The 60,948-nt window shown below is 42.0% G+C and overlaps 2 protein-coding genes and 1 pseudogene across 2 annotated transcripts; all 3 read left to right on the top strand.

Annotated features, from left to right (window-relative positions):
* The first annotated feature begins 823 nt into the window (after positions 1 to 823).
* LOC133103916 (transcriptional adapter 2-alpha-like) lies at positions 824 to 2,015 on the top strand (annotated as a pseudogene).
* Positions 2,016 to 5,470: 3,455 nt separating this feature from the next.
* PI3 (peptidase inhibitor 3) lies at positions 5,471 to 6,654 on the top strand. Its single transcript, XM_061209810.1, has 2 exons — positions 5,471 to 5,552; positions 6,398 to 6,654. The coding sequence occupies exons 1-2, from the start codon at positions 5,471 to 5,473 to the stop codon at positions 6,652 to 6,654; spliced, it is 339 nt and encodes a 112-aa protein (XP_061065793.1).
* A 16,944-nt stretch (positions 6,655 to 23,598) lies between these two features.
* Positions 23,599 to 23,975, top strand: LOC133102761 (WAP four-disulfide core domain protein 15A-like). Its single transcript, XM_061207767.1, has 2 exons — positions 23,599 to 23,680; positions 23,818 to 23,975. The coding sequence occupies exons 1-2, from the start codon at positions 23,599 to 23,601 to the stop codon at positions 23,973 to 23,975; spliced, it is 240 nt and encodes a 79-aa protein (XP_061063750.1).
* The last annotated feature ends 36,973 nt before the right edge of the window (positions 23,976 to 60,948 follow it).

Raw genomic sequence — 60,948 nt, 5'->3', positions numbered from 1 at the left:
CACAAAAAATTGTCCTTTTTGCATATTACTGCATTCAGGTGGTAAGTGACTTATTTAGGATTTTTGTGTTCATGAATCTATGTTCTATGACTGAGATTGGCTTAGAATCTTCCTTTTTCATAGTATCTTTGTTGAGAATTTTATTTTTTAACAGCTTTATTGAGATATAATTGACATAAATCCTTATTAAGTTCTGGTATCAAGATTATGTTTACTTCATAAAACGTGCTGGAAATTGTATCTTATTTTCTATTTATGTCATATTAGAATTAGTTGTTCCTTGATTGCCTTATAGAATATGCATATGAAGAAATCTGATCCTAATGCTTTTTTTTGGTCAAATAATTGTTGACTGTTGATTCCATCTCTAGGATGGTTACAATATTATTCAGATTTTCTACTTTTTCTGGTGTCTGTTTCAATTTAGAAAGTTTTTTTTTTTCTATGATCCTTTTTGTATCATTTAGATTTTTTTTTTGGCACATGAATTGAAAGAAAATAATGAACCAATTTCACCAGTTTAAGGATATCATGAAGCAGAAATGCAGAAGTCCAGAGCAGAAATAGCCAAACAACAGGAGGCAATATCTAGATAAAAGGAGGAAAGGGTGCCACCCTGAGCTGTTTTGTGCAGGTCTAAGAATGAGTTAAAATTTTTATTTAGGCGGAGGAGGGGGACGCGGTGAGGGGGGTGGTGGTCAGCTTTGGTGTATGTGTTGACCAGTTCTGAAATCTCCTTGAAGGAGCCTTACATTGAGGAAGATCAAAGCAGCAGTCTTTGCCAACTGGGGAATGGACCGTTTGAGTTCCTTTAGCATGTTTCACTCGAGGATTTGAGTACAAGAAACATCAAAGTGATCATACTTATGAAATAATGACCTCAGATTTTCCTGTTCTTGACCCCAGCTGGACTGCTCAAGAAGAAACGGCACTTTTAGAAGCTGTGATGGACAGTGGCTTTGGAAATTGACAGGATGTAGCCGATCAAATGTGCACCAAGACCAAGGAGGAGTGTGAGAAGCACTACATGAAGCATTTCATCAATAACCATCTGTTCGCATCTACCCTGCTAAACCTGAAGCAAGCAGAGGAGGCAAAAACTGCTGACACAGCCATTCCATTTCACTCTACAGATGCCCCTCCCCGACCTGCCTTTGACTCCTTGCTTTCTTGGGACATGGCAGGATACATGCCAGCTGGAGCAGATTTCAATGAGGAGTTTGACAATTATGCAGAATGGGACTTGAGAGACATTGATTTTGTTGAAGATGACTCAGACATTTTACACACTCTGAAGATGGCTGTTGTAGATATCTATCATTCTAGGTTAAAGGCGAGACAAAGGGGAAAAAAATTATAAGAGACCACGGATTAATCAACCTTAGAAAGTTTCAGTTAATGGAACGGCTGTATCCCAAGGAAGTCCAAGACCTTTATGAAACAATGAGGCGATTTGCAAGGATAGTGGCGCCAGTGGAGCATGACAAGTTCACTGAAAGCCATGCATTGGAATTCGAACTCAGAAGGGAAATCAAGAGGCTCCAGAAATACAGGACAGCAGGCATTACCAATTTTTGTAGTGCCAAACCTAGGATCACCTCAAAAAGACTCCAGAAGAGGAACGCCTCAAACGCACTGTGCTCTCAGAGGTTCTCCAGTACATCCAGGACAGTAGAGCCTGCCAGCAGTGGCTCCGCCGGCAGGCTGACATTGAATCTGGCCTGAGTCCTTCTGTACCAATGGCTTCGAATTCAGGTAGACGAAGTGCACTGCCCTTGAACCTCACTGGCCTCCCTGGCACAGAGAAGTTGAATGAAAAACAAAAGGAGATCTGTCAGATGGTGAGGTTGGTCCCAGGAACCTATTTAGAATACAAATCTGCTCTACTGAACGAATGTAACAAGCAAGGAGGCTTGAGACTGGCACAGGCAAGAACACTCATCAAGATAGACGTGAGCAAAACACAGGAAATCTATGATTTCCGCATCTGAGAAGGATACATCACTAAAGCCTGAGGCTCTCTGGGCCTGGTGGGCCAAAGGACAGTACGGGCATTCTGGAGTTTTGTTTCTGAGCTGAATTCTCCTTGTAAAAAGAGGGGAAGAACAAAGGAAACCTTAAGTTGTATTAATGTCTACTTTCTTCTCCACCCTGCTTTAAAATACTCCTGTTGTTGGTACTGTGCTGCAGAGTTATGTGCTAGATAAGCTATTATTAATTGTGTGTGGGCATTCATTCCTAACACCTCTTGTAACTAAAACAAGAACCATGGTACCTCACATCACAGTGTTGGTAGAAATAGAACTAAACCAGTCTTTAGTCCCAGGAGTCCAGCTCAGATCCTTGTACTTACTTGGGAGGTTGGTTTTCTGATTATCTGTTTTGCCTTCAAACATTACAAACAGATTTAAAATAAAGAGGTTATATAGAGAGAAAGCTTTCTTTTTCTGTCTGAGGATTTTTTTAAGCTGACAACTTACGTTTATGAGCAAAGAGGAGGAAAATCTCCCCATGATGGTCTTGTCCCAAACTGCATCTTCAACTTTAATGTCTGGCTTTGTAATTTGCAGTCTGGCTGTCTAATCTGCAGTAGACTTTTGAGGAGGTGGCACCAGATATAAAATGTCTCTGTTATTTTTAGAATTAATGGATTAAAATGTTTTGCTACTTAATTTGTGGGTGTGTCAAATATTCTGGTAACTAAAGCACACTTAGGGTGTTGGATGCACACGTCATCATGCTGCACTGTCTCTGCTAACATGTGTGTCCTGGGCTCACCCTGTTCTCATCCTTGGCTTCCCTGGGTACCAGACCCCTGTGGATGGAGGTGATGCAATAAACCTCAGTGTTGCTTAGATTAAGACCTAAACCCTAATTTCTCAATGGTGAAAGGCTAGCCTACAATAAGGAGCTACTTGTAAAACAAAAGGAAAGCCTCTTCATATATGGAACTCACTAGATATGAGGGTGAGTGACCCCACCATATCTGAAACTTGGTCCTCAAATCTTTCTGCACAATAAGAAGCCAAACTCAGAGTCAGGGTTTTCCCTTTTCTGTTAGAAGCAAAGTTGTATAGAAATACTTCAGAATCCGCACAAATTACCTCCAGTAGCTGACTGATTCTTTAATTCTTTCAACATTCAAAATATCTAATTCAAATATTATATGCTTTGTTGGAAGTACCTGCTCACACTTCTTGACTGATGTAAATATGCATGCAGTTTGCTAATAGACTTCATCTAGGGGGTAACAAATGAAAAGGAAACTCTTAGGATCTGAGGGAAACAGAATAAAAGACTTCAGTGTTTAAAAATTTTTTTTATTTATAAACCATATCACAGACAAAGGACCTTTCTCTATAATATATAAAGAGTGCCTAGAAATTGAGAAGAAAAAGGTTAATGACTATATAGGAAAATGAGCAAAAGAAATGAAGTTTTCAGGTAAAGAAATATAAGTGGCTTTTAAAATATGAAGAAATGCTTGAAATAATTCATGATAGAGAAATGCTAACTAAAAACTTCAGCAATGTATCACTTCTCACCCATCAGACTGATAAAAATCTAAAAGGTTTTGCTCATGTTCAGTTTTACTAGCTGATCCAAATAGGTTGCATGAATATATACTCTCACTAGTAATGTGTGAGAGTTTCTTTTCTCTACAGATCAACAAGAAAAAGATAGACCACCCAATTAGAAATGAGCAAGATGCTTGAATTAACAGAAAATTAGAAAATCCAGGAAAGTGTTACCTCTGTGGAGGATGGAGAGGGAAGAAATTGGATAGGAGTAAAGGCTAATAGGGTAATAGGCTGTAGAGTAAATAGTCTCCTTTTTCACCTGGCAGGTGAGTACAGGCTTCCATTTTAATGCTTTAATTCTTTAAAGAATATAGGTATGTTCTACACAATTCTTTTGTTTGTATAGCTTACTTTGCAGTGAGCTTTTTGTTTTTTTAAAGTAGCCTGCAGACTCTAATGTTCTGACATTTGTTTATATCTCCTTAATGTTTCAGCATTGGTGGGCATGTGGTCTGAGTCCAAAGAGACAAAGGTGAAGATTTAAACAACTGGCTTACTATAAAATAATTAGTTTGCTTTAATCCCTGTCTCACCCAGAACTCAACTGTCATTTCCACACTTCAGGTTCTGTCCCTGACAACACCCAACTGCTGGGTATTCATTTTTATTACTCTGAACTATGGTAGCAATGACAAAATACCTTCTCAGACTAGCTTAGGCAGAAAGCCAATTTATTGGGTCATAACCAAATTAGGGGAAGGGTGTGGGAAGAGCTGCTCTCAAGATAAAGGGGAATGAAGGGCTGGCTTGTGCCTTCCGAATCCTCTCTCACCATCATTTCTCTGATTTTCTAAGTGAATTAGTTTCCTTTTTCTCACACAGTTAACCTCCTCCCAGACTGGAACCATAGCTTCTGGAGTTCCCAGGCTCATCTCTACCACCTTTACCAAAAGGAGGGACTTCCCCCTTCCCCTTAGTGTCTATTCAAATAAAGGACGTCAGTAGACCTGAGACACACACACACACACACACACACACACACACACACACACACACACCCTCCTGTGACTGGGTGTCAGGCTTTCACAATCAGCAGTCCCCATTAGATTCCTAAGTTGATGGTACAAAGAAACAAGAGTTCTTCAGAAGAAACAGGGTGCTGTTCTAAGAAGGAGGAAGCCATGTTGGATGTATGCACTGTAGATGTCCACCTTATAGATGATTTATATTTTCTTCCTTTTATTTTATGGGTGTTTTCTCTCTTCTGACTGTGATTTCAAGGGCATCATGCCATTCCAGATGTCAAATTCCACCTTCCCTGTTACTTTCTTGGGGCATTTCTGAGACTACCTGTGAAATGGAAAAGTATACTGATTAGTCATTAGACGTCCAAGGCAAACATGCCTTTGAGAGTTTTTCTTGGGGTTAGGGGAGAATGAAAGAAAAGCCCAGCTTGATGCTGGGAGGGGTAAACTGTTAGGGTAGGTCTGAGTGGGTCTTGCAGGAACAGGGAGTAACTGGGGAACACCTTGGCTATGAAAACTGAACACCAGACCTACCACTGACTTGTTAAATGACCATGGGTGATTCCTTTCTCTTCTTTGGGCTCCATATTCTTTCTATTCTAAGTATGAAGAATTTGGCTGTAATGGTGCCCAAGGGCCAGCCAGCCCTGCTTCTTTGTGAGAAAGTGAGGTAACTCTTGGGGCTATCAGAGATGATGCAACAGTAACTGCCATTTCTCCCTGTGGAGAATCCTTGGGGAAAGGCCCAAGGTCCCTCCCAGTGCGGAGGTGAATATTTCCTGGTAGAACTAAGAAAATGTATTCCTTGTCCCTTGTGAAACCAGAGATCCACCCTTGGCGCCAGGCCAAGCTGGAGCTGCATAAAACTAGGTTTGGCCTCAGCTCTTAGCCATTCACCTTCCTGACAACATGAAATCTGACAACATGAAGTCCAGAAACTTCTTGATCCCAGTGATGGTACTTCTTGTCCTTGGGACGCTGGTGGCACAGGCAGCTGTCATAAAAGGTGAATGGGGAAGTGGCCTGGGTGGATCTGGGTTGGGTTGAGGAGAGGATGTTGGGGGCAGCCTGGTACTGACAGGGGGTACTTCCAGAGAAGCAGGCAGGGCTAGAGCCCACTCTTCAGCCTGGACAGTAGGTTTCCAGCATATCCGGAGAAGTAGGAAGTTGCCTACTAGACTCTACATGCTTTCCACCCCAGGACTGAGATATCAGGGCTGTTTGTGGAAGGAGTGTTGTTACATGGCCTTGGCCTCAAGGGTTGATACTTGGACAGAACGTTCAATGAAGTGAGGGGCTCCAGGAATCTGATCCCTTGGTGTGGGGTCTGTCCCCTGCCTGTCTGCCCCATAAAATCACCTGTCATCAGTCCTCTAAGAGAAGGTTAAAAACCAACAGGGCCTCAGAAATCATGTAGTTTGAAGACCCCTATTTTCCAAAGGAGGACATTGAGACCTAGGGAGGGGTGAGGATTTGTCAAAACAATCTCCAGAGCCAGGATGGAGCTCAGGTCTCCTGGTAAGTGTCTCACGGCTCCTTTCCCTTCCATTAAGTTTCCTCAAAGATGCCAAAGTGACCGTACCACCTTTGAAAGACACTTCAGTCTGGCATATCCTCGTGAGGGCCCTAGGACCCAGAATGGAGGATGAGGGGAAGAAATGGACACCCGAGGAGCCCTGGTCCCAGCCTTCCAAGAGCACAGACCCCAGCTAGCCCTGGTGACCCTCCCCTATCTCAAGTCACATTTTGAGGGACACTGCAGTGAACAGTGGCTGGACCTGGAGGAAAGACTAGATGGTTAAAGCAGATACACTGTTCTAAATGTGGGGATATTTCTTTGTTGTTCTAAAGGTCAAGGCGCTGTGAAAGGACAAGATCCAGTCAAAGGACAAGATCCATTCAAAGGACAAGATCAAGTCAAAGGTCAAGATCAAGTCAAAGGACAAGATCAAGTCCAACTCCTCGATAAGCGTGGCTTCTGCCCCAGGATTCAGTCCCAGTGCTACATGTTAAATCCCCCTAACAAATGTCTGAGAGATGCTGATTGCCGGGGGGCCAAGAAGTGCTGTGTGGGCTATTGCGGGAAAGACTGTATGAATCCCTGGTGAGGTGAGAACTGGGGGGAGGAAGAGGTGACCTGTGAAGGCACAGAAAGGCTGAGCGGTGGAGAGTGATCCTACGTTGGTGGGGGAGAGGACATGGGGAGGTGATGGAGAGACTGAGGGGTCTCGTCCTGAGAGGGATGACAAGTGGACTTGGTCCTGCCTCCCACTGCCTCTGAGTCTTTGACCTGCTGAATCGCATCTCTGATTCTCTTTTCTCCTACCAGGCGGAGTCTGTTCTCGCTGCACCTGTGAAGCCCCAGGGATGCAGATCCTGGTGCCTGTAGCACTACCCTCTCCCACACTGCCCATTCTTCCTTTCCTCCAGGGTGCCCAAACCTGGGATGCCTCTCTCATGTACTTTCCAATAAAAGACCACTTTCTACTCCATTTGTTTCTGGCTCCTATGACTTCTGGGCTCCTGGAAGCTCTGGGGAGATGGGTGTGGAGTTGGGACTTCCAGTCCCCAGTGGCGAGTGGAGAGGGACCCACGGCAGATGTTACTGATGTGTGAAGGAGAGCGGGGGCAGGAGAGAAAGGCCCATTCCTAGGGTTCACTGTAGAAATCCAATAATCAACCCAAGAATTGCAGCCTCCATTTCGCCAGGAAATGGAAACCTAGACATTTTGCCTTTGGCCTTGGACGGGGGAAATAAAACCCAAAACCTTCCCAATTGACCCCTACTTCTGACCTGGCTATGATCAGCCCTGTCAGTGTGACTAGCCAACCCTTGTGGCTAAATCTATAGCTCCCTCCTTCTTTTCCTTTCATGTTTCCCAGGGATCTATGTCCTCCCAAGAAGACATAGAAACACATGCTGGGAAATCCCTGCTCATGAAGCATTTCTCCTATTCATGCCTGAGATGCCTCCAATAACACATAATTCCTTTGGGTTGAGCAATATCCTCTCCCAGCTTTCTATTTTAAGATGTGAATGAGGAGGCAAGACACTTTGAGTCCGTGATCCTTTCTTGTGATTACTGAATAATGTTGTCTGGAGACATACAAGTTGGGGTACAGCAGACTCGAGGAGTGAAGACAGCAGAAGGGTGTATGTTGGGCAAACTTTGATGACCTCGTGGTTCTGTTGTTGGCTCACCTGCCCCACTGTCCTTGTGCAATGAAGTTCTCAGGGAAGGTCAAAGCCACAGGGGGAGGAGCATTTGGGGTGAAGTGGGCAGAGCACAGGCTTGGGCATCAGGAGACCTGAGTTCTAGCCCAAGCCTCCTCCCCAATTGTTGGATGACCTCAGACAAATCTCTGATCTTCAGTTGTCTACTTATTCTGAGGAGGGTTGGATGAAATTATTCTGGAAGTATAATAATGAATGTCAGTTCAGCCCTGACATTATGGCCCTGAAACACCTCTTCTTTGTGTGTGTGTGTTGGGCTCCTGCTAGAGGGGAGGTGGGGAACAGAGGCTTTGCTGGGGGTGAGAGAACAGAGAGCCCGCTGCCCCTTGGTCCCTCCCAGGGGCCTACAAGCCAGGGTTTCCCTCTCATTCTCCAGGGGATGGACTGGACTGTGGATCTTGGAGCACAGGTGAGAGCAGTGGCTAAACTTCTGGCCTGAAAAACACATAATACACCATCAGTAGTAAGAACAGTTTCTGTGTTTTAGTGTTTTCTCTGTTCCAGATCCTGTACTAAATATGTTATATGTATTGTCTTATTTATTTTTCATTAGAACTCTCTCAGATGGGTAGTATACACATCTTTAATTTTGTTAAGAGATTGAAACCATGAAAGCTTCACTTAATCACCCAAAGACACACAGTGAATATGTGATGATAAATCCTATTTAAAAATTAAACTAAATCCTATTTTAATTTTTAATTTTTAATTTTTTTGGCTGTGCCACGCGGCTTGTAAGATCTTAGTTCCCCAACCAGGGATTGAACCCGGGCCCACGGCAGTGAAAGCGCTGAGTCCTAACCACTGGACTGCCAGGGAATTCCCATAAATCCTATTTTTATTATAAACTAGCAATAATCAGAAAATGGAATGGAAAAAAATTTCCACTTATAATATCAATACAATTAAACCGCTCAACAAATAAACTTAATGAGAGACAGGCAGAACTTTAAAAAAGAAATGTAAACAAGCGTTCATGTAGCACATAAAAAAGCCTTGAATAAATAATTAACATGCTCCCGAATGTGAAGATTCTGTATGGTGAAGATAGCAGTATTTACCCCTTCGATTTTGTCTCTTTTCCCCCCAGCTTTATTTATTTATTATTATTATTATTATTATTTTAAAATAAATTTATTTATTTATTTATTTGGGGCTGCATTGGGTCTTCCTTGCTGCACGCAGGCTTCCTCTACCTGTGGCGAATGGGGGCTACTCTTCGTTGCGGTGCGTGGGCTTCTCATTGTGGTGGCTTCTCTTGTTGCAGAGCATGGGCTCTAGGCATGTGGGCTTCAGTAGTTGCTGTGCGTGGACTCAGTAGTTGTGGCGTGCGGACTTCAGTAGTTGTGGCGTGCGGACTTCAGTAGTTGTGGCTCGCAGGGTCTAGAGCGCAGGCTCAGTAGTTGTGGCGCACGGGCTTAGTTGCTCCATGGCATGTGGGATCTTCCCAGACCAGGGCTTGAACCCATGTCCCCTGCATTGGCAGCCGGATTCTTAACCACGGCAGCACAAGGGAAGCCCCCCTCCCCCCAGCTTTAGTGAGATAAAAATTGACATATAACATGAATGTTTAAGGTGTACAATGTGGTGATTTGATACATGTATACCCTGCAAAATGTTTACCACAATAAGAATAGTTAACAAATCCTTCACCTCAGGTAATTACCATTTTGTTTTTGCTGTTGTTATGATGAAAACATTAAAGCTCTACTTTCATAGCAACTTTCAAGGATAAAATAGTTTTGCCCCTGCACAGCCTCCCTTGGTGATCTTGGCACCAGATTTACAAAACAATCCAAGCAAGGGGTTAGGGACAAAGAAAAGTCTGTGGGTAGATGTACTTTCCCCCCCTCCTTTTTTTTTAAACATCTTTATTGGAGTATAATTGCTTTACAATGGTGTGTTAGTTTCTGCTTTATAACAAAGTGAATCAGTTATACATATACATGTGTCCCCATATCTCTTCCCTCTTGCAACTCCCTCCCTCCCACCCTCCTTATCCCACCCCTCTAGGTGGTCACAAAGCACCGAGCTGATCTCCCTGTGCTATGCGGCTGCTTCCCACTAGCTATGTATTTTATGTTTGGTAGTGTATATATGTCCATGCCACTCTCTCACTTTGTCCCAGCTTACCCTTCCCCCTCCCCGTATCCTCAAGTCCATTCTCTAGTAGGTCTGCATCTTTATTCCTGTCTTGCCCCTAGGTTCGTCTGACCATTCTTTTTTCTTTTCTTTTTTTTTAGATTCCATATATATGTGTTAGCATACGGTATTTGTTTTTCTCTTTCTGACTTACTTCACTCTGTATGACAGTCTCTAGGTCCATCCACCTCACTACAAATAACTGTTTCATTCCTTTTTATGGCTGAGTAATAGTCCATTGTATATATGTGCCACATCTTCTTTATCTGTTCATCTGTCAATGGACACTTAGGTTGCTTCCATGTCCTGGCTATTGTAAATAGAGCTGCAATGGACATTTTGGTACATGACTCTTTTTGAATTATGGTTTTCTCAGGGTATGCCCAGTAGTGGGATTGCTGGGTCGTATGGTAGTTCTATTTTTAGTTTTTTAAGGAACCTCCATACTGTTCTCCATAGTGCCTGTATCAATGTACATTCCCGCCAACAGTGCAAGAGGGTTCCCTTTTCTCCACGCCCTCTCCAGAATTTATTGTTTGTAGATTTTTTGATGATGGCCATTCTGACTGGTGTGAGATGATATCTCACTGTAGTTTTGATTTGCATTTCTCTAATGATTAATGATGTTGAACATTCTTTCATGTGTTTGTTGGAAATCTGTATATCTTCTTTGGAGAAATGTCTATTTAGGTCTTCTGCCCATTTTTGGATTGGGTTGTTTGTTTTTTTGATATTGAGCTGCATGAGCTGCTTGTATGTTTTGGAGATTAACCCTTTGTCAGTTGCTTCATTTGCAAATATTTTCTCCCATTCTGAGGGTTGTCTTTTCATCTTGTTTATGGTTTCCTTTGCTGTGCAAAAGCTTTTAAGTTTCATTAAGTCCCATTTGTTTATTTTTGTTTTTATTTACATTTCTCTAGGAGGTGGGTCAAAAAGGATCTTGCTGTGATTTATGTCATAGAGTGTTCTGCCTATGTTTTCCTCTAAGAGTTTGATGGTGTCTGGCGTTACATTTAGGTCTTTAATCCATTTTGAGTTTATTTTTGTGTATGGTGTTAGGGAGTATTCTAATTTCATTCTTTTACGTGTAGCTGTCCAGTTTTCCCAGCACCACTTATTGAAGAGACTGTCTTTTCTCCACTGTATATTCTTACCTCCTTTATCAAAGATAAGGTGACCATATGTGCGTGGGTTTATCTCTGGGCTTTCTATCCTGTTCCATTGATCTATATTTCTGTTTTTGTGCCAGTACCATACTGTCTTGATTGCTGTAGCTTTGTAGTATAGTCTGAAGTCAGGGAACCTGATTCCTCCAGCTCCGTTTTTCTTTCTCAAGATTGCTTTGGCTATTCGGGGTCTTTTGTGTTTCCATACAAATTGTGAAATTTTTTGTTCTAGTTCTGTGAAAAATGCCAGTGGTAGTTTGATAGGGATTGCATTGAATCTGTAGATTGCTTTGGGTAGTAGAGTCATTTTCACAATGTTGATTCTTCCAATCCAAGAACATGGTATATCTCTCCGTCTATTTGTATCATCTTTAATTTCTTTTATCAGTGTCTTATAATTTTCTGCATACAGGTCTTTTGTCTCCTTAGGTAGGTTTATTCCTAGATATTTTATTCTTTTTGCTGCAATGGTAAATGGGAGTGTTTTCTTAATTTCACTTTCAGATTTTTCATCATTGTTTTATATCAATTTTATGGGGAGAAATTTAGGAAGAAATGCCTTTCACATTTTCATTCAGCAAATCAGGGCCACCAAGATCTGCTTCCCTGTTTCCTAGACCAGTGTTCATTCTACCTTCCTATGGAACTGGCTATTTTGATCAAATTGTTACAAATGTAAATTTCTCTGATTCCAACTGATGCCTAAACATTTGTCTCCTGGCAGCTGGAGCCCACTAGTATTTTTAATCGTTTATAGTGTCAAGGGGACTTATTAATTCAAAGAAATAAGGGGTTCATGGCATGATAAGGGGCCCATTTTGGGAGACATGACTTTGGACCAGGTATCCATTGGTCCCATGTCCCCATTTGGGCCAGGTTCTGCTCACCTGGGAGCCCGTACCTGGGCAGGGAAGAGAGTCTTTTCATCCCCATTCAGACATCCAACCTCACATTCCGTCCAGGTACCCCCTGTTCTCTGATTTCCTTCCAGATTTCAGAAGCAGGCAATACTGTGTCATCACCCAGACCTCTGTTCTGATCCACTTAGACTCAGAAAAGTTCCACACACTCTCTGAACCTCACTGACACCATCTGTAAAAGAGAAGGCCAGAGCACATGGAGGTTTTCGAGCTCTTTGCACTAAAACTCCACAAACGACCTAGAACCTAATACAGGCATATCTGACCATGTGAGTAACTCTGGGGAGGAAGTCAGGGGGAGGGTAAGAAAGTTGATTTGTTACTTCCAGGCACTATTAAGGTCACACACACAAAAAAAAACCCTTTGAGCTACTCACAGTGGCTTGGTGAGAAGAACAGACATCAAACATTCAGTGCCAGTGGAAGGATTCATATTCCTGCTCCCTACTTCCACCCACTGGATCCAGCATCCACCAAACTCGAGCGTCCCTCTGAGGCTGGGAGCCCTCTGCCCATCTCTGAGGTTTCATGGTCAGTCCCAGGGGCAGAACAACTGAGCAGTCACTTCAAAGTTTACAGAGAACTGTAAGTACTTCTTATTCCTTATCTAGAACAGGAACAAGGACACGACACTCTCTTCCCACTGGGCATATGTATCATCCTTCTCAGGGGTGCCAGTCCTAGGAGGCAAAAACGTGCACCCACTGGTTATCAGCTCTTGGCAATTCCCTGATCACACAGCCTTCCATCTAGTTAGAACAGACAGTACACTCTGAGATTATCATGAACCACTTCTTTACATTAAACATGAAAAACCTGAGGCCCAGAGAGGATGATGAAGGGCTTCCCAAAGTCACAGAGTGCTCCCACGCCATGCCGGGTCCAAAACCAAGATGTAGAGCTAACTTCTTAATAAGGTCACGTTGATGGTTTCACACGATTTGGATCTTGAAGGGTGGTCCCTAAGATGAGATCGATATTCTTGAGTGATGGAACAGTACAAGGAAATGCGTCGATGGAAAAGTACAGTTAATGGGGAAGTTGGTTCATATGGAAGCAATTTGGCCGAGATGATCCTCTACAAATCTGTCAAGTCAGCTCTTCTCAATGTCAAGGCAGTTATTCTCAATGGAGTCTTCACCCACTTATTCTTCCTTTTCAATGGTCTCAACTCCCTGTGTTTTCTACTTTTATCTGACAATATTCAGAAAAATGGCTCTGATAGAATCTTTCAGCCTCTTTCATTGTGGAAGGGACTGATGGAACCCTTGGCAACAATCTCTCCAGCTCCCTCATTTTACAGTTGGTAGAACTGAAGCCCAGAGAAGGGAAAGAATTATCCAAAGTTTTTAGCGAACTAAATATGTTTCAGTAAAATGCAGTGGAAACAAAATGCTTTTTGAACTGGTGTTTTATGATCAATGAGATGGTACATCTTTCATATCGATTCAGGTGTTAACACTTTTTTTCCCCTCTGTGAACTGCCTTTTCATGCACGTGTTGCCTTTTTTATTTAGCTGTTTTGATAAGTTTAATTGCTTTGTCACAGTTCTTCTTTTTAAATTTATTTTATTTATTTAAAAACTTATTGAAGTATAGATGATTTACAACGTTGTGTTAATTTCTGCTATACAGCAAAGTGACAGTTATACTCAGCTATATATATTCTTTTTCATATTCTTTTCCATTATGGTTTATCACAGGATAGTGAATATAGTTCCCTGTGCTATACAATAAGACTTTGTTGTTTATCCATCCTATATATAATAGTTTGCATCTGCTAATCCCAAACTCCCAATCCTTCCCTCCCCCCACCCCCTTGGCAACCACAAGTCTGTTCTCTATGTCTGTGAGTCTGTTTCTCTTTCATAGATATGTCCATTAGTGTCATATTTTAGATTCCACATACAAGTGATATCATACAGTATTTGTCTTTCTCTTTCTGACTTACCTCACTTAGTATGATAATCTCCATCCATGTTGCTGCAAATTTCATTCTTTTTTATGGCTGAGTAATATTCCATTGTACATATATATACCACATCTCCTTTTATCCATTCATCTGTCAGTGGACATTTAGGTTGTTTCTATTTCCTTGGCTATTGTAAATAGTGCTGCTATGAACATAGGGGTTCACGTATCTTTTTGAATTATAGTTTTGTCTGGGTACATGCCAGAAATAGGATTGCTAGATCATATGGCAAGTCCATTTCTGGTTTTTTGAGGAACCTCCATACTGTTTTCCATAGTGGCTGTACCAATTTACATTCCCACCAACAGTGTAAGAGGGTTCCCTTTTCTCCACACCCTCTCCAACATTTATTATTTGTAGAATTTTTAATCATGGCCATTCTGACTGGTGTGAGGTGGTACCTCATTGTAGTTTTGATTAGCAAAATTGAAATATATTTGACATATAACACTGTGTAAATTTAAGGTGTGCCACATGTTAATTTGTTACACATATATTGAAATATGATTGCCATTGGAGTGATAATTAGCACCTCCATCATGTTACATAATTATCTTATTTTTTTAGTGGATGGAATAATTAAGTTCTAGTCTCTTAGCAAGTTTGATGATTATAATACAATATTTTTGTATATATTCACTCTACTGTGCATTAGATGTTTAGGACTTATTTACTACTCTTTACAAGTTTGTACCCTTAAATAACATCTCTCTTATCCCCCCTGTACCTTAGTAACCACCAATTTGCTCTCTGTTTATATGAGTTTGGCTTTTTTAGATTCCATATATAAGTGATATCATACAATACTCATCTTTCTCTGTCTGACTTTTCTCACTTAGCATAATGTGTTCAGGGTCTATCCATGTCGTTGTAAATGGCAGGCTTTCCTTCTTTTTCATGGCTAAATAATATGCCATAGTATACATGTATTTACATATACCACATCTTCTTTATCCATTCATCTGTTATGGGCACTCAGGTTGTTTCCATACCTTGGCTATTGTGACAAATGCTGCTATAAATGTGGGAGTTTATATAGTATTTGTCTTTCTCTGACTTATTTCACCTAGCATAGTGTCCTCAAGATTCATCCATGTTGTCACAAATGGCAAGATTTCATATATATAACATTTATATATATGAATAATAAAAATGAAATTTTGAAAAATCTGGAATTTAATGTAAAGAACTAAAAAAGGACTGAGTAAAACAAAGGACAACTAAAGGAAAATAATGATAAAGATAAAATCATAAAATTTCTAAAGTCAAGAATAGGAAAACAGTAGATCTAATTAATAAATCAAAATCCTATTTTAAAAAATTACAAAATAGTGAAACCACAAGCTACTTAACCTAGATTTAAAAAGGAAGAAAAAATAAAATGGAAGGAAGCAGAAATAAATATAATAAAGTATAATGGTGGAAAGCACCATGGTATGAGAAAAAAAATGATCCTGAGACTACTTTGCAGACTGGCTTCTTTTCTCACCCTTTTGGCTGCTCTCCGGGTCCCATGGTCCTGAGGACGAGGAGTCTGCAAGAGGGATGAGGCGGCTGGGCGACGTCCACGTGGTTGCTCTTTGGGTGAGTTTCTATCTTCCCTGAAATACAATCGAGCTGTTATTTTCAAGGCTCATGGTGAATAATGTTTCAGTTTTACTAATTGGGGCTGCAAACAAAGTTCATGATATTTAGAATACAGAGCCTTTAAGTAGCTGATCTGCCAAACCAATCAGACAGAATTTTTCTCAACTTGAACTGCATCTCAGAGAGGATAGGCCAGGCAGAACTGGAAGAGAGCGGTGAAGATGCACAGAGGAAAAGCACAGTATCTTGGTAGTACCTTCCCTATGTGACCGTGAATGGACAAGTGTCACCACCGTGGCCTGAGAAGGGTGTGGTGATGCTCAGGAATGAGGGTTTGGGTCACACCACCAGGTAAGCCACGGAGAGTCGCGTTGATGGTAGCTGAGGACAAGGAGACTAGAATGGGGTAACGAGAAGGGTGATGATGACGAGCAGTTGTAGCCCTGACACCAATCGCAGGGGCCGGGGCTGTAGTTTGCCCCGCTGACCTTCATCCTCTATGGTTTCCTGCAGGAAGAAAGCCCACCAGAGCTGTTACCAAATGTGTATGGAGATGTGAATCCCCGCAGCAGAAGGAGATGTGCAGCTCAGACCCGCTTCAAGAAGCAACTCGCCACCCAGCTTCTAGGAGTGTGTTAGCTGATCACGGACAGCAAGTGCTTCTCAGCCACAACCTGGTAATTGAGCTGAGGTCACACGATACCCAGGGGACCCCTGGCCAGGGACAGAGTAAGGCTGTGGTTCAAGGGTCCTAAGGGAGGACCTCTCTAATGGAAAATCCTTGCTCCAGAGCTTCCCCAATGGGCTGGCAGGGATGAGGTCAGGTCAGCACAGCGATGCTCCTGGTACCTAGTCCTGCTTCCACTCCTTCCCTTTCACAGGTGTTCCTTTGCCATGAAACTTGCGCTCCTAACTCTGTCTCAGCTCCTGCTCCCCTGAGAATGCAATCTGCAAAACGTGGCGCATGGAATTATCAGGATTCAGGCTCAGGGCATTGTGAGAATGAGTGTCCAGGCAGCGTGATCACAGCCAACAACAGCTCAACGACTGTGTGATGTGGACACCTCTGCTGTGGTCCTGGACACTCACCGCAGCCACCAATGCCCCTGGTTGGGTGCTGCTGTGGATGACAATACTGCATTGCCCTGGGAAAGGCTGCCCCTTGGTCCTTGCTGCTTTGGGTCACTCAGTGGAGATCTAAGTGTCAGGTGGGAGCATCACATTTGCCAAGCATCTTAGCGCAGCCTGAGGTATCAGAGTGAAGGAAAGTGACCCTTTGCAACGGGAAGCCAGAATGTCCATCAAGAGTCAAATATGAACTCCAAACGGAGGTACCAAAATGTAGTGGTCAGTCAACAAACGTCAAATACCCTCCATGAAACTCCAGAGACTTTTCACATTGGCAGTTACAAGGAGAACAGCACAAATGTTGCCACCTCGGAAACAGAAGGCCACACTCCCTAGTCACCATGGAAATGTCCCTGGGAAAGTGCCTTCTCTTATCGGACCAGACAGCAAGACACCTCTTCTATCAGTTTCTCTATGAGCAGTAATTTCTTTCACAAGGTCACTTTTAAAGGACCTGAATCATTTTTTCTGCCCCTATTTTAATCCCAGGTTATCTTCGCAGCTTTTCCACACTAGATGGTACTTGGTCTTCCCTAGTCTGCAGCTGAGTGTTTTTAGATACTAAGGCACTAATTCTTCAATAATACTTGTCCCAGAGTTGTTTCCTCCTGAATCACCCTAGAGCACCCCACCGCTGCCTCCGGTCAGAATGATGTCACATCTTGTCCAGCCAACATTGCCAAAGCCTTGGACATCCGTTCCGCTTCTCTTCCTGGAAGTGAGCTGCTGCAGCCATTGGCTGCCAGGAGAAATCCTCGCTTCTTCCTTTCTCTGTGTCTGCTTCTAACAATCACTAGTCCTCACATCCATGATGGCGTTTGTGCCTGGGTTCTTAAAACAAGCACTCCTGCATATGTGGTGGCTGCAAAGAAGGAAGAGGGAACAGGCATCTGGACTTTCCAGCTTCCATGGGGGATGTGGCCTCAGCCTCCCACTTCCAAGACTGACCTGGTGCGATACTCCCTCATTATAGGAAGGGTGTGTGTATGCTTAGAAGTCAAGACATGAAAGTTGTCTAAAGCATTCTCATTCCCACTGTGAGCAGGGGAGCCGCTGCGCTGCAGCTTCCTCTTCGTTCTGTGTTCTGGTCCCAGCTTCTGGCCTGTAGTTTAACCAGCTGTTAAAAGGAAAGGGGATTGGATGGAGCAGGAGGGCTCCAATATTCTCTACACCTAACTCTGTCTCAGCTCCTGCCTACTGCCTCATCACACTCCGCATGTCATGGTGAAGACAGAACAAGGATCACGGGAAAGGTGAGAACTTCTGGGGCTGCATGATATTAGTGAAATCATCAAGAGATGCTTGCTGAAGTTCCCAGAATGGGCAGTGCAGCCAGAAAACATGTGGTTCATTGGGAACAGCTCAACTGCTACCACGCTCCTGCCAGAGACATAGTGTTCCCCAGCTGAGGAGCTTTTTGCCGAGATGAAGCCCTGATGTCATATCTGTAGGCTTTGTGTGCACCCTGGGGTCACTGATAAGTTTTGGACATTCTTTGGCCACTTCTTAGGCTCTCCTTGTCCAGAGCCTCCGTGCATGAGGAGACTCTGTTCTAGCCAGCCATGCGCGTCTGCCCCAGGGAGTCCGGTGTGACAAGGGTCATGCGCAGACACCTGGTGCTTCTCAGCTCGTCCCAGATGCTCTGAGCCACAACCTTCCATTGAATTTGGAGTTGGAAATCCCCTTGGACATGGTCCAGACAAACACCCTCATCTCGAAGATGAGAAAACTGAAGTCTAGGGGCACCATCGAAGTTCACACGAGGGGTCAAGGACAGAGCTGGGGCCGAGAACTACCTGTCCTGATATAATGGTTTTTTCTCTTTCCGTAAGATATTGAATAAGGTAGGAGGATGAGTAACCTTTCAAAGAAAGACTTTATGATCTTTTCGTCTGACCTGAACCAGACATCATGTTCATGGCAGGAATTCCAGGGGAACAGAATTTCTCAAGCCAAAGTGTAGAATCAAAGATAATGTAGATTTGGGGAGAAGATGAGAAGAAGTCAACTATGAACTGATGCTCCACAATTTGCCAAGTTAGCCATTGTCATGAGTGTCCTGCCTCATTTTGGTGTCCTCTCAATGATCTCTCTGCTCTTCTTGTGCCAATTTACTCCTCACCAGGCAGAAACCTTTGCTTAGAGTCTTGGAGTCTTTCTCAAGCAAGGTGGGTCCTAAGAGCTCAAGCCACCCATTTTACAATAACTGAGACAGAGACCAATGGTGGATGGAACTTGCCCCAAATCAACAGTGGGAAACCAGTCTCTTGGGGAAAAAAATAGGAATTGTGTTTACTTTAGTTTGCATTTCTTTAATTATAGGTGCAGTTTTATATATATATATAGGCCACTTATATATATATGCCACTTGCATTACTTTTTCTGCCATCCATATATTCCTGGTCTGTGTTCATGTTTCTATTAGGTAATCTGTTTTCTTTATTGTATTGTAAATGATCTTTCTATATATTATGGAATATATATTCCTATTGTATGTATTTACTCATATTTTTCCAATTTGTAATTATTTTTCCTACTGTAGGATTGATTTTGTCCTACAAAAGTTTTTCATTTGTATGTGGTTATCTGTATCAATTTGCTTTCAGAAAATCATTCCCAAATCAATAGTGTACAAAACTTCGGTTACATATTCTTTGAGTATTTTTATAGTTCAAGTTTTATGTTTACATCCTGGATCATCTAAAGCCTATTTGAAGATAATGGGTGCGACAGAAATCCAGTATTTCCCCCTGAACTGCTGATAATCTGTCTCGATATCATTTACTGAGTTATCTAACATTTCTCTGGTGACAGGGAATTCTGCCTTTATCATTTGTAAATTCCCATAAGCATTGAGTTTCTCTTTTCTTCCATTATGTTGTGTGTATTCTCTCACCATTACTGTATGTTCTATTTCAGTTGATATATTTTTATGACAATTTTGGTGGTGTTGAAATCAGCCATTGGACTTATTGTTGTGATCATTTCGAAGTGTATACAAATACTGAATCATTATGTTGTACACCTGAAGCTAATATAATGCTATATGTCAATTACACCTCAATTAAAAAATAAATGTATTAATATGATTTCAAACATGTTACTGAGATGTTCAATGGGCTCTGAAAAGTAAGAAAACTAAAACTCAAGTCAAACGTCTGATGAAAAAACTGGACCTTTAAAATAAAGCCAAGAGCTGAAGTTCTCCTGCTGAGAATCTGGAATCTATGCATTAGGACACCTTTAGGTATTGTGAGCTGAAAGAACCAATGTTTCATTAAGGTCGGGACACAGAAGGACAGCTGACCAAAATCTGCTTGATGATGCTGCTCTCAACACTCAATTATGTCTTTTCTTCCTTCAGTTTCCCCAAAGGAATTGTCCTTGATGAACACAAATACTGGCCCAATATATCTGACCCAGGATTTCTTACCTTTGACACTATTACCACTTGTGGGGATCAGGGCTTTCCTGTGGATTGTAGGATGTTTGGCAGCATTCCTGAGCTCTACATACTAGAAAGATCATCCCCCCAAGTTATGGCAAAATATCCCCAGGCACTGCCCAATGTCCTCAGGGGCGCAAAATCATCCTGATTGAGAACCACTGATCTATCCTAATCCCATTACCCCAGAACATTGGATCTCTCAAAGCACTAAACATACTCAAACGCTGGAAAATTTCCAACAAGCTTAAGTCCTTTCCCACGTACCAACCCGTAATTGTTACTTTAGGAAAGTTATCATCAGACAGTCTCCTCAGCCGTCTTTCCTGATCTTCCGGTTAAGCTATGTGACTGTCAGCATCACACTCAGTTTTTAGGCTCCACTAAATTGCAGGCGAATGGCTCTATTTTTTTCCAAAAATTCCCTGTGGCATAAATTGCTACACAGTCTTTTGCAATTCTTTGGGCCCCTTTGCAGAGGTAGGTTTTGAGGTTTGTCTTTGAGGTTTGCTCTGACCACAGGAGGTTCTTTTTTTTTTTAAAGTTATTTTATTGAAGTATAGTTGACTTACAATGTTGTGTTAATTTCTGCTGTAGAGCAAAGTGATTCAGTTTTTTTTATATATATATATATACACACACACATTCTTTTTCATATTCTATTCCATTATGGTTTATCACAAGATATTGAATATAGTTCCCTGTGCTATACAATAGGAACTTGTTTATCCATCCTATATATAATAGTTTGCATCTGCTAATCCCAAACTCCCAATCCATCCCTCCCCCAACCCCCTCCCCCTTGGCAACCACAAGTCTGTGCTCTATATCTGTGAGTCTGGTTCTGTTTTGTAAATAAGTTCATTTGTGCCATATTTTAGATTGCACATATAAGTGATATCATATGGTATCTGTCTTTCTCTCTCTGACTTACTTCACTTAGTATCATAATCTCTAGGTCCATCCATTTTGCTGCACCTAGGAGGTTCTTCTTAGTTTTATTTTTCTGTGAATCTCTCTGGGAGTTACCTTCAAATCTGACTTAAAGGTAAACTAGTTAGCCTGTAGTTGAGTTTTTTGCTCTCACGGAGCGGCAGCTTCCTCCTAGTTGCTTACCACCAAAATCTCCAATGTTTTTTAATTTTTTAAATAAATTTATTTATTTTATTTGTTTATTTTTGGCTGTGTTGGGTCTTCGTTGCTGCATGCGGGCTTTCTCTAGTTACGAGCGGGGGCTACTTTTCGTTGCGGTGTGTCGGTTTCTCATTGCGGTGGCTTCTCTTGTTGCGGAGCACGGGATCTAGGCGCGCGGGCTTCAATAGTTGTGGCGCATGGGCTCAGTACTTGTGGCTTGAGGGCTCTAGAGCACAGGCTCAGTAGTTGTGGCCACTGGCTTAGTTGCTCCACGGCATGTGGATATTCCTGGACCAGGGCTCAAACCCACGTCCCCTGCATTGGCAGGTGGACTCTTAACCACTGCGCCACCAGGGAAGCCCCTCTCCATTGTTTTTTTTTTTTTTTTTTTTTTTTTTATTTTTGGCTGTCCATTGTTTTTAAGAGTGCCTTCCAGCTTGAACTTTCCCACACTCTGTTCCAAAAAAAGTCGGTTCCTTTGCGGAGAGCTTTAGAGCTTTCTGTTGTTAAAGACTGCCTCTTAACCTGGGCAAAATCTCTGAGCTATGTCTATGGAGCTGTGATGGAGATAGTGGTTCACTTCTCTGGAGGTGAACCCCTGTTTTACAGACAGGGTTCTGTGCATGGGCAGAAGCCTCTGGTCTTACAGACATTTATTTCCTGGCATGAAAACTCCACCCTATGAATGAGCCATTCCAAGGGCTGCTGTGGCCTCAGCATTCTTGACCTTCAGTCTGTGGGGTAGAGCCTCAACCCTACAAGTGGGGTTGGGGTGGAAGAATGGAGCTCCCTATCTCTTGGCCACACTCAGCTGGAATTTAGGTCCTGAAACGTAGAGCTGGGGGCCGAGGGAGTTTGAGATATATTGGCAGCTTATACCTCCTGGGGAGATATAATCCTTGATAAGGACGTGGGAGAATGAAATCTTGCATTTGTGACAACATGGATGGACCTAGAGTGTATTACGCTGAGTGAAATAAATCACACAGAGAATGACAAATACCATATGATTTCACTAATATGTGGAATCTAAATAATAAAACAAATGAACAAACAAACAAAACAAGAACAAACGCATAGATGGAGAGAACAGATCAGTGGTTACCAGAGGGGAAGCTGGTTGCGGGGAGGGTGAAGGGGATCAATTGTATAGTGATGAACGGTAACTAGACTTATGCTAGTGATCCCTTTGTAGTATATACAATTACCAAATTATAATTTATATAATGCCAAAAATTTAAAGTTTGCTATATAACAAATTTACCTCAATAAAAAAAGAACTTTCATTTGGAGCTCAACTCTAAATTTTTTAAAAGGGCATGTGCAGTGCTGTGGAAAACCAATTGAATGAGATATGTTGTTCTTTTTGTAAAATGCATAAATTTGCAGCAAATATCTCTAATAAAATCTTCTTTAAAGAAGGAAAGAAAGGGAGAGAGAGAAAGAGAGAGAGAGAGAGAAAGGCAGGTGAGAAGTTGGCGGACAGAGTTGCTATGCTAGGGAGCCATCTTTTTCCTCAGCATCTCTCTGCCTCCCCCCGGGTACCAGCTCCCCTATGTGCATCCATAGATCTGTTTCTCACCACTGCTTAAGATAGATACTCTCTTTGTCACGAAGCAAGTGGGAACAACACACACTTTTACAGGAGTGCAGAAAGAGTTAGAAGGGTTATTTGGCCTGGGGTTCACATTCCGAAATGACCTCAAGTTAGACTTTTGACCTTAGTAACAAACAAAGTTTATACAAAGTAATGGAGACATCAAGGCAGGCATCAAAGTAGAAAACATTCATTAGACCACTTAAACTTACGCAGTGCCCAATGCACGATATTCTCCATATTATTTTGCTAATAGCTTACTATCTTGCCTTGTCTTTGTACCTGGGTGGGTTCCAAAAGTTAATTCGTTCAAAGTAAAGTCTTCAAATGTACCCATTTCTGAAATCTGTTGGGAGGGTTGGGGTTAAATTGTCCTGGATACAAAGTGAGAAGGGGGGAGTTTGTCAGACCTGATAAATGCTCTGGCAAAGACAATTCCCTCCTATTGTTTCCGAAGCCACTGCATAAAGCAAGAATTGTTAAGGGCCAGGCCAGCCCTGCCACTCCCTGAAGAGAGTGAGGACTTGCGGGCTTTCACAAGTTATGCCCCAGAGGTTATTACAGTGCCTTCTTCAGGGGTGAGAGAGCTGATATCTCCCGGTCAAATTCAGGCGCTTTTGACCCTGGGCCCTGGGAACTACAGCTCCCCCTGCTGGCGGTTGCCTGTCAGCGTCGATATCAACCGAGATCTAGCCTCCACGTTCACCCACACGCTTTTCTCGCATCATGAAGCTGAGCAGCCTCCCGGCGCCCACTGTGGTCTTCCTCCTGCTCTTTCTCCACTTGGCACAGCCTGGATTCCGCAAGGGTGCGTGGAGGGCGTGGCGGTTCTAGGTGTGGTTGGGCGGGGGGAGGGGGGACGCTTCCTCCTCCGAGGAATCCATGGGACAAGCTGGCGCTGATGCCCTGGTGTCCGCACCTCACCCTGTGGCGTTTTCCCCCCAGCTATCAGGAAACCCGGCTATTGCCCAGATTTTTTTCTTTCCTGCCCTTTCGTCCTCTTACCTCTGTGCCGGCGCGATAGCGGTTGCAGTGGGTCCAAGAGGTGTTGTGTCTACAACTGCAGACGTCAGTGTACGGAGCCGTGGCCGACTTTGGACTGAGGTGAGAAGCCCCACGTCTACCCCGCTTCACTTTGCCCCTGAAACGTTCCAGAAGAACCAGGTGTCCCAGAGGGAGTGGAGGACTCTCAGTGCCCTTAGAAATCATTGACGAAAGAGCTTTTGAATTGAGATCTGCCCTGAACCTTGCCTCAAGGACAGTAAAGAGAGAGGCCCAGCAGACCTCCTTCCTCAGAAAATACAATTTTTTTCGTGTCATGGGCCTCATTCTTCTGTGAATTGATGAGGAGGTTTGGATAAGATTATCTCTAAGCAACTCAACTGTTAGTGAATTTTTATCATGACTATTTTCCATGGCCATTGTTTTTTCTAACAGCACATAATAAGGAAGCACTTGCCTCTTCACATTTAAACGGTGAGGTAAGGGATTCTGAGATTATAATTCTTTAGCATGGCTCACCTAGAATTCCTGAACCCTGATTCCTCGGAAGCACATCTTAGCACCCTTGGGAGGAGAGTACCTGGCAGGATTCAGACCACAGTGGTCTTGGGACTCAATCTGTGTTCCCCCCACGGTTTGCATCTTCCTGTATCTGTTTCTCTCTTCTCTCCCCAGGTAGAAACCCCTCCTTAACCAGGCTTGAGAAGATGCTGGGGAGCCCAGTCTCAGACTTGGATAACTGAGCTCCAGTTCTTCCCTGCTTATCTCATTCCCGAGACTTCCTTTTATCAAGAGTTAAATGCTTCTTCATATGAAAATGACACAAAGAAATAAAGTGTTATGTATTTAAAACTACATGAAAATCTATGACTCCTGAGTCTCTCTCCTCTCCCCCGCCCCCTTTCTCTGTCTTCAGCCTTTGGTGAGGGACCCTTTAGGGTTTGTAAAAAAGAATGGGGTTACTGTTTCACATTTAGTCTTGACCAGTTCCTGCACTTCTGTTTTTCTGATAGGTTTTTAATATCTCCTGACACTCAGATTCTCTGTTCATTAAATTCCAAGGGCATTTTTGAGTCATGGTTTCTGTGTTTGGATGCTATGAAAGATGTACAGTCTTATCCTGAGGCTGAAGGGCAAGTCTCTTTGCTACATTGTCTCTGGTTCCGCTGCTGTTGGCCTTTCCACTTGTGGGAGTAGTATGGTCTAGGACTAGGTTCGGGACTTTAGGGTTGGAAATGGAGCAGGACATGGCCTTAGTTCTAGGCTACTTTAGGGTCTAAAATTTAGGCCATCATAAATCAGGAAAAGGAAATCCTGTCTGAGGCCCTGCTTAGCAACCTTGAATCTTAGTTTGGGGTTTAAGACCCTTAACTTACCTAATAATGAAGTGTTATCTAGTCATGCATTTCCTCACTTTCTGCTATGTGATTCTGTCTTGATTCGGGATCACACAGGAATTTCAGGTCTTGGAGAGTGGTCTTCAAAAAAATGTATTTTTCTTTGACACATGCACCTTACATTTTTGAAGAACTGCTTATTTCCTAGAATGGTTTTTTTTTTAAAATAAATTTATTTATTTATTTTTGGCTGTGTTGGGTCTTCGTTTCTGTGCGAGGGCTTTCTCCAGTTGCGGCAAGCGGGGGCCACTCTTCATCGTGGTGTGCGGGCCTCTCACTGTCGCAGCCTCTCCCGTTGCGGAGCACAGACGCGCAGGGTCAGTAGTTGTGGCTCACGGGCCTAGCCGCTCCGCGGCATGTGGGATCTTCCCGGACCGGGGCACGAACCCGTGTCCCCTGCATTGGCAGGCGGATTCTTAACCACTGCGCCACCAGGGAAGCCCTAGAATGTTTTAAGTTGACATATTTTTCATCATGCAAGTGATAAACTTTTTGGTGTATAATGAATATTGTCATTTAAATAGAATGGGAAAAATAAATAAATAAATAAAATGGGGACCTCACTCTTTTTAATGGTTTCTAACGGACTCCAATTACCCTCTTCATTTGATAGTAATATCTGTAAAAAAAAACCCAAAATATGTTCTTTCTTTTCCTAATCTTCTTCTGCCTCTCTGCTTCCTTTCCCTTCATTGCCTGAACAATTCAAACCAAAACAAATAGGTGAGTGGGTGAGCTTGGGTCCTCTGGAAGGCAGATGTCAGAATAAGATTAGATCACCAAGAGTGTATCGGGGAAAAGGCCTGTGAGAGGTAAATGGGTGACAAGGAGATGAGGACGGCCATCAGACCAGATGCAGGGCTGACTCCTAGTGACGGAGGAGGGAAGGATGGAGGGTTTAGGAGGAAGAGTCTCAGAATATAGTGCAATATTAAGAAAGTGTCGGCCTGGCTGAAAGAGAGTGCTTGAACTAAAGTCACCTACCAGGAGTCCCATGTCTCTCAGAAAGGGAAGAGAAGGAGGGGCGTCTGGCTAGCTTGGGGGTGAGCTCCTCTTTCTTTCCTCGGGTGGGGCTCAATCCAGTCCTTCCATTGGGCATCCCAGGAAAGAAAACCCTGACAAATAGGGACCAAGTTCTCTGTGAGGACTTCTTCTGGGAGTGTGTCTGGACCACCTGAAATGGCCCTTTGGCTAAACAGCTCTGTCTGCCACATTCTGTCTGTGTGTGTGTCTCTCCACCTCCTTGTCTCTCTCTTATACTCCGTCTCCCTCTCATTCTCCGCATCTCCTTTGTTTTCTTGCTCTTCATCTCATTTACCCTCTGTATCTGTCTGCCTTTCTTTTCATTTCTGGTTCATTACTATCTTGCTGTCTCTCTCTCTTTCTCTGTCTGCCTGTCCTTCTCTCTCTCTCGATTTTTGTCAAATGTTTTCACGTGTATGCTTTATTTTCTCCTCTTTCTGTCATACTTTGTTCCATGTGTCTGTATCTTTCTCTGGGCAGGAACACCTGAATGGGAAAGCTGCACATCCCCTCATGAGCCAGCGATGTCTCATGGCCCCTTGTCAGGCTGTCCTTAGCACCCACCCCTTGCCCAACTCTGGGTCATGACTGCTCCCCTACAGCCTTCCTTTGGTTTCTGCGGACTCCTTTCATCCTCCTGGGAAGATGGTCTCTTGGGCCCTTGTCAAATCCACCTCCTTCCTTGTCTGTGTTGTTTCTCTTGAGGAAGAGAAAGCTGAAACCTGCCCTGCACCCACCATAACCCCCTACTGGGGCCAAAGTCTATCAGCCCCCGCTGTGCCAGGAGGACCAGCAGTGTTCGGAGAAGAAGAAATGCTGCCCTCGCAGGTTGCATGAAGGGCAGGAATCCTACAGATGTTCTAAACCTATGAGAGGGTTGTATCTGCAAGGAAGGCGCAAAGACTGAGACACAGGCCCTCTAGAGGGTCTTGGGATGCTGATGGGGGCTCCCTCTCGATCTGGCTGGGGACAAGGGCTAGCCGGGTCTTTGCCACTGCCAACTTTGTAAATCTTATTGGTCGCTTGATCAGATAGTGGAACCAACCGTCAGCCTGACTGGGGATCAGCCACCAGTCAGTCCAGCAGGGGGCGCATTGGATTAAAGGAATCGGGCCTGCCTTCATGAGATGCTTAGGCCTCAGTTTGGGGACTGGGGGCAGCTGGCTTCCATGGAGAAAGGTAAGGCTGGGCAGGCTCTTGTTCTGGACAGCAGGAGGGACTCAAGCTCTGGACCTGCTCTCTCCAGCTCAGGTGAAGCCTGGGAAGTGTTCAGTGGTGAAAGGCACTTGGAAGATGCCCAACCCTCCAAACTCTTGCAAAAATGATGCTCGGCCTTGCCACAGCCTGCAGTGCTACAAGGGCAAGTATAGGAAGTGGTGTATTGTCCCTAAGGAAGTAAGAAGACGGCCAGGCTCAGATCTCTGACCCACCTGCCATCACTCTCCCTCAATGTGGCCTAAGTCCCCTGGAGCTCTGCCCTCTGTGGCAGGGGGGCTGCCTCAGCAGAACCTCTGCCCTTCAACACCATCTCCCGCTGTCTTCCGGGCACAAAACCTCAGAGGACCACATTGGCAGTGCTTCTATGCCTGACCTCTCACCTAGGCCCCAGGAGGGAGAGGGCCTGGAGAAGCTTGGAGAAGCAGCCCTGGCTCAGGGCTCATGAGACCTAGGTCTGAATGTTAGCTTTGCCTCTGACTGACATATTGCCTCGGGCGGGTGACAGTACCTCTCTGACACAGTTGAATGAAAGCCGAGAAATGGACCCTCACATATATGGTCCATTAATGTTTGACAGGGGAACCAAGAATGCTCAGTGGGGAGAGGATAGTCTTTTCAGTAAATGGCGCTGGGAAAACTGGATATCCACACGCAAAAGAAAGAAATTGAACCGCTATCTACACCACTCACAGAAATTAGTTTGAAATGGAGTTAAGACTTACACATAAGACCTGAAATCATTAAACTACTAGGAAAAAACATAGAGAAAACACTCTTTGACATTAGTCTTGGCAATGATTTTTTGGATACAACACCGAAATCAGAGCAACCAAAGCAAAAATCAATAAGTGGAACTACATCAAACTAAAAAGCTGCACAGCAAAATCAACAATCGACAAAATGAAAAGGTAACTTATGGGATGGAAGAAAATATTTTCACATCGTATATCTGATAAGGGGGCTAATATCCAAAATCTATAAAGAATGCATATAATCAATAGCAAAACTAAAAACAAACCATCCAATTAAAAAATGGACAGAGGACTTGAATAGTCTTTTTTCCAAAGAAGACATACAAATGTCAAGTACATGAAAAGGAACTCAACATCACTAATCATCATGGAAATGCAAATCAAAGCCACAATGAGATATTGCCTCACATCTGTTAGAATGGCCATCATCAAAAAGACAAGAAATAACAAGTGTTGTTGAGTAAGGGAACCCTCATGAACTGTTGGCACCAATGTAAATTGGTGCAGTCACTATGAAAAACAATATGGAGGTCCTTCAAAAAATTAAAAACAGAACTACTATATGATCCAGCAATCTCACTTCTGGGTATATATCCAAAGGAGGTAAAATCACTATCTAGAAAATATATCTGTACTCCCATGTTCATTGCAGCAACATTCACAGTAGCCAAGACACTAAAACAACCTAAATATTCACTGACAGATGAATGGATGAAGAAGTGGTACACATACATGATGGAATATTGTGCAGCCATAAAAAAAGAAAGAAGGAAATTTTGCCATGTGTAACAACATGGATGGACCTAGAGGGCATTATGCTAAGTAAAATAAGTCAGACAAAGAAAGACAAATATCTCACTTAAACATGGGATCTAAAAACATCGAACTCACAGAAACAGAGCTTAGAATGGTGGTTGCCAGAGGCTGAGTGGTAGGGGAAATGGGCGATGGTCAAAGAGTACAAACTTCCCGTCAGAAGATGAATAAGTTACCCCCAAAAGATGAGTAATTTTCAGGGATCGATGTACAGCATGGTGATTACAGTTAACAAAACTCTATTGTACACTTGAAAGTTGCTATGAAAGTAGAGCTTTAAGGTTCTCACTGTAATAAAGTGGTAAAATTACAATAAAATGGTAATTATGTGAGATAAAGAATGTGTTAACTAACCTTATTGTGGTAAGCATTTTACAGTATATAACAGTATCAAATTATCACATTGTACACCTTAAACTTACACAATGTTTTATGTCAATTATACCTCAATAAAGCTGGAGGGAAAATCAAAATTACATAAAAAGATACAGTCATAGAAGTCTTTTCCCATCCCTATCCTTCACTCCACTTCCACCCAACCCTTATAGGTAACAATTTTATTCCTTTCTGGTTTATCTTTCTTATATTTTCATTATATATATATATATATTCTTATTTAGATTTGTTTCTTACATGAAGGATATCTTACTTTATACATCGCTGTCACTAAACAATATAACTGACAATTACTCCATCTCAGCTCTTAGAGAACTTCCTCATTCTATAGTGCCCAAATATTCTATTGTGTGGATATATCACAGTTTATTCATCCCATTTCCTTGTCCTGCACAGATAAGCAATCCTTTGCCATTACGAATGACGTTACAAATTATGTTAGCGTGATTGTTGACATATGTTTTCAGGGTAGATTCCTAGAAGTTAGACTGTTGAAAGGATAAAAACATGTAATTTTGTTAAACATTGCTCAGTTCCCATCCCCAGGAACTGCACTATTTTGGATTCTTACCAGCTATGTCTGAGAAAGACTATTTCTTCATAGCCTTGTTGATGGAGTTTGTTGTCAAGCTTTTGAATTTTTGCCAGTCTGGCAGGCAGGAAACAGTATAGTTTCAACGTGTAGTTTTCTATTCATATACCGATACCACAGTGCTTTAACTATAGGGGCATTATAGTGTCTTCTAACATATGGTAAGGCTAGTCTTTTTGATGGTTTTCTTTTTTAGGGGTTTCCTACTTTTATATGAAGTTTAGAATCAACTCCTCAAAAATTATTGGTACTTTATTGACATTATATTAATGAAGAAATTTGACATTTTTATTATGCTGTAATCACTCCATCCAATGACAAGGGATGTCTTCCCATTTAAGTATACTTTTGAGTCTTTGAGAAATATTTTAAAATTTTGATAATTTCCCATGGCATTTATTTCTAGCGTTTAAGTTTTTTGTTGTATTGTAAATGGGACGTTCTCTTACATTAAATCTTCTAACTTCTTGTTTATGTGTAAGAACATCAATGATTTTTGATGCTAATATAAAATATTATTAAATGATTTTATCATTTATACACATTAGATTTAACATGGAATCTCTTGGCTTTTATAGACACACGATCATGTTATCTACAATGATAATTTTATTTCTAATTTTTAAAATCCTGTGCAATACATTGGCTATTTCTTCCAATACAATATGAAATAGTAGTGAAGTTAGTGGACATCCTCATCTTCTTCTTAATCTTAATGGAAAAGCCTTTGAGATTCTCTATTAAGAAGGTGTTAGTGCATTTTTTAGTTTATCAAATGCTCATATGGTTTGTTTTTTTTTAAATTTTATTTATTTATTTATGGCTGTGTTGGGTCTTCGTTTCTGTGCGAGGGCTTTCTCCAGTTGCGGCAAGCGGGGGCCACTCATCATCGCGGTGTGCGGGCCTCTCACTGTCGCGGCCTCTCCCGTTGCGGAGCACAGGCTCCAGACGCGCAGGCTCAGTAATTGTGGCTCACGGGCCTAGGTGCTCCGCGGCATGTGGGATCTTCCCAGACCAGGGCTCGAACCCGTGTCCCCTGAATTGGCAGGCAGATTCTCAACCACTGCGCCACCAGGGAAGCCCGCGCATATGGTTTTTAAAGATAATAAATGAATGTTTACTTTTCTGCAGTTCTTTTCAACATCTATGAGAATAAATTCTATCATTTTTTTCTCCTTAGATATATTTATATAATAAATTATATTAAAGAATTCCTAATATTTAACCATCTTGTATTTATTTGGTCATGATGAATTATTTTTTAAAATATATTTTGTATTCTGCTTACTAAATTTAATTTTGGATTTTTGAGTTAATATTCATTAGTGAAGTTAATCTATAGTTTTCTTTTTTATGTAATTTTTGCCAAGTTTGGGTGTCAAGTTTATAGCTACTTCATAAAAAGAATTGGAAAATTATTTTTTCTACACTTTGGAATCATTTAAACAATATTGGAATTATGTGTCTTTGAAGGCTTGTAGAGCAGCCTTTGTCGAAACATATGGAATAGTTTTTCAATACTGTCTATTTCTTGTATAGAAATTGGTCTGTTTTCACTTTCTATGTCTATTGGGGTAAAATTTGGTAAATGATACTTTCCTAGGAAATTATTTATTTCATCTAAAACTATATATCTACTTGCATAATTCTGTGCAAATAAATCTCTCATGATTCTAGAAATTTTTTGTTTGATAATTATTTTCCCTTGCCATTTCTTATTTTGTGTATTTGTGTTTTCTTACTTATTGATTAGATTAGCTGGTCATTTATTTATTTTTATGGATTTCTTTTTCTGAAGATAGCATTTTATTTATTAGCTCTACTACACTTTGGGGATTTCTAACATTATTTTCTGCTTTTTCTTTATCAGTGTTTTTAATTTGTTTCACTTTGGTTTACTTTTGTGTTCCTTTTAAGCTTTTGAGCTTGATGTTTAATTCATTTATTTTCACCCTTTCAATTTTTTTGCTATTCATCTTTAAAACTATGAATTTTCCTCTGATTACTGCTTAACTCATCACTTAGATTCTAATACACATGATTTTCACTATCAGTAATTGTTAGAAATTCGTATCTCGTCTTTGACCCAACAGTTGATTTACAGAGAGTTTCTAAATTTCTAGGAAGAAATTTTTTTAAAATTATTATTACTCTCTCATGACATTGCATTGCTACTAGAGAATATTGTTTGTATTGTTTCTACTTTATGAAACTTACAAGAGATTCTTTCTTTTCTTAAAAAATTTATTTATTTTATTTATTTTTGGCTGCGTTGGATCTTCGTTGTTGCGCGCAGGCTTTCTCTAGTTGCGGTGTGTGGGCTTCTCATTGCGGTGGCTTCTCTTGTTGTGGAGCACGGGCTCTAGGCATGCGGGCTTCAGTAGTTGTGGCATGTGGGCTCTAGCGTGCAGGTTCAGTAGTTGTGGCACATGGGCTTAGTTGCTCCGCGGCATGTGGGATCTTCCCGGACCAGGGCTCGAACCTGTGTCCCCTGCAATGGCAGGTGGATTCTTAACCACTGCACCACCAGGGAAGCCTGGGAGATTTCTCTGTGACCTAGTACATAGTAAATATTTATGAATGTTCTGTGTGTTGGAAGCAGTCAGTTATTTTACCAGTAAAATGAATGAATTCAGGAATAGCAGAGAACTGCAATTCAGGACAAGCATGCTATAGCAAAAACCACAGGCAAGTCCAGCAAACAAAGGAGAGGAACATTACTTTATAGAGAAAAAGGAGGAAGTTAGGTATGGGTGCTTTGAAGGAAAGTCCTTTGGAGGAAAGCTAGAGTTCAGGGTGTGATGGCTTCCCATTGGCTGAGTTGTGAGGGTTCCCACTGGCTGGGCTTGTTGGGCAAGGAGAAATCTACTTTCCTCTTGCTGGGGTAATAAAATAGAGACACCTTCTTGCTAGGAATCAACCATCTCTTCCTGTTGAGGTGTATAATTGACCTCTAGTGGGAGTGTGTGAGGGCTTCCCCCTTCTGGCCTCCTGATTCCATTTAAAATGAGGTTTCCTTTATTCGGGTTCACAGGTGCTTGAAAAGCAGGTATAGTTTCTGTTACCAGTGTTCAAAATGCAATGTATATCTATAAGATTACCTAATTAATTATGTTGTTTAGAACTTCTGCATCTTTACTGTCTTGATGTGAGTGTATATTTGAATTCTTATTTTTAGAGTGTTTCTACTTCTTCTTGCACTTGCAATGGTTTCTGTTTTATTAAGGTGCTTGTTTTATTTCTTGCATGGATATTAACAACGGATATACTTCTTTGTTAATTGTGTCTGCTAGCATGTGTCTTCTTTATTTCAAATAATCCTTTTATTCCTGAATTTTACCCTGTCTAATATTAAGATCACAACATCCACCTCCATCTGTTATATCTTTACCTATCCCTTTATTTGTAGACTTTCTAAATCACTTTTTAAAAGATATCTCTTATACAATATGAAGTTAGGTTTTGTTTTGTGAGGCAATCTAAAAATGCTTTTCTAATAGATGAGCTTGATCCATTTACATTTATTTTTATGATAAACATATTTGATCTTGGCTCTGTTATAATATTACATTTACTGTGTGTAGTATATTTCTTGTATCTTTAATCTGTGGTGTATTTTTATATTTGAGCATGCATGGAACCTATGATAGTGGGTCACAAACTAAGGATTATGATTAATTCAGTTCTTGGCACCTGATGTTTAAAAAGCAATGTGGAGAGAAGAATAGGAATTAACTTCACCAATAGGAAGAAGGTCAAACCTTACATTCTATACAGGGAGACAACAATGGGAAGAAAGCTAAGTCTTCCTACAGAATCTGAAAAGACTCAGGAATTAGGGGAACTTAGTTTTAGGCAGGAAGTCAAATTGGATTTTTTTGATTGTCTGTGTATGGGGCAGTTAATCTCCTAGGACATCACTCTCCCTGACCCTTACTATCCTTGCTATACCTCTAACGCCCCTGCAGGAGACAGGAGATTCTAAACTTTAAAAACTGACTTGTGATCCTGTTTTCCTATAGTGAAGCTTACCATCTGATGAACCTCTGCCATGCATACAAAGCTTCCAAACAAAATTTTGGTACAGGCTGTTAAGTAGGGCAGATGCTAAAGTTTACGATGCAATTGACAACACTTCTAACACAAAAGAGATAAAAGCATTGAGTTACAAAGGACCAGAGGAACCAGAGGTTGTGCAGGGAACAGAGGAGAAGAGATACTGCTGCAACATGAATGATAGTTTTTAAAAAGGACAATCAAAGAATAAGAATAATGACAGATGAAGTTAAAAATTCTAAAAAGAGTGGGGGAAAATAAATATGAGGAAACCATTCAGAGACTAGAATTACAAGTTAGCGAGATGGAAATAAGATGGAAAAATAAGAAATTTAGAGAATCAATCATTAAGATCAAATCTGGCTAACGAAATTTTCTGAAAAGGAATCACAAAAATGGTGGCGGTAAAATTATTAAAGAAATTATAAAACATCCCAGAATTGAAATGCTTAGTGAGTCCCAGTTCACAAACATAAAACAAAACAAAACAAAACAAAAACCACCTACATTAAGGCTAATCATTGTGAAACAGAACATCAAGGATAAAGAGAAGATTCTATAAGCTATGAGATGGGCGAGAAAGAGAGAGTCACATCACATTCAAAGGATGGGGAATCAGGATGGCATTTGACTTCTCAGTACGAACACTGGAAATCAGAACAAAAGCAATATTCTCAAAATTTTGAGTGAAATTATTTATAACCTTATTCTAAGCCAAAATATCAACCAAGTGTGAAGGTAAAATACAGATGTTTCCCAAAGTGCAAAGTCTCAAAATATTTTCTTCCTATGTACCATTCCTCAGGAATCGACTGGAGAATGTGCTCCAATAAAATGCAGGATGTAACAACAAAGAGAGAGAGAGAGAGAGAGAGAGAGATGAAATCCAGGAATAATACAGGAAAAGAGCCAAGATAATAATTGCCAGGATCATGACAAAGAAGTCCAAGCTCAGATCAAAGTCCTTCGATCCAGTTGGCCTCAGCATTCCGATACCAAAGACCTATGGGGAGGGGCTGCCTGCCTACTTATTTCTGGCAGAGCCTTTGCAAGGCCTACCTGCAATTAACACCACCCTTGTCCCAGGCAAGGTTTCCCACAGGGTTACCTGGCACGGTGCTTTCTCCCAGACCCCTCCGAAGGCCCTGGAAAGAAGGTCATCTTGGACTGGAAAAGAAGCAGGCAGCTGTGGTCCAGGGCACAGGAACCTTGAATTGGAATAAAAACTGCTTCTTGTTTACAGTATGATTATGGAGGATGACTGGATCTCTTTGAACCTCAGTTTTTCCCTCTGCAAAATGGACATGATCACATGTATGATATCCTACACAGGGCTTTGTCATCCATAAAGCGCTGTGGGCACTGATTTCCTCCTCTGGGTTCTGGGTGATTAAAGCCCAGCAGCACCACCAGAGTTGGGGGCCCCTCAAGACTCCTCCAGCCAGTGTCCTGACTTTCCTGATGAGAATCCTGAGTCAGTGAATAGCTAGGATTGACCCCAAGACCAGGGATCCTTTCATTTTGCCACCTCGTGCCTCTTCTTTCCTGCCCCAAGTGGTCTTGGAACTTGACGGCCAGAGGTCCCCCTTAAGGTGGAGGATCTGGAGGTAAGGTGGCTATCCCACGGTGGAAGCTCTGATCGAATGTTCTTTCTGCAGACGGATTATTGCCCATGTGGTGAAGCTGAGGATTCCTGGTATGAGTGATCCAGGGAGTCCACCCCTACGAAACCTGTAATACCGGTCATTCCAAACTGAAGCCTTGGTTCTACCATGAATACTTCCTTTGTGCCTGGTCTTTTGTGTATCCCTGGCACCCAAAAAAGAGCTGAGCAGAGAAAATGTGTTTTGATCAGAGAATGAATAAAAGCACATGGTTCTCTCTACATACCCAGCATCTGTGATTCATAGAGTCTGCCCTGATAGCTGGGAGTGGGTGTTAACACAGAGCCTCTCTCCTATAGCATGAATCCTAGTACCAGTGGATATATTGTAGGCAAGCAAAATTTGCCACCCCAAATTGTGCCTCTTTGGCATGAGGATTAATTTAGGCTGATTATTTTTAAGGCCCAAAAGACTCAGGAAGAACCTTTGACCTTCCCTCTAATTGCCTAAAAGACATGTAGATATCATTTTTTTTTAGATTCCACATATAAGCAATATCATATGATATTTGTCTTTGTCTGGCTTACTTCACTTAGTATGATAATCTCTAGGTCCATCCATGTTGCTGCAAATGGCATTATTTCATTATTTTTTATAGCTGAGTAGTATTCCATTATATATATATATATATATATATATATATATATATATATATATATATATACCACATCTTTAAAAAAATGATATAAATGAACGTATATACAAAACAGAAATAGATCCACAGACATAGAAAACAAACTTATGGTTACCAAAGGGAAAAGAGGGGGAGGGATAAATTAGGAGTTTGGAATTAACATTTGCACACTACTATATATAAAATAGATAACCAACAAGGACCTACTGTATAGCACAGGGAACTATACTCAATATTTTGTAATAGCCTATAAGGGAAAAGAATCTGAAAAAGAATAGACATAGATACATGCATAACTAAATCATTACTTTGATGCACACTCAAAACTGACACAACATTGTAAATCAACTATACTTCAATTAAATAAGTAAATAAATAAAAATTTAAAAATAAATAAAAGAAATGTAGATAGAGGACCTGTTCCAGGAAGGGAGCTATCACCAGAGAAAACTGTAGTATGACCTAGGTGTGTAGACGGGAAGGAACGTAGCAAAGTCTGTTTTTTAAAATTCCTCTATGTGTCCATTATTTCTGTATGGCCCAGCAAACATTTGTTTACCAAACATTTGCTTTTCCATCTCCATATGAATTGCCTTCCTCCTCTTTGAAATTCCAAACTGCTGTCCCCAACATCCTTCCTCCTTTGTCTTTAGCTGAAGATGGTATTTAAGGTGAGGGCTTCAGTCATTCTGGCGAGTTACACAGTTTTCCTGGGTCTTTCCCATGTATACGTGTTATTAAGCTTTTGTTTGATTTTCACCTGTTAATCTGCCTCATGTCAATTTAATTCATAGACTAGCCGGAAGAACCTAGAAAGGGTAGAGAAAAATTTCTTCCTCCCTGACAATACTTAGAATTCATATTGCTTTTTTAGGTTTTTCCTTTTGGCAAGGCTAGGTTGTTCTTGTAGAAAAAAACAAGCAATTCTGCCAAGTGGATGAACCGATTTTCCCTTCTGCCAGCAATATATGTCTCTGTTTCCCCACAGCTTAATAATATATTGTCAGACTTTAAAACTCTTGTCAATCTGATATCTGAAAATGGATATCTTATTGCAGTTTGCATACATGATTATATGAGACCAAATACATATCCAAGCACACACATAGTCATGTACTTCGTGCGGCATTAACAAACAATTGCGAAGTCTCAATGGCATAACATTGTACAAGTTTATATCCACAGGCTCAACAGAATTGTGGGGATGTTTGAGAGGGCCAACCTTATGTAAATTTCAAAAGATACATCTGGGAAGAGCTGGAGAGGGAAAAACCCCTGCAGGAAGAAATTCACCTGTGAAGCTCATTTCTGATGGGAGGAGATCTGACGGCCACAGTTGTCATCCATTAAATGACGGGTAGAGAGAGGGTGTGGTTGATGTGATCCTCCCTTGTTTTCACCGTGTTTCCCAATCTCTATCTTTTGGCCCAATTTGGCAGGTTTCAGCCCTGCTGCCCACCACCAACTTGTTGGCACGAGACCACTATCTCAAGTAGCCAGCCTCATGGCGAAGTGGTCCTCCATTCCCCTTAGAGATTGTTGGAATATTTCAGAGAACCTTTTCCAAATGTGTGAAAGGAACACTGTAAAAATCTGGACACAGATGACTGTCCCCAAGGACTAGCATGAACTGGGAGGGAGGGATTGGAGCGTGGCTAATAGCGCTTCCTTCATGGGTTCACTCAATGGATCATTTATTGTTTCATTCATTCAACACATGCCATATGTCAGGTTCCCGAACTGTATAGAAATCATCCTCCTTCTGACGACAATTGCAGTCTACACATGCCTGTTACTGAGCTAGATGCTGGGATATATCTTTGGTTGAGTTCTCCTGGAAGCAGACCCTGAGGCAATAATTTGAGGACAAATAATTTACTTGGGAAGTGATCCAAAAGCATTTTTCAGAGAATGGGTTTGTGAGATGGGGAATGGATGGAAGCCAAAAAGTGTGCAGTGTTGAGAAGTTTACTGCTGTGGGCAACTGGGGCTCATCCTGTTGGAAAACTCTGGAAGATTTTATAGAACCTGCCTTAGAATTTCCCACCCTGGGTGAGAAAGAGGAGGTATTTATCCTCCAACTCCAATCTGTCATTTGCTGACAGCTGCTCCCTGAAACCCCTCAGGCAGAGTATCGCAGGATTATAGTAGATGCCACTGGCATGTACTGGAGTGGAGAGTGCCCTGGGACTATGGACAGGGCACAGAAGGGTTAGCTATAAAATCTAATCATCAACAATAGCCAAAATTTTTGGCTGAAATCAAGACCTTAATTAAAGAATACTTTATTGCTAAAAAATGTTAAAAAAAAAAAAAAGAAAGAGATTTACTGTAAAGCTACATGTCTTAATCCACTCAGACTGCTATAAAAAAATAACATAAACTGGTTGGATTAAAGAACAGAAACTTATCTCTCACTGTTCTGGAGCCTGGGAAGCCCAAACTCAAGGCACCAGCAGATTTGGTGTCTGGTGAGATTCCTCTTCCTGGTTTGTAGATGGCCACCTTCTTGCTGTATCCTGCCAGAGGGAGAAGGATCATCTCTCTCATATCTCTTCTTATAAATGCACCATAAGGGCTCTACCCTCATGAACTCATCACCTCCCAAAGGCCCCAACTCCTGATACCACAACATTGGGGGTTAGGGCTTCAACACAGGAATTTTGAGGGAACACAAACATTCAGTCCACAGCACTACAGTAATGAAGACATTGTGGTATTGACGAAAGGATACACACATAGATCAATGGACAGTGCAGAAATAGATTCACACATACGTAGCCAATTGACTGTTGACAAAAGTGCAAAGGGAATTCATTGGAGAAATAATAGTCTTTTTAACAAATGATGCCAGAACAATTGGACTTCCCTATACAAAAATATGAATCTTGATCCATACTTGATTCCACATCATTTGCAAAAACTAACTCAAACTGGATCATAGACATAAATGCAAAAAGTAAAACTATAAAACCTGCAGAAGAAAACATAAGGAGAAAATCTTTGCGACCTTGGGTTATGCAATGATTTCTCAGATACAACACCAAAAGCATGATGAAGAAAATATTGAGTGGGCTGTCATCAAAATTAAAAACTTCTGCTCTTTGAGAAAACACTGTTAAATAAGTGAAAAGACAGGCCACCAAGGGCTCCCAATTCAGAGAGTCTTTCATATAAAAGAATCCTATTGTGAGAAGAATAATGCTTAGTGCTTTACCTGGGTGATTGTACATCTTCATGGGGAGCTATGTGAGTTAACAGGCTCTCTTTTTAAATACTTTTCATTTTTGTCAAAGTTATACATGCAGATAGACTAAAGAGTCACGTAGTTTACAAAGCATGTTGTAAAGCATAGAGGCTGCTTACCACCACCCTCCCCCTAGAGGAGACCGCTTTTAGTTTATCATCTTGACACTTGTCTCCCTGTCTCTAAGTAATATTCCTTGTTGTAATAATAATGTTACATCTCGACTTATCAGTTTTAGATATAATCCATTGACTTCCCATGACTGAAAACGAGATTTTTGTCCACCTCTTAGCTCCCTACACCTCCAGCACTTCCACTCCCCTCCCTCCCATCAATGTTATATGATAATTGTGATTTGATCAGCACTACTGTTTACAGTATTACGACTATGTAAACACTTGTTACAGTTGAACTATGTAGTAAACCAAACTACTTTTCCCTTCTGGCACAGCTTTTTAATTTTCTCTGATGTGAAAAAATTGTCTGGTTTTGCGTTTGCTTGGTTTTCTATGTACGTATTGCCTAGTCAACCACGAATCGCCCACATCGCCCCTCCATGTATTCATATGTGTGTGTATTTATATCATATTCATAGATGTTCTATTAATTTCACCTTCCAGAAGATGAATTTACTGGAGCCCTCTAACCCCCTCCAATCTGGGCTGGTAGCTCTGTATTTTTTTTCTTATTTATTTATTTATTTTTGGCTGCACTGGGTCTTCGTTGGTGTGCGCGGGCCCCCTCCAGTTGCAGCAAGCAGGGACCAACCCTCACCGCAGCACGCGGGCCCCTCCTGCTGCGGAGCATGGGCTCCAGGCTCGCGGGGCCCAGTAGCTGTGGCACGCGGGCTTCAGTAGTTGTGGCGCACGGGCCCAACCACTCCGCGGCATGTGGGATCCTCCCGGACCAGGGCTCGAACCTGTGTCCCCTGCATTGGCAGGCGGACTCTCAACCACTGCGCCACCAGGGAAGTCCCTTTTTTTTCTTTTTTAAATAGCAAATTTGTAATGCTTTTATTTTTTCTCCTTAAATTTCTTAAAAATATTTTTTTGTTGTTGAAGTAGCGTTGATGTACAATATTATGTAATTTACAGGTGTATAATATAGTGATTCACAATTTTTAAGGTTATACTTCATTTATAGTTATTGTAAAATATTGGCTATATTCCCCAGGTTGTACAGTATATCCCTGTAGCTTATTTTATGCACAATAGTTTGTACCTCTTAGTCCCCTACCCTTATATTGCCCCTCCCCCCTCCCTTCTCCCCACTGGTAACCTCTAGTTTGTTCTGTCTGTATTTCTGGCACTCAGCTGTCATGCTGGCATCTTCTGTCACCATCATCATGGGGGATCTCTTCTTTTCCTCCCCTACATTCTATTTTCTGTATTTCATGCATTTTTTCCTTGGTTTCATCTTAATAGGCTTTCTTTTGCTGTTTAGAATTGTCCCATATGAATTTCTCGCCATGTAGCCAATGTCCAATAAATGTCCATTATAATCATGAAAAAGCAGTGGGGGTAATTCTAGGGTGTGGGAGAACTTTTTGAGCATGTTAACTGACACTCCTTTTTTAACTTACTATTCAGCTGACTGCTGAGAAGAGCCCTGTTGGTTTATCTCAGGAAATGTGGCTTAAATGTGATTGGCTTCACATCAATTTCACTTCCAACCACAGTGCTAAGGGGTAGTGTGTTCACCCTTCAATGTCCTTCCACCCTTTTCAACTCAAGTCCCCCTCTGTGATCTAGTCAGTTACTATTATTCCCCCTTCACAGCTGGGAAGGCTGAGGCCCAAAGAGGTTTTGCTTGCTGTCCCCTCTTCACCTGTCATTCAGCAAGGATTCTCTGTGTGACTGGCACTGCAGGTATTACATCGAAACAAGTCAGGAGAAAGCAAGAGAAAGTGTCACCTGCCATTCAGGGAAGAGAGTGACGCTGGGTAATCTGGCAACAAATGTGGCAACGCCCAAGAGTCCCAGAGCGTGGGAAAGTCAGGGCACTTAGAGAGGCCCCAGCTAGCTGATTGCTTCAGGTTTCTAAGAAGCTCCTTTTTTTTTTTTTTTTTTTAATTTATTTATTGTATCTTTGGCTGCGTTGGGTCTTCGTTGCTGCACGGGCTTTCTCTAGTTGTGGCGAGCGGGGGCTACTCTTCATTGCGGTGCTTGGGCTTCTCATTGCGGTGGCTTCTCTTGTTGCAGAGCACGGGCTCTAGGCGCGTGGGCTTCAGTAGCTGTGGCGCACAGGCTTAGTTGCTCCGCAGCATGTGGGATCTTCCCGGACCAGGGCTCGAACCCGTGTCCCCTGCATTGGCAGGCGGATTCTTAACAACTGCGCCATCAGGGAAGACCCTACGAAGCTCCTTTGTAATGCTCTGTTCTGCCCTCTTTGCCCCCTCCCCTACTCCACCCTAAAGGTGGGTGGTTCAGGTCCTCTAGCTTGTTCCTGAATGGCTTCCTGAGCAGCCTGGTGACACCTCCCCCTCCAAGTCCTACATTTCCCTTCCTAGGCCTCACACTCTTGCCTAAGGGCAGAAAAGAGCCAGCAACACTGGGGATGACGTGGTCACTGTCCTCACCTGAATGTCGGGCTTATGAAATAGCAGCTGGGAAGGCTCGGGGCAATTCTGGCGGGACCACACGCATAGGAGCGGGTATAAAGGGTGTAGCCAGCACTGGCCACCACAGCTCCACCTGCCCTCAGGATGAAGACCAGCAGCCTTACTGTCTTCCTGGTGATATTTGCCTTTGGATTCCTGATGCCCTGGGCTGTGGAAGGTGGTTTCAGAGGTGAGTTGGACTCTCTCAGGCCATACCCAGGTGCCTGAGTCAGTGAGAGCTCAGAGTGGGAATAGCCTCTTCCTTTTAGCCTGGGGGCTGACCTTGAAGCCACCGTTCCAATGGTCGGGCCTATGGCCCCTAATTTCAAGCATCTCTCTGAGGACTTCAACTAAGGGAGTTTCTGCACATCCAGAAATTTACCTTCCACCAGATGGACTTGTTTACCCCAGCCCCTGTATTTCTTATTTTTCTTTCTCTATAGTTCCTTCTTTACTGTTTTGTTTGGGTTTTTTTTCTCTCTCTTTTTCTCTGTCACATGATTTTGGTCACTATCTTTTTTAATTTTCCAAATTGGTCTCTTTTTCTCTTAATGTTTCTTATTTTAACAGTCACTCTCTCTTTCTCTATCTTCTTCTCAGTAGATCTGTTCTCTTTTATTTAATCTCTGATGAGTGGCCTCTCCTGTTATCACTGTCCCGTGCTGCCTCCCTCCCAGGCAAACCCGGGCAAGGGATACCTGACCATAAGCTCTAGTCAGCATTTACTGGAGCTGGCCTATACTGACTTGCAATGGCTGATTGTGAAATCTTCAAGACTTTTGCGAGCTAGTTGATGTCACATTGGTAGCTTGAAATTAGCCATGATGGGAATATTTACACCATGGAAACTGGCAAACTCTACAAAGTCTCCCTCTTAAAGCATCTAGTAACACACCACCATCTATACCTTCTTTCTTGTGCCATTGACTCCCTCTTGGCTGAGTGGTTGGCTGAGCTAGGCACTGCCCCACACCTGCCTTGAAACTGGAATCCTAACAGTTCCCTTTATTCCTTTGGGGTCAGCCACCTGGGTTAGGTTTTCTCTCCTCTCCTGGGAAGCTGATTCCTTTTCCAGGATTGTGGTCATGACTCAGCATCAGCTTCTTCTTTCTCCTTTGTTCTTACCTTTCAGACCCATTTAAAACTGGAACCTGCCCCTTCTTCGAACGTCCTGTGAAGTCCCTTAGATGTGCACCCCCTGAATGCCAGAATGACTGGCAGTGTCCGAAAAAGCAAAAATGCTGCTACGACTATTGTGGCCCCAAATGCATGGATCCTGTAGACATGTCAAATCCAGGTGAGGAAGTAGAGTCCTGGAAACGGGGACCAAGGAGATTTGAACTTGAGGATACGCATCCTGAGGAAGTAGAGAGCGCTCCTCTGAACTGGGATGGAGGCTGGGACAGAGCCAGGGATCCTCCACCACCCCCAGCTCTGTATTCTCAGGTAGACAGTGGGTCAGTTCGTGAGCCAGTCAGCCAGCTGGCCAATCAGATAATGAATCAGTCTGTCTGTCAGACACATACAACACTGGTTAGGGTCCCCTTGGTGGGAAGGAGTCTCCTTTAGGATATACACCAGCCTCAGTTTTGGTCCTGAGGTTGGGGAAGAACTGATTTCCACACACAGGGTGGAGATGGGGTTGGGAGTTTGGGTGATGTGCTAAGGGGTGAAGCCTCTGAGTTGTGACTTTGTTTTTACCAGTTAAGTTCACTCCTGGGAAGTGTCCAGTGGTTACTGGCCAGTGTAAGAGACCCAACCCCCATAAACGACTGCCTGAACGACAACCACTGCCCGAAGGGTCTCCAGTGTTGCAGGGGGCTGTGTAGGAATTCATGTGTACAGCCAGTTAAAGATAAGGAGAAGACCTCGCAAGATCCACATCCCCCTGTATCCTAATATGGTCTCAACCTCCTGGTGCCCTTGCATGTGAAGGAGGATGTTTGAGGTCTCCCAATACTGCCCCCTCCCCCAAGCAGATCCTCTGCCCTTCAACACCCTTCACCCCTTAGAGTTCCTTAGACAAGAAGTGGCAGGGGGTGCCTGTGACAGGTAATGCTGGGTCTTGGGAAGGAAGGTTTCTTGGAATAAGCCAGGAGGAAGGAGCATGTTACAAGGGGCAAAGGTTCTATCTTTTAATATCATCTCTGCCTCTGACTGACTGTGTGACTATGAGCAACTGACTGTATCTTTCTTAGCCTCAGTTTCCCCATCTGTAAAATGGACACAATTATATCTACTGAGATACTAAATGTAAAAGTGCTTTTTAAGACTTAAAGTGCTGTGTGCGTTGAGAGAGTGTTGCTATGGTTATGGCTTCGATTGGCTGGGTTATCTGGAACCAAAGGAAAGTCTAGTAAGATGCATAGATGGAGATCTGGCCCAATGCCCTGATTTTACCAGAGGGAAGACTGCAGCAGATAGCCAGTGAAAAGCCTGGATTCTTTTCTTGATTCCTAGATCAAAGACTGGCACTGTTTCGACTATCCCAGCACCATGCTCTCTCTTTACGTATCCCAAAGGACTTAGGGCCTGGTGGCAGAAGGACCCTCTTGGTAGGAAGGATATAAGGGTCACTTAAATTGTTCCTGCGCTGAGGCTCTGCTTTATTTTCTTTCCACAGATTCATCCTGGCCAGTTTGAAAAGATTAGCACTTCCTGGTCTGTGTGGTCTGGGGATTTCCTTTTCCCCCCAAGCCTGGGAAAAAATGAGAGCACCTTGGTGAAGATGTGGTTTTGTGACCAATACATCCTTGGGGGCCAAGATTTGGCCTGTTTTATCTATGTATCCCCAGCATCCAACGTGAAGCTTGGCACACGACAGGAAATGTCTGCTGATTAGTAAATAAATAAATGTACCAGGTTTTCTCTGCGTTTCTATCTTCCTTGACTCATTGAGTCTGGTCTAGGATATGAGGTGTGAGATGAAGAATAAAATATCTGCATGTGCGGGATTTCTCCCAAAACCTATAAAGTAGAAAAAAGAAAGTGTTTTGGATCTAACCAGATATGGGTTTAAATCCTGCATCCATAGGTTACTGGCCTTGTAATTTTGGGCAATGACTTTGTCCCACTGAGCCTTAGTTTTGTCATCTATAACATGGAAATGATGACTACAATGCCAATTTCATAAAATTATGAGGATTAGAGGTGATAACATGTGAAAGGAATAGCTCAGTGATTGTCACATACTAGGGGTTCAATAAATGCTAGACTCACCTCAGGGTAAGCAAGGCACAAGGAGTTAAGAAAATGACTGGTTAAATTTGATGACATCAGTATCAAAACTGACAAACACAAGAGTTGAAAGATAAATGATAGCTTAGAAGTAAATATTTGGAATGATTATCACAGACAAATAAATAGAATGAAAAATATGTGAAGAATTTTTACAAATAAGTAAGAAAAACAACCTACCTCTTAGGATAAATGAACTATGAATAGAATGGACAATCAAATAAGAGTTTATTATTATAACAGATGGTATATAGACATATAAAGAGCTTCATCCTCACTAGTTACAAGGAAAAAGCCAATTAAAACAACCAAACACCATTTTTCATTGGTCAGAATGGCAAGAATTAAAAGTCTACAATATAAACACTCAGAGACTCTTAATAGTTTGCTGATGGAAGTGTAAATTGGTACAACCACTTAGAAGAGTGATTTGGTTATGCCTAATAAAACTGAAAATTCACATAAGCTATCATTTAGCAATTTTCCTTCCAGAGACATAGGAAAGACAAAATACCTGCCAATGGGAACCTAATACATGTATTAGGATGTTTAGTATAAGATTGTTCCAAAGAGTCAGAAATCGAGACCAGTCAAGATGGCTCTCATTTGTGAAATGGTTAAATTTTCATACTTTGATATGCTTGCTATGCTATAGAAAAATAAAAATAAATTTATATGAATCACCATGGAGACATATCACAGAAAACTTACTGTAAATGTGTAGTATGAAGTATTCATATACATTTTAAAATTACACATAAAATATCAAGCTGGTTATGGGTATATACCAAAGAATACGCACCAAATGCAGGATGATGCCTTCCTTCATAGAAGAGGAATTAAAAATGGGACTGGTAGTGCTGACTATGGAAAGTGATGATTTATCTTCAAGATTTAATACTTGAACGAAAGAATGCCATTTGCAGCAACATGGATGGACCTAGAGATTGTCATACTGAGTGAAGTAAGTCAGACAAAGACAAATATCATATGATATCGCTTATATGTGGAATCTAAGAAAAGGGTGCAAACAAACTTATTTACAAAACAGAAATTGAGTCACAGATGTAGGAAACAAACTTACGGTTACCAAGGGGGAAAGGGCAGGGGAGGGATAAGTTGGGAGGTTGGGACTGACATATACACACTACTGTCTATAAAATAGATAACTAATAAGGACCTACTGTATAGCACAGGGAACTCTATTCAATACTCTGTAAAGACCTATATGGGAATAGAATCTAAAAAAGAGTGGATATATGTGTATGTATTGATATAACTGACTTTGCTGTACAGCAGAAACTAACTCAACATTGTAAATCAACTATTCTCTAATAAAAAATTAATTAATAAAAAAAGGATTTAATACTTGAAAACAAAATGAATATATAATGTCCCCACTCTAGGTACTTCTAGGATAAAACAAATCTTTCTCAAAAAAACCAAAACAAACAAACAAAAAAACCTTTCTCTTTTTTTTCTTCCAAAAGCCACACCCAACAACATGGAGAGCAAAAAACGAAAACTCAAAAACCATCTCGGGTGAAACTAGAAATCATTTGTACCCACTGGCTACAATATAGAACTGGAAATCAAATTCTTAAAGTGGAGAAAGGTGAAAGCTAACGGTTTGCAGCAGGAGATATTTATGGGAAGCCCTGCAGAATGTTTAAAAGGCTCTGAAATTCAGAGTGGGAAAGAGAGGGAGATTGTTTCAAGGGGGGTGTGCTGTTTTAATATCTGTACAAAGAACAATTAGACTCCCAGGTCTATGCCCATATCTTGGGCATCTCCTAAAGAAGTTAGAGGCTTTGGTCTCTGTAGAAATTGAAAGGGAGGAACCCCGGGCTCAGCCATCCCTGGTATGGGGAAGGAACTGAGACATGGTGCTGAGAATGAGAAGAATCGAAAAGCTCTTGTGAAGAGTAAGGTCTCCCAGCAGTCTTCCACTCTGGCTAGAACTTATTGTCAACTAGCTTATCTAAAATCAAATATTTGGACGACAAAGTTAATTTTTCTCTGAGACCCTCCCAAGGTCTATATGGAGGAATCCAATCTTATTGCACGTGGTCCATTAATTCCGCCTTATTGTTTTAAAAGAGCGTCTGCCCTTCCAATCCTCTTGGTAAGTTTTGAACCCATCCTTCACTGACTGACGGAGTTCTGTGTTCAAATCGCTTCTTCCTAGTCCCTTGGTTTCTCCCTTTTTAAGAAGATTGGGGGATGGGGGGATTTTCTTTCATCCTGGCTCTTCAAATAGCTCTTCTTTCAGGGAAGTTAGCTTGAGGGGGTATCTCTTACTTCGAACCAAAACAAGCCTTGACTCAGTCTCTCAAAGAACAGGCAACGTGGGTGTTGAGAAACCACTTGAGCAGGTTTCGGGAACAGAGGTTGATTCCCAATTTTGCTGCTGACTCATTCTGTGACATTGGCCATGTTCCTTGACTCCTTTGTATAATAAAGGGATGATCCAGTAGATCTTTAAGATTCCACTTTGTTCTGCTGTTTTACGAATTAATGATTCATAGAAGCACCTTTGAGGGAAAGCCCCAGTGGGATGGGCCACGTCGTTGAGTTTGATGAACTCCCTGTGTCTACAGGTTCCCCTCTTTATCTTTCAGCCTCATCTTCTCCAGCTGTTGTGGTCAGCTTCCAGGGCACCTCCTTACCTGGTGATTGTGACTTATGAGGGTCCCAATGAGTCTAATAACACTGTCTCAGTGTACAGATGGGAAAACTTAGGCCCAAAGAAAAGATGGGCCCAAAGAAAAGATGTGCCCAAGATCATAGAGTAAATCACTGGTAGATCTCAATATCTTTATCTCCAAGCCCCATATTCTTTTCCTTTATTTCGAGTTTACTTTTTTTCAGATTACATAGTGGATACTGTAGTGGGCTGTCAGATCCCTTTAGGATGAAGGCATTCATGCCATCAGTTGCTGGGGTGTTGCTGGCTGCTGACACTGAGAGCTGAGTCCCTCCCTGGGAATTTCCCTGGGCCATAGTGAGCTGTTTCCACCAAGGTTACACCCCATTCCCAGGGGCAACCTGTATCCACAGACTGGCTGATGTTGGGGTACAAAGGCTCAGCTCCATAGTTTGATTAGGGGCACCTCTGAAGGACCCTCCCAGCTCCAGAGCTCCCCAGGGGACTGGCTGAGCCTTTGCTGCAGTGAATCACAATTCCACTTCTTCTTCTCCCCAGCTGTGTTCCTCTTACTTCTCGCAGGTGTTGCTTCTCAGAATACTCCCCAGAAAACCTCCTACACATAAACATCTGCCCCTAAGGCCGTTTCCCAGGAAATGTGACCTAAGGAAGATTATACAAGATAATCATTGCCAAAAAAAATTATTAATATGAAAAACTGCTCTGCAAAAGACAATGTTAAGAGAATGAGAAGACAAGCCACAGACTGGGAACAAATGTTTGCAAAAAAACACACATGATAAAGGACTGTTATCCAAAATAAACAAAAGACTCTTAAAACTCAACAATAAGAAAATAAACAAGCAACTCACTTTAAAAATGTGCCGGACTTCCCTGGTGGCACAGTGGTTAAGAATTCGCCTGCCAGTGCAGGGGACATGGGTTCGAGCCCTGGTCTGGGACGATCTCACATGCCTCAGGGCAACTGAGCCCGTGCACCACAACTACTGAAGCCCGCGCGCCTAGAGCCTGTGCTCCACAACAAGAGAAGCCACCACAATGAGAAGCCTGTGTACCACAAGGAAGAGTAGCCCCTGCTCGCAGTAACTAGAGAAAGCCTGCACGCAGCAACAAAGACCCAAAGCAGCCAAAAATAAATATATAAATTTAAATTTAAAAAATAAAAAATAAAAATGGGCCAAAGACCTTAACAGACACCTCACCAAAGAAGACAGATGGCAAATAAGCATATAAAAAGGTGCTCCACCTCACATGTCATCAGGGAAATGCAAATAGGAAAAACAGTGAGATACCACTACACACCTATTAGAATGACCAAAATCTGGAACACTGACAACACCAAATGCTGACGAGGATGTGGAGCAACAGGAACTCCCATACATCACTGGTGGGAATGCAAAATTGTACAGCCACTTTGGAAGACAATTTGGTAGTTTCTTACAAAACTAAACATACACTTACCACACAATCCAGCAATCATGCTCCTTGGCATTTATCCAAAGGAGTAGGAAACATATGTCTACACAAAAAACTGCACACAGATGTGTATAACAGCTTTATTCATAATTGCCAAAACTTGCACGCAACCAAAACGTTCTTCAGTAAGCGAATGGATAAATAAATTGTGGTGCATCCAGACAATGGAATATTATTTGGCTCTAAAAAGAAATAAGGTATCAAGCCATGGAAAGACATGGAGGAAACTTAAACACATATGAATTACTAAGTGAAAGAAGCCAATCTGAAAAGGCTAAATGCTGTGTCATTCCAGCTATATGACATTCTGGAAAAGGCAAAACTACAGAGACAATAAAAAGATCAGTGGTTGCCAGAGAGTGGGAAGGGGGAGATGAATAGGCAGAGCACAGAGGATTTTTAGGGCAGTGAATACTCTGTATGATATCATAATGATGGATATATGTCATTATACATTTGTCCAAACCCATAGAATGTACAACACCAGGAGGGAACCCTACTGTAAATGATGGACTTTGGGTGATTATGATGTGTCAGTGTAGGTTCATTGACTGTAACAGGTGCACCACTCTGGTGAGGGATGTTGGTAATAGGGGAGACTATGCATGTGTCGTGGCAGGGGGTGTATGGGAAATCTTTCTACCTTGTTAATTTTGCTGTGAACCTGAAACTGGTCTAAAAACGTTAAGTCTTTAAAAGAAGAATTGGAGAAACAAGGAATTTCTGGACTCAAATATTTTTAAACTCATTGATAAGACTTTCATTTTTTAAAAGTGATCATTGTCAAAAAATTGGAGAAGTAGAAAAAAAAACCCTATCACCGCTTCTTCAGCATGTGTGTAACCTAGGCGTTTATCTCCTTTCGGGGCTTGGCCTCCTCCCCCTGATGCAAGGTGATGCATGGGCTGGACTGTATTTCCCTGAGCCTGGGGTCCTTAGTCTGGAATAACCCTTGCTGGAGGTAAGGGAAGAATACAGCAGGATGGTCTGGTGAGGTCTTTGGCATTCCGTGTTTCCCAAAATAATCCAGAGGGGGCATTGACACAACATGGTTAGTACACCTGCTGTGAATTGCAGATAATTTTCTTTATTTGTCTGCAGGTCAGGTGAATATTGGGTGGATGGGATGAGAGACAGACTGAAGGATAAACAATTCGCAGATCGCGTACAGTCTAAATCTACACAAAGAGAAACATTTTCCGAAACTGCCCGTAATTTGCAAAGCCATCCTCCCAGCCAAGTATTGCCGTCATTTCACAAAGCAGCCCTTTTGTTCCTTTTGAACTGTGGCTCTTGCAATCTATGGGGAATAAGAAACACTTTATACAGAAGACAAGCCAAGGCTTTCACAGGACCACGTGTCCAGGCTCGCCCGAGGTCTCAGGCGGGCCTCTTGCCTCCTCCCCACGCTTTGCCTAGAGGGAAGGTGTGGCTTGTTCTTTCTGATTCAAGTGCGTTTTTCCCTTGACTGTGATTACACTGTATATGTAATTTCATATCCTCTTTTCTGGTTTACATTATAACACAATTTCCCGATGTCATACAAACTGCATCAATATCTTGACCTTCACGAGAGCGGGGGCGTCAGCTCTATCAACCTCAGGTACAACATGCGCTTGGCTGGGAAAGGCCACTCAGGAAACAAGTGTTTAGCTGAACTCAGCTAATGACTACATTGTTGTCCACTTCAAGGCTTTGTCATCATTTCTGTAACTCCACTGGACAAACCAGTCATTTCCAGTTCTTGGTTTCTTTTATAGATTATGTGTATATGTAAATCCTTGTGCATGAATCATTTTTTCTTTAATTCAGATTTCTCTGCTGGGTCAGATGCCTAGAGGTAGAATGTATCGAGTCAAAGCATTTGGATATTTTTAAGGCTTTCAGCACAAATCATCCCTACTCTCTGCTTCTCCCAAGGCCTTCAACAAAATCAAATGAGACAGAGGATACAAATGATTGTGTTAAGAATTTACAGGGTGCCTGGAATATAGTCATCCCTCAGGAAATACTCCCCTCATCACACATGTAAAGACACGCATAGGTGTGCTTGTAAACATACAGATCTGCAATCCAATGCACCCATCCTATGATTACTGACCCTCTCTCCTAAATAAAGTATAAGCTCTCCTGGGCAGCTACAAACAGATTTGCCAGACCTGTCAAACTTGACTGTGCACGAGGATCATAAAATGCATATTCTGATTCAGTAGGTCTTAGGTGGGGCCAGAGATGCTGTATTTCTCCAGCTCTCTGGTACGCCACCGCTGCTGGTCTGTGGACCACGCCTTGAGTAGCAAGCAGGTGTGCCACAAAGACACAACAGGCACATAGAAACACACATGCAGGCATAAGTGAAAACCCACATATGCACATGAATTTGCAATTTCCCAGAAATACACTAGGTAATAGGAGTCGGATCTCCAAGGGCATGGACCCACATTTCATGGGAAAAATTTGATCTGTTGGCATCTGTCCACAACCTAAGAAAAGTTAGGCTCTGGGAGTGCCAGGGCAGGGCTAGGGTGGGGTGGGACAGAAAAGGACAGGACAGGACAGTCTGGACATTCTGTCCCTGAAGTAAGTGCTGCTCCCATGAAATGGGGGCTTGGAGTCCTCCTAAACTGTCCAATCTAGACCTCTTTGGTACCTGGAAGCCTTCACTTCCCCTTTGGTAGCAGCAATCTCCTTCATCTGCCCCAACTTCCCCAGGGTCAGGAAAGCAGGGAGTATCCGGTGAACTAGTGGTTCACCTTTTCCTTTTCCTAACAGTATCTTTTGTTAAACAGAATTTTAATTTTTTTTTTTTGGGAGGGGAGTGACAAGAAAGAGCCTTATTTATTTATTTTTTTCAGCCAATCATTTAAAGTGAACAATTCAGTATCATTTACTACATTCACAGTGTTATGTAACTGCCACCTCTATCTAGTTCCCAAACATTTCCATCACTCCAAAGGAAACCCCCTTACCATTAAGCAGTAATTCCCCCACCCCCAGCCCCTGGCCACCTCCAGTCTGTGTTCTGTCTCTGGATTTAGCTATTCTGGATATTTCGTATAAATGCAGTCATACCGTACATGACCTTTTGTGTCTGGCTTCTTTATCCATGTCAGAGCATGTATCAGTATTTTACTCCTTTTTATGGCTGATCAATATTCCATCATAAAGATACACAACATTTTGTCTATTCACCCACCGATGGACATTTGCACTGGCTACTATAAATAGTGCCGATAAGAACATGTATGTGCATGTGCTTTTTTTCTATAAATTTATTTATTTATTTAATTTATTTTGGCTGCTTGGGTTTTTTTTTTTAACATCTTTATTGGAGTATAATTGTTTTACAATGGTGTGTTAGTTTCTGCTTTATAACAAAGTGAATCAGTTATACATATACATATATCCCCATATCTCTTCCCTCTTGCGTCTCCCTCCCTATCCCACCCCTCTAGGTGGTCACAAAGCACCGAGCTGATCTCCCTGTGCTATGTGGCTGCTTCCCACTAGCTAGCTATTTTACGTTTGGTAGTGTATATATGTCCATGCCACTCTCTCACTTCGTCCCAGCTTACCCTTCCCCCTCCCCGTATCCTCAAGTCCATTCTCTAGTAGGTCTGCGTCTTTATTCCCGTCTTGCCCCTAGGTTCTTCATGACCATTTTTTTGTTGTTGTTTTTTAGATTCCATGTATATGTGTTAGCATACGGTATTTGTTTTTCTCTTTCTGACTTACTTCACTCTGTATGACAGACTCTAGGTTCATCCACCTCATCACAAATAACTCAATTTCGTTTCTTTTTATGGCTGAGTAATATTCCATTGTATATATGTGCCACATCTTCTTTATCCATTCATCTGTCGATGGACACTTAGGTGGTTTCAATGTCCTGGCTATTGTAAATAGAGCTGCAATGAATATTGTGGTACATGACTCTTTTTGAATTATGGTTTTCTCAGGGTATATGCCCAGTAGTGGGATTGCTGCGTCATGTGGTAGTTCTATTTTTAGTTTTTTAAGGAACCTCCATACTGTTCTGCATAGTGGCTGTATCAATTCACATTCCCACCAACAGTGCAAGAGGGTTCCCTTTTCTCCACACCCTCTCCAGCATTTATTGTTTGTAGATTTTTTGATGATGGCCATTCTGACCGGTGTGAGATGATATCTCATTGTAGTTTTGATTTGCATTTCTCCAATGATTAATGATGTTGAGCACAGAATTTTAAATTTTATTGTAGTCAAACTCATCAATCTTCTTTATAGTTAGTATTTTTGTGTCCTCTTTAAAAAATCTTTCTCTGCACTGAGGTCATGAAAATACTATCCTGTATTACATTCTAAAATCTTTATGGTTTTCCTGTTGTATTGTCTACAACCCATTTGGAACCAATTTTGCATGTGATGAGATATAGTGATCAAGTTTCTCTTCTTTCTTCTTCTTTTCTAAAAATAGGGATAGGGATGTGGCTATTTGTCCCAGTGCCATTTATTGAAAACACTCTCTTTTCCCTACTGGTTTGCCAGACAACCTGTGACATAAATCAAATTCCTGCATGTGTAGGGGACTGTCTGGGGGCTCTTTTTTCTAGTCTACTTGAGTGAGTTTTCAATTTATTGCCTCTCAGCTCCAAATCCATCTTCCATTGCTGGCTTGTAATATGGGAACATTCTCCCTTGCTGGCCAACGTGATGTTAATCTTTATCAGTAGTGGGTGCAGGACGGACACTGGAGGAGGAAGGGGCTCTTCTTCCTGATTCTGATGTGCTTTCTTTTTTCTTGCTCTGGTGCTGCTGCGCTGGTGTGTGGTACCCACCAGTGGACCTCACCCAGCAGGCGCATTCAGTGGAACCTCGCACAGCCAGCTCCAAGAAGGGTTCCCAGGACAACCCGGCAGGCTTCCTAAGTGTGAGCCCTGCAGGTGCCCCAGCTTGCTTCCTGGTCACGGTTTCCCAGTTAGTTCAACAGCACCCCAAGCAGGCAGCTTCCCAGAGCTTTCCTCCAGCACCCCTCGGACTGTGGACCAGCTCTGGCTTGGGACGACCCAGCCAACTTCTCTGCCAACAAGTGGGCTGCCACCACATCCTCTCCAATGAGTCTAAATCCTAACCTTGGAGAGGATTCACTCTCCTGCATTTTGTTCTTTCCCTGACTACTCTCCCTCAGCCCTAGGGTTTTCTTTCTTTCCTTTTTAGTTAATCCCTTGTAACCACTAATCATTTTCGTATTAAACCTGCCCTGTTCACATTACTGAGTTCATTCTGTCTTCTCATTCAATGCTCGTACACTAAAGGTCTATGAATCTATCCTTGGCCAATATCGCAATATTTTATTTACTCTAACTTTATAATAAACCTTTATAATTTGTAGCATAAGTTTTTCTGCCTTATTCTTTTTTTTAATGTTTTTTTAAAATTTATTTGATTTATTTATTTTTGGCTGCTTTGGGTCTTCGTTGCTGCGCACGAGCTTTCTCTAGTTGCGGCGAGTGGGGGCTGCTCTTCGTTGCGGTGCGCGGGCTTCTCATTGCGGTGGCTTCTCTTGTTGCGGAGCACGGGCTCTAAGCGCACGGGCTTCAGTAGTTGTGGTGCGCAGGCTCAGTAGTTGTGGCTCGTGGGCTCTAGAGCTCAGGCTCAGTAGCTGTGGTGCACGGGCTTAGTTGCTCCGCGGCATGTGGGATCTTCCCAGACCAGGGCTCGAACCCGTGTCCCCTACATTGTCAGCATATTCTTAACCACTGAGCCACCAGGGAAGCCCCTTTCTGTCTTATTCTTATATTCTTCTTCATTTATGTCCTTGCTATTCTTGTCCCTTTGCTTTTCCAAATAAATTTTTTTTTCCAAATAAATTTTTATATAGCTTCTGCAAGATACATACACATGCAAATAAACAAAGCAACAACAACCTATTGGGATTTTCATCCAGGGTGGCATTGAATCTACAAATAAATCTAGGGAGAAAATACATCTTTACAATATTAGGGTTTGCAATCTATGAATATGCTATATCTCTCTTTCTATTTAGATATTCTTTAATTTCTCTCAAAAAGTTTTACCATTTACTACATAAAGATTCTGCACATCTTTTCTTAATTTTATTTATAACTATTTGATTTTTTATGCTACTATAAAAAGTTTCATCTTTAATTGTTTCTTTCTGGGATATAGAAATATAATTCACTGTTTACTGCTGAGTGCCTGATCTACCAGCATCAGAGACCAACATTCATGCCCAATATACAGCCATTCCCTGGGGTGATCAGCCAGCTACCTGGTGGCAGGTTGATCACATTGGACCACTTCCATCATGGAAGGGGAATAGACACTCTGGATATGAATTTGCCTTCCCTGTATGCAATGTTTCTGCCAAAACTACCAAACATATACTTATAGGATGCCTTATCCACCTGTCATGGTATTCCTTACAACACTGCTCTGATCAAGGAACTCACTTCGCAGCAAAAGAAGTGTGGCAATGGGTCCATGCTCATAGAATTCTCTGGTCTTACACTGTTCCTCACCATCCCGAAGCAGCTGGCTTGATAGAACAGTGGAATGGCCTTTCGAAGACTCAGGTAGAGTGCCAGCTGTGTGACAATACTTTGCAGGGCTGGGACAAGGTTTTTCAGAAGGCTGTCTATGCTTTCAATCAGTGTCCAATATATGATGCTGTTTCTCCCATAACCAGGATTCATGGGTTCCGAAATCAAGAGGTAGAGATGGGAGGGGCACCACCCACTATGATCCCTAGGGAGCCACTAGCAAATTTTTGGCTACTTGTCCCCTTGACTTTGTGCACTGTTGGCCTAGAGGGGTTAGTTCTGGAGGGAGAAATGTTTCCACCAGGAGACACAACAATGATTCAATTGAACTGGAAGTTAAAACTACCATCCTACCACTTTGGATACCTCATGCCTCTGAATCAACAGTCAAAGAAGAGAGTGACAGTGTTGGCTGGGGTGACTGATCGTGACTACCAAGGGGAAATTGGACTACTACTCCACACCGGAGGTAGGGAAGAGTATGTCTGGAACACAGGAGATCCCGTAGGGACCTGGTAATATTATCATACTCTGTAATTAAGTCATCAGAAAACAATGACCCAATCCAGGCAAGGCCACTAATGGCCCAGACCCTTCAGGAGTGAAAGTTTGGGTCACCCCATCAGGTAAAGAACCATGACCAGCTGAAGTGCTTGCTGAAGACAAAGGAATATAGAGTGGGCAGTGGAAGAAGGTAGTTATAAATATCAGCTACAACCATGTGACCAGTTACAGAAATGAGGGCTGTAATAGTCATGACATTGCCTCCTTATTTTGCTATGAATACACGTGTATGCGTGTTTATTTTCTTTCCTCTCTTATTACCTTATCATGTAACATAAGATGTATTGACTTTATATCATAGTATTTATGTATTGTTAATTTTACGTCATAGAATTTGTTACCGGATATGAAGGAGGAGAGTAAACATCACTCTAGAGCTTTACTTCCTCTTCTGAGGAAGGAATTAATGTGTTTTGGTTTGTATACAGGATAATTGTACCCTGTCTGGCAGAATTATGACCCTGTCATTGTCTTTACTTGAAGATTAAGTATGGTTTAAAGAGATCCACATAGGTGCCGAGTTGACTTGTAATGGTTTATTTTATGTGTCAACTTGACTGGCCATGAAATGCTCAAGTTAAACATTATTTCTAGGTTGCCTGTGAGGATGTGTCCAGATGAAATTAGCATTTGAATATGTGGACTCAGTAAAGTGAATTTCTCTCCCCAGTGTGGTGGGCCTCATCCAATCTGTTGAGGGCCCAGTAGAACAAAAGGTGAAGGGAGGAGGAATTTGCATCTTTTCTCCTGCCTCTCTGCATGAGCTGGGACATCTCACCTCATTATCTCCTGCCCTTGGACTAAAATTTACTCCATCAGCTCTTAGGGTTTTTTTTTTCTGGCTGTGCCATGAGGCATGTAGGATCTTAGTTCCCCAGTCAGGGATCAAACCCGTGCCCCCTGCAGTGGAAGTGTGGAGTCTTTACCACTGGACCACCAGGGAAGTCCCAGCTCTTAGGTTCTTAGGTCTTCGGACTTGAACTGCATTATACCACTGACTTTCTTGGGTCTTCAGTTTACATACAGCAGATTATGGGATTTCTCAGCCTCCATAACTGTGTGAGCTAATTCCTCATGATAAACATAAATAAATAAATACACACATATATACATTGCTATGAATACATTTGTGATATATATATATCTTACTGTTCCTACCAGTTCTGTTTCTCTTAGGGTAGAACCCTAACACTCTATGTTAAAAATTACTATTAAACTCAATAAAAGTTGTCAGTGTGAACTTTAAAAAAAAAACCAATTGCTTTCACTACTAGTTTGAGCTTTGCTCTACACAGTTGTAAAAATTCCTCCTTTTTATATAACAAATTTGGGGAGGAACCAAGATGGCGGAGTAGAAGGACGTGCTCTCACTCCCTCTTGCGAGAACACCGGAATCACAACTAGCTGCTGGACGGTCATCGACAGGAAGACACTGGAACGCACCAAAAAGGATACCCCGCATCCAAAGACAAAGGAGAAGCCACAATGAGACGGTAGGAGGGGCGCAATCAGAGTAAAATCAAATCCCATAACTGGTGGGTGGGTGACTCATAGACTGGCGAACACTTATACCACAGAAGTCCACCCACTGGAGTGAAGGTTCTGAGCCCCACGTCGGGCTTCCCAACCTGGGGGTCCGGCAACGGGAGGAGGAATTCATAGAGAATCAGACTTTGAAGCCTAGTGGGAATTGATTGCGGGACTTCGACGGGACTGGGGGAAACAGAGACCCCACTCTTGGAGGGTGCACACAAAATAGTGTGCACATCGGGACCCAGGGGAAGGAGCGGTGACCCCGGGGGAGACTGGACCAGACCTACCTGCTAGTGTTGGAGGGTCTCCTGCAGAGGCAGGGGGTGGCTCTGTTTCACCGTGGGGATGGGACGCTGGCAGCGGAAGTTCTGGGAAGTACTCCTTGGCGTGAGCCCGCCCAGAGTCTGTTATTAGCCCCACCAAACAGCCCAGGTAGGCTCCAGTGTTGGGTTGCCTCAGGCAAAACAACTAACAGGGAGGGAACCCAGCCCCACCCATCAACAGTCAAGTGGATTAAAGTTTTACTGAGCTCTGGCCACCACAGCAACAGTCAGCTCTACCCACCATCAGAGCCTCCCATCAAGCCTCTTAGATAGCCTCAACTGCCAGAGGGCAGACGGCAGAAGCAAGAAAAACTATAATCCTGCAGCCTGTGGAACAAAAACCACATTCACAGAAAGACAGACAAGATGAAAAGGCAGAGGGCTATATACCAGATGAAGGAACAAGATAAAACCCCAGAAAAACAACTTAATGAAGTGGAGATAGGCAACCTTCCAGAAAAAGAATTCAGAATAATGATGGTGAAGATGATCCAGGACCTCGGAAAAAAAATGGAGGCAAAGATCGAGAAGATGCAAGAAATGTTTAACAAAGACCTAGAAGAATTAAAGAACAAACAAACAGAGATGAACAATACAATAACTGAAATGAAAACTACACTAGAAGGAATCAATAGCAGAATAACTGAGGCAGAAGAACGGATAAGTGACCTGGAAGACAGAATGGTGGGATTCACTGCTGCGGAACAGACTAAAGAAAAAAGAATGAAAAGAAATGGAGACAGCCTAAGAGACCTCTGGGACAACATTAAACACAACAACATTCACATTATAGGGGTCCCAGAAGGAGAAGAGAGAGAGAAAGGACCCGAGAAAATATTTGAAGAGATTATAGTCGAAAACTTCCCTAACATGGGAAAGGAAATAGCCACCCAAGTCCAGGAAGCGCAGCGAGTCCCATACAGGATAAACCCAAGGAGAAACACGCTGAGACACATAGTAATCAGATTGGCAAAAATTAAAGACAAAGAAAAATTATTGAAAGCAGCAAGGGAAAAATGACAAATAACATACAAGGGAACTCCCATAAGGTTAACAGCTGATTTCTCAGCAGAAAATCTACAAGCCAGAAGGGAGTGGCATGATATACTTAAAGTGATGAAAGGGAAGAACCTACAACCAAGATTACTCTACCCAGCAAGGATCTCATTTAGATTTGATGGAGAAATCAAAAGCTTTACAGACAAGCAAAAGCTAAGAGAATTCAGCACCACCAAACCAGCTCTACAACAAATGCTAAAGGAACTTCTCAAAGTGGGAAACACAAGAGAAGAAAAGGACCTACAAAAACAAACCCAAAACAATTAAGAAAATGGTCATAGGAACATACATATCGATAATTACCTTAAACGTGAATGGGTTAAATGCTCCAACCAAACGATGCAGGCTTGCTGAATGGATACAAAAACAAGACACACAAATATGCTGTCTACAAGAGACCCGCTTCAGACCTAGGGACACATACAGACTGAAAGTGAGGGGATGGAAAAAGATATTCCATGCAAATGGAAATCAAAAGAAAGCTGGAGTAGCTATACTCATATCAGATAAAATAGACTTTAAAATAAAGAATGTTACAAGAGACAAGGAAGGACACTACATAACGATCAAGGGATCAATCCAAGAAGAAGATATAACAATTATAAATATATATGCACCCAACATAGGAGCACCTCAATACATAAGGCAACTGCTAACAGCTATAAAAGAGGAAATCGACAGTAACACAATAATAGTGGGGGACTTTAACACCTCACTTACCCCAATGGACAGATCATCCAAAATGAAAATAAATAAGGAAACAGAAGCTTTAAATGACACAATAGACCAGATAGATTTAATTGATATTTATAGGACATTCCATCCAAAAACAGCAGATTACACTTTCTTCTCAAGTGCACATGGAACATTCTCCAGGATAGATCACATCTTGGGTCACAAATCAAGCCTCAGTAAATTTAAGAAAATTGAAATCATATCAAGCATCTTTTCTGACCACAACGCTATGAGATTAGAAATGAATTACAGGGAAAAAAACGTAAAAAACACAAACACATGGAGGCTAAACAATACGTTACTAAATAACCAAGAGATCACTGAAGAAATCAAAGAGGAAATAAAAAAATACCTAGAGACAAATGACAATGAAAACACGACGATCCAAAACCTATGGGATGCAGCAAAAGCAGTTCTAAGAGGGAAGTTTATAGCTATACAAGCCTACTTAAAGAAACAAGAAAAATCTCAAGTAAACAATCTAACCTTACACCTAAAGGAACTAGAGAAAGAAGAACAAACAAAACCCGAAGTTAGCAGAAG

Source organism: Eubalaena glacialis, chromosome 13 (assembly GCF_028564815.1).
Source record: "Eubalaena glacialis isolate mEubGla1 chromosome 13, mEubGla1.1.hap2.+ XY, whole genome shotgun sequence".
Taxonomy (NCBI): Eukaryota; Metazoa; Chordata; class Mammalia; order Artiodactyla; family Balaenidae; genus Eubalaena; species Eubalaena glacialis.
Note: the sequence above shows the minus strand (reverse complement) of the source record. Positions and strands in the feature narration are given on the sequence as shown.

Coding starts and splice junctions, on each gene's coding strand:
- PI3 (XM_061209810.1), top strand. CDS start 5,471: ATGAAGTCCAGAAACTTCTTGATCCCAGTGATGGTACTTCTTGTCCTT. Junction 5,553..6,397: donor ACAGGCAGCTGTCATAAAAG/GTGAATGGGGAA, acceptor GTTGTTCTAAAG/GTCAAGGCGCTGTGAAAGGA.
- LOC133102761 (XM_061207767.1), top strand. CDS start 23,599: ATGAAGCTGAGCAGCCTCCCGGCGCCCACTGTGGTCTTCCTCCTGCTC. Junction 23,681..23,817: donor ACAGCCTGGATTCCGCAAGG/GTGCGTGGAGGG, acceptor TTTTCCCCCCAG/CTATCAGGAAACCCGGCTAT.